Here is a 64,777-nt window from a genome sequence, read left to right as displayed (position 1 = left end):
CCCCTTCCCCTTGGCTCCTTTATATACGGGGGCAGGGGGCACCTCTACACACAACAATTGATCTCTTGATCTCTTAGCCGTGTGCGGTGCCCCCCTCCACCATAGTCCTCGATAATATTGTAGCGGTGCTTAGGCGAAGCCCTGCGACGGTAGAACATCAAGATCTTCACCATGTCGTCGTGCTGACAGAACTCTTCCCCGACAGCCTGCTGGATCGGAGTCCGGGGATCATCATCGAGCTAAACGTGTGCTAGAACTCGGAGATGTCGTAGCTTCGGTGCTTGATCGGTCGGGCCGTGAAGACGTACGACTACATCAACCACGTTGTTCTAACGCTTCCGCTTTCGGTCTACGAGGGTACGTGGACAACACTCTCCCCTCTTGTTGCTATGCATCACCAAGATCTTGCGTGTGCGTAGGAATTTTTTTGAAATTACTACGTTCCCCAACAGTGGCATCCGAGTCTGGTTTTATGCGTAGATGTCATATGCACGAGTAGAACACAAGTGAGTTGTGGGCGATACAAGTCATACTGCTTACCAACATGTCACATTTTGGTTCAGCGGTATTGTGAGATGAAGCGGCACGGACCGACATTACGCGTACGCTTACGCGAGACTGGTTTCACCATTACGAGCACTCGTTGCTTAAAGGTTACTAGCGGGTGTCTGTCTCTCTCGCTTTAGTTGAACCGAGTGTGGCTACACCCGGTCCTTGCGAAGGTTAAAACAACACTAACTTGACGAACTATCATTGTGGTTTTGATGCGTAGGTAAGAACGGTTCTTGCTCAGCCCGTAGTAGCCACGTAAAAATTTGCAACAACAAAGTAGAGGACGTCTAACTTGTTTTCACAGGGCATGTTGTGATGTGATATGGTCAAGACGTGATGCTATATTTTATTGTATGAGATGATCATGTTTTGTAACCAAGTTATCGGCAACTGGCAGGAGCCATATGGTTGTCACTTTATTGTATGAAATGCAAACGCCCTGTAATTGCTTTACTTTATCACTAAGCGGTAGCGATAGTCGTAGAAGCAATAGATGGTGTAACGACAACGATGCTACAATGGAGATCAAGGTGTCGTGCCGGTGATGATGGTGATCACGACGGTGCTTCAGAGATGGAGATCACAAGCACAAGATGATGATGGCCATATCATATCACTTATATTGATTGCATGTGATGTTTATCCTTTATGCATCTTATATTGCTTTGATTGACGGTAGCATTTTAAGATGATCTCTCACTAATTATCAAGAAGTGTTCTCCCTGAGTATGCACCATTGAGAAAGTTCTTCGTGCTGATACACCACATGATGATCGGGTGTGATAGGCTCTACGTTCAAATACAACGGGTGCAAAACAGTTGCACACGCGGAATACTCAGGTTAAACTTGATGAGCCTAGCATATACAGATATGGCCTCGGAACACGGAGACCAAAAGGTCGAACGTGAATCATATAGTAGATATGATCAACATAGTGATGTTCACCATTGAAACTACCCCATCTCACGTGATGATCGGACATGGTTTAGTTGATTTGGATCACGTGATCACTTAGATGACTAGAGAGATGTTTGTCTAAGTGGGAGTTCTTAAGTAATATGATTAATTGAACTTAAATTTATCATGAACTTAGTACCTGATAGTATTTTTCTTGTCTATGTTTGTTGTAGATAGATGGCTCATGTTGTTGTTTTGTTGAATTTTAATGCGTTCCTTGAGAAAGCTAAGTTGAAAGATGATGGTAGCAACTACACGGACTGGGTCCGTAACTTGAGGATTATCCTCATTGCTGCACAGAAGAATTACGTCATGGAAGCACCGCTGGGTGCCAGGCCTGCTGCAGATGCAACTGACGATGTTAAGAACGTCTGGCAGAGCAAAGCTGATGACTACTTGATAGTTCAGTGTGCCATGCTTTACGGTTTGGAATCGGGTCTTCAACGACGTTTTGAATGTCATGGAGCATATGAGATGTTCCAGGAGTTGAAGTTAATATTTCAAGCAAATGCCCGGATTGAGAGATATGAAGTCTCCAATAAATTCTATAGCTGTAAGATGGAGGAGAATAGTTCTATCAGTGAACATATACTCAAAATGTCTGGGTATTATAATCACTTGATTCAACTGGGAGTTAATCTTCCTGATGATAGTGTCATTGACAGAATTCTCCAATCACTGCCACCAAGCTACAAGAGCTTCGTGATGAACTATAATATGCAAGGGATGGACAAGACTATTCCCAACCTCTTTGCAATGCTAAAAGCTGCGGAGGTAGAAATCAAGAAGGAGCATCAAGTGTTGATGGTCAATAAGACCACCAGTTTCAAGAAAAAGGGTAAAGGGAAGAAGAAGGGGAACTTCAAGAAGAACAACAAGCAAGTGGCTGCTCAAGAGAAGAAACCCAAATCTGGACCTAAGCCTGAGACTGAGTGCTTCTACTGCAAGCAGACTGGACACTGGAAGCGGAACTGCCCCAAGTATTTGGCGGATAAGAAGGATGGCAAAGTGAACAAAGGTATATGTGATATACATGTTATTGATGTGTACCTTACTAATGCTCGCAGTAGCACCTGGGTATTTGATACTGGTTCTGTTGCTAATATTTGCAACTCGAAATAGGGACTACGGATTAAGCGTCGATTGGCTAAGGACGAGGTGACGATGCGCGTGGGAAATGGTTCCAAAGTCGATGTGATCACGGTCGGCACGCTACCTCTACATCTACCATCGGGATTACTTTTAGACCTAAATAATTGTTATTTGGTGCCAGCGTTAAGCATGAACATTATATCTGGATCTTGTTTGATGCGAGACGGTTATTCATTTAAATCAGAGAATAATGGTTGTTCTATTTATATGAGTAATATCTTTTATGGTCAAGCACCTTGAAGAGTGGTCTATTTTTGTTGAATCTCGATAGTAGTGATACACATATTCATAATGTTGAACCCAAAAGATGCAGAGTTGATAATGATAGTGCAACTTATTTGTGGCACTGTCGTTTGGGTCATATTGATGTAAAGTGCATGAAGAAACTCCATACTGATGGACTTCTGGAATCACTTGATTATGAATCACTTGGTACTTGCGAACCGTGCCTCATGGGCAAGATGACTAAAACGCCGTTCTCCGGAACTATGCAGCGAGCAACTGAATTATTGGAAATCATACATACTGATGTATGTGATCCAATGAATATTGAAGCTCGCGGCGGGTATCGTTATTTTCTTACCTTCACAGATGATTTGAGCAGATATGGGTATATCTACTTGATGAAACACAAGTCTGAAACATTTGAAAAGTTCAAAGAATTTCAGAGTGAAGTGGAAAATCATCGTAACAAGAAAATAAAATTTCTACGATCTGATCGTGGAGGAGAATATTTGAGTTACGAGTTTGGTTTACATTTGAAGCAATGCGGAATAGTTTCGCAACTCATGCCACACGGAACACCACAACGAAATGGTGTGTCCGAACGTTGTAATCGTACTTTACTAGATATGGTGCGATCTATGATGTCTCTTACTGATTTACCGCTATCGTTTTGGGGTTATGCTTTAGAGACGGACGCATTCACGTTAAATAGGGCACCATCAAAATTCGTTGAGATGACGCCTTATGAACTGTGGTTTGGCAAGAAACCAAAGTTGTCGTTTCTTAAAGTTTGGGGCTGTGATGCTTATGTGAAGAAACTTCAACCAGATAAGCTCGAACCCAAATCGGAGAAATGTGTCTTCATAGGATACCCAAAAGAGACTACTGGGTACACCTTCTATCACAGATCTGAGGGCAAGATTTTCGTTGCTAAATTCAGATCCTTTCTAGAGAAGGAGTTTCTCTCGAAAGAAGTGAGTGGGAGGAAAGTAGAACTTGATGAGGTAATTGTACCTGATCCCTTATTGGAAAGTAGTTCATCACAAGAACCGGTTCCTATGACAACTACACCAATCAGTGAGGAAGCTAATGATATTGATCATAAAACTTCAGATCAAGTTACCACTGAATCTCGTAGGTTTACCAGAGTAAGATCCGCACCAGAGTGGTACGGTAATCCTATTCTGGAAGTCATGTTACTTGACCATGGCGAACCTACGAACTATGAGGAAGCGATGATGAGCCCAGATTCCGCAAAATGGCTTGAAGCCATGAAATCTGAGATGGGATCCATGTATGAGAACAAAGTATGGACTTTGGTTGACTTGCCCGATGATCGGCAAGCCATCAAGAATAAATGGATCTTCAAGAAGAAGACTGGCGCTGATGGTAATGTAACTGTCTACAAAGCTCGACTTGTTGCGAAAGATTTTCGACAAGTTCAAGGGGTTGACTACGATGAGACTTTCTCACCCGTAGCGATGCTTAAGTCTGTCCGAATCATGTTAGCAATTGCCGCATTTTATGATTATGAAATTTGGCAAATGGATGTCAAAATTGCATTCCTGAATGGATTTCTGGAAGAAGAGTTGTATATGATGCAACCGGAAGGTTTTGTTGATCCAAAAGGTGCTAACAAAGTGTGCAAGCTCCAGCGATCCATTTATGGACTGGTGCAAGCATCTCGAAGTTGGAATAAACGCTTTGATAGTGTGATCAAAGCATATGGTTTTATACAGACTTTTGGAGAAGTCTGTATTTACAAGAAAGTGAGTGGGAGCTCTGTAGCATTTATGATATTATATGTAGATGACATATTATTAATTGGAAATGATATAGAATTTCTGGATAGCATAAAGGGATACTTGAATAAAAGTTTTTCAATGAAAGACCTCGGTGAAGTTGCTTACATATTGGGCATCAAGATCTATAGAGATAGATCAAGATGCTTAATTGGACTTTCACAAAGCACATACCTTGATAAAGTTTTGAAAAAGTTCAAAATGGACTAGGCAAAGAAAGGGTTCTTGCCTGTATTACAAGGTGTGAAGTTGAGTCAGACTCAATGCCCGACCATAGCAGAAGATAGAGAGAAAATGAAAGATGTTCCCTATGCTTCAACCATAGGCTCTATCATGTATGCAATGTTGTGTACCAGACCTGATGTATGCTTAGCAATAAGTTTAGCAGGGAGGTACCAAAATAATCCAGGAGTGGATCACTGGACAGCGGTCAAGAATATCCTGAAATACCTGAAAAGGACTAAGGATATGTTTCTCGTTTATGGAGGTGACAAAGAGCTAGTCGTAAATGGTTACGCCGATGCAAGCTTTGACATTGATCCGGACAATTCTAAATCGCAAACCGGATACGTGTTTATATTGAACGGTGGAGCTGTCAGTTGGTGCAGTTCTAAACAAAGCGTCGTGGCGGGATCTACATACGAAGCGGAGTACATAGCTACTTCGGAAGCAGCAAATGAAGGAGTCTGGATGAAGGAGTACATTTCCGATCTAGGTGTCATACCTAGTGCATCGGGACCAATGAAGATCTTCTGTGAAAATACTGGTGCAATTGCCTTGGCAAAGGAATCCAGATTTCGCAAGAGGACCAAGCACATCAAAAGATGCTTCAATTCCATCTGGGACCAAGTCCAGGTGAGAGACATAGAGATTTGCAAGATACATACGGATCTGCATGTTACAGACCCGTTGACTAAGCCTCTTCCACGAGCAAAACATGATCAGCACCAAGACTCCATGGGTGTTAGAATCATTACTATGTAATCTAGATTATTGACTCTAGTGCAAGTGGGAGACTGAAGGAAATATGCCCTAGAGGCAATAATAAAGTTATTATTTATTTCCTCATATCATGATAAATGTTTATTATTCATGCTATAATTGTATTATCCGGAAACATGATACATGTGTGTATACATAGACAAACTTAATGTCACTAGTATGCCTCTACTTGACTAGCTCATTAATCAAAGATGGTTATGTTTCCTAACCATAGACATGTGTTGTCATTTGATTAACGGGATCGCATCATTAGGAGAATGATGTGATTGACTTGACCCATTCCGTTAGCTTAGCGCTTGATTGTTTAGTATGTTGCTATTGCTTTCTTCATGACTTATACAAGTTCCTATAACTATGAGATTATGCAACTCCCATTTATCGGAGGAACACTTTGTGTGCTACCAAACGTCACAACGTAACTGGGTGATTATAAAGGAGCTCTACAGGTGTCTCCAAAGGTACATGTTGAGTTGGCATATTTCGAGATTAGGTTTTGTCACTCCGACTGTCGGAGAGGTATCTTTGGGCCCTCTCGGTAATGCACATCACTATAAGCCTTGCAAGCAATGTAGCTAATGAGTTAGTTACGAAAGATGCATTACATAACGAGTAAAGAGACTTGCCGGTAACGAGATTGAACTAGGTATTGGATACCGATGATCGAATCTCGGGCAAGTAACATATCGATGACAAAGGGAACAACGTATGTTGTTATGCGGTTTGACCGATAAAGATCTTCGTAGATTATGTAGGAGCCAATATGAGCATCCAGGTTCCGCTATTGGTTATTGACCGGAAACAGTTCTAGGTCATGTCTACATAGTTCTCGAACCCGTAGGGTCCGCACGCTTAAGGTTTTGATAACAGTTATATTATGAGTTTATGAGTTTTGATGTACTGAAGTTTGTTCTGAGTCCCGAATGAGATTACGGACATGACGAGGAGTCTCAAAATGGTCGAGACATGAAGATTGATATATAGGAAGCCTATATTTGGATATCGGAAGTGTTCCGGGTGAAATCGGGATTTTACCGGAGTACCGGGAGGTTACCGGAACCCCCCGGGGGGCTTAATGGGCCTACATGGGCCCTAGTGGAGAGGAAGAGAGGAGGCAAGGGGTGGCCACGCCCCCTCCTCCCTAGTCCGAATAGGACAAGGAGAGGGGGGCGGCGCCCCCCCTTTCCTTCCCCTCTCCCTCCTCCTTCCCCCCTTCTCCTTCTCCAACTAGGAAAGAAGGGAGTCCTACTCCCGGTGGGAGTAGGACTCCCCCTTGGAGCGCCCTCCTTGGTCGGCCGCCCCCTCCCCCTTGGCTCCTTTATATACGGGAGCATGGGGCACCTCTACACACAACAATTGATCTCTTGATCTCTTAGCCGTGTGCGGTGCCCCCCTCCACCATAGTCCTCGATAATATTGTAGTGGTGCTTAGACGAAGCCCTGCGACGGTAGAACATCAAGATCGTCACCATGCCATCGTGCTGACGGAACTCTTCCCCGACACCCTGCTGGATCGGAGTCCGGGGATCGTCATCGAGCTGAACGTGTGCTAGAACTCGGAGGTGCCGTAGTTTCGGTGCTTGATCGGTCGGGCCATGAAGACATACGACTACATCAACCGCATTGTTCTAACGCTTTCGCTTTCGGTCTACGAGGGTACATGGACAACACTCTCCCCTCTCGTTGCTATGCATCACCATGATCTTGCGTGTGCGTAGGAATTTTTTTGAAATTACTACGTTCCCCAACAGAAGCAACCTTGTCTATCCCACCATGGCCATCGCCCATGAAGGACTTGCCTCACTTGGGTAGATCTTCATGAAGTAGGCGATCTCCTTGCCCTTACAAACTTCTTGGTTCAACTCCACATCATGTTGGAGGCTCCCAAGCGACACCTAACCAATCTATGAGACACCACTCTCCAAAAAGTAATAGATGGTGTGTTGTGAACTCCTTGCTCTTGTGCTTCAAATGATAGTCTCCCCAACACTCAACTCTCCCCCACAGATTTGGCTATGGTGAAAGAAGGATTTGAGTGGAAATCAACTTGGGGAAGGCTAGAATTCAAAGTTCAAATGGTAGGAGCGGAATCTCTTGATATCAACACATGAGTGGGTGGTTCTCTCTCAAAAAATGAATGGTGGAAGTGTAGGCACGTTTTGATGGCTCTCTCTTATGAGAAGAAGGGGATGGAGGGATATATATAGCCTCCTCACAAAATCTAACCGTTACACACTTTTGACCCATCTCGGTGGCACCGATTAGAAAACTCGGTGGCACCAATCTGTACAAAAATATGAACGTTAGGAATCTCAGTGGGACCAACGGGAATAACTCGATGGGACCAATGTGCTAGGGCTTAGGGCAAACTTCATCTCGGCGGCACCAATTGCATCAACTCGGTGAGACCGACGTGAGTGCAATGAGCAACAGCGAATCAGTCAAGCCAACTCGATGGGACTGATTGCAACATCTCAGTGGGACGGGAGTGAATGCAACAAGTCATAGAGCGCTGGCAAGGCCATCTCGGTGAGACCGAGATCCGTATCGGTGTGACCAAACTGTTAGGATTTTGGCAGCGGCTATGCCAAGATGAACTCGGTGGCTCCGGATGGGAAATATCGGTGGGGCCGGGTTGGGAATTAGATTTTGGACAAATTTGGATAGAGAAAGTGGCTCAGGGTTTTGGAGCAATATCACTAAGCACTTTGAGCAAGTAGATCATCAAGCAACACCTCATCCCCTTTTAATAGTATTGGCTTTCCTATGGACTCAATGTGATCTTGGATCACTTAAACAAAAATGTAGAGTCTTGAGCTTTGCCAATCCTTGTCCTTATCATTTTGAGGGGTCCACATCTCTATTTCATTCCATGCCAATCATTGAACATCCTCAAATATTTATGTTGAAAGGATATTGGTTCAATAAGATATATGTTGTTATGAATTACCAAAACCACCCGGGAATTAGTTGCACTTTCAGCGGTAAATGTTGAGGACATGAAGGGAGGAGTGGGAGGCGTGGCTCAGTCACACATTGCGTTCCTTGGATCCTGGAGTAAACATTTATACAGGTTGACCAATCCCTTCATTGCAGAAAAACATACGGTTGGTCAATGCTAGAGACCACCGGAAGCGGGATGGGTTACTATAAATACCGATGGAGCCGTAAATGTTGAGGACATGAAGGGAGGCGTGGGAGATGTGGCTCGATCACAATTGCGTTCCTTGGAGCCCCGAGTAAACCTTTATACGGGGTGACCGATCCCTTCATCACGGAACTTCTAGCTCTTCGTGATGGGATGATTTTTGCTCAAGTCTATGTGTTCTCACATGTAATTATGAAGACTGGCTGCTTAGAGTTAGTCAATCAATGGAAGTCGTGCGGCAACACAAGATCAGTTGCAGCGCCTACTCCCTCCTTCCATCTATATAGGGCCTAATGCATTTTTTAAGACTACCTTTGACTATTGACAAGATTAATAGTACATGACATGCACAATGTGAAAATTATATCATTAAAAGCTCTTTTCACACACGAATTTGATGGTGTGCTTTGTGTAAGTTGCATGTCATATATTATTGCTCTAATATTTGATCAAAGTTAGCCTCGAAAAACGCATTAGGCCCTATATAAATGAAAGGAGGAAGTATCTTGAATGAATTAGAGGAGATCAGTGCTAGCTTCGCCTCTCTTTAAATTACTCATGCCACTAGGGATAGAAATGTTCCGGCTCATCAGTTTCTACGTTGTTAGCTTGCTCACTTGATTGGACCGAGAATTGGCTTGACGTAAGCCTTGAGTTTCTTTTTTATAAAAAAAATGTTTGAATTGCTTACCACATGTTTCACGTGGCTAAGGGCATCTTCAGCCGGCCCCCCAGGATGCCCCCCACGAGCGCTTTTTGGACGCCGACGCCTAATTTTTCTCCCAGTCGGGATCCCAAGACCTAAAATAGCGCCGGATTTGGCCGAAATTACGCCCGGCGGTACCAACCCACACCCAAAAAGCCGGGGCGCAGCTGGGGACGTCGGCGCTCTTTTTTGCATGCAAAGCCCCCACATGTCGGCCTCTCTCCTCGCTCTCTCTCCTCTTTTTCCTGCTAGGCCCACCCGTGCATGTGGGAATCTTTCCCTCACCCAGCCCCGCCTTCTCGGTCCTGCCCCGCCTGCTCCGCCCGCGCGCTCGCCTCCGCCCCCGCAGCCTCCCCAGCCGGCTCGCGCTCGCGCCCTCCTCTGCTCGCCGGAGCTGGGGCACGGGCGAGGGCGGGCGTCCACGGCGAGCGGGCGCCAGAGTCATGGCGGGCGAGCGCGGGCGTTACGGCGGCCGCGTGAGCTCGCGGGAGCTCGTCCATGGCGTTCTGTGGGGAGCTCGTCTGTTGGCCTCGTCCACCGCCCGCTCGAGCGCGCGCCGCAGGCCGTTGTTGTCGTTGTCGACCGCGCGGTGCATCTTGGCGAGCTCGACGGCGTCCTCCTCGGTCGCGCGCCCGCGTGCGAGCAGCGCATCTCCCTGGCGCGCCAAGCGGCCGCGGCCATGAGATCCCTACCCGTGGCCGCCCACGCTCGTCCGTGCTCCCCACCTCGCGTGTCGCCCTGACCTGCGGCTGCACGTCCCCTCGCCGGTCGCTCCTCACGCTCATGCCCAGCCCTGCCAGCCTCGAACCGGCCATGCGCCGCGCCCGCGAGCGCCGCCTCTCCTGCGCCGCGACTCGGCCCGGGCGGCCGCTTGCCGCGACTGGAACACCGAGCACGCGGGACACGAGGACGGGGCGTCGGTGGTCGAGCTCGAAGAACGCGGCGATGGACAGCACGACGATTCGCAGCAGCGCCGAGGCTGCGGACAGCGTGGCTGTATTGGCTGGTGATCCCGGCAGCGTCGGGGACGTTGGTGATGCTCTGACTCCGCGGTCTGCCAGCTGGGCTGGGGAGGGCAACGGCTGGAAGAAATCTGAGCCCCAGAGTAAAATTGTCGCCGGCAGCCCCCAGGCGGCGAAAAAAATGCCTCCTGGGGAGGCCAACGGCTGGAGATGCCCTAAGCCCTGGGTTTCCTATTTCGTGCCTACGGGCGGACTATAACACTCATCGGCGGCGCTGAGGGTATTCGTGTGTATTCGTATGAATACCCATTATTGAGCGCAAAAAAAAATACTTGCAGATGAGTCTAGTGATGTGTATCAAAATGAACAGTTGGCAGTTTGCTTGCGTTATGTTGATAAGAAAGGAAGGGCTGTTGTAGGATTTCTTGGTCTTGCTCATGTTCAAGATACTACCTCTTTGACACTTAAAGCTGCTATTGAGCAAATGCTTATGAAGTACAATTTGACCTTTGCAATGGTTCGTGGGCAAGGATATGATGGGGCTAGCAACATGAAAGGTAATGCTAATGGCCTAAAAAACTTATTATGGATGAGTCTCCTTCTGCCTATTATGTTCATTGTTTTGCCCATCAACTACAATTAACTCTTGTTGTTGTTGCCAAAGAGAGTGGTGATTGTACTTGGTTCTTTCAACAACTTGCACACTTGTTAAATGCTCTTGGCATGTCTTGTAAAAAGATGAGAATGCTTCGTATAGCTCAGGCTGAGGAACTCATTGATGCATTGGAATTGGAAGAAGTAGAGACGGAGAGTGGGCTGAATCAGGAAATGGGTTTGGGAAGGCCATGTGATACACGTTGGGGCTCTCACTTTAAAACCGTGAACCATGTCATCTGTATGTATGGTGCAATACGATGAGTCCTCATCAAGATTGGAAAAGAGTACCATGGTGCGGAGGCACAAGCGGCTCTAAGCATATTGACACCATTTCGATCATTTGAGTTTGTTTTCATGGCACACTTGATGCAAGAAATATTTGGATACACAGATGAGTTGAGTAGAGCTTTGCAAAAGCAAGACCAAGATATTGTTCATGCTATTGAGCTTGTTGATATCACAAAGTATCACTTGGAGGGTTTGAGGACTGATCCTGGATGGGATGATTTTCTCAAAAAGGTCACATCTTTTTGTACAAAGCATAAGATCAAAATTGCTGATATGGATGGTCCTTACTTTCCCGCTGGCCGGCCTAGAAGGGGTTTCTTTAATGGTGCAACGAATTACCATCGCTTCAAAGTTGATATGTATGTGAGTGTCATTAATAGGCAAATTAGCGAGTTGACTGGCAGATTTGATGAGGTAAACACAGATCTACTTTCTTGCATGGCAGCATTTTGTCCACTTCGTCTATTTGCTGCTTATGATCAAGAGAAATTGGTTAGGCTTGCTACAAAGTTTTATGCTAATGATTTCACAAGTGATGAACGGGCAAGACTTCCATGGCAACTAAACATGTATGTTACTCATGTGCGTAGAGATGAAAGGTTTCAAAACTTGAAGAATCTGTGTGAGCTTTCAGTTATGTTTGTCGAGACAAACAAGCATGAACAATACTATATTGTTTACAAGCTTCTTAAGTTGGTATTAATTCTGCAGTAGCTACTGCTAGTGTTGAAAGGGTGTTTTCTTCAATGAACTATGTGAAGAATAAGCTAAGGAGCAAAATGGGTGATGATTACTTGAACAATTGTTTGGTTACATTTGTTGAGAGAGAATTCTTCAATCAAGTAAAGGATGAGGATGTCATCAATCTCTTCCAAAAAGACGATCGCAAAGTTATATTGTAAGATGGGATATCATCAATCTGTCAAATAAAAGGTACTGGTGTCTTTATGTTCATGTATAATTAGTATGGTCTGATGCATTAAAAAATTACTATTGTCATACTGGTGTCTTTATAGTACATCTAGAGTATTTTTATGTGCCAATGAATACCCAGCCTTAAAATCCTGGCGCCGCCACTGATAACACTACGGTTGTTCATTAATAAAGCTCCCGATTTCAATGAAAAAAGGGACCGAATATGTAGGTCCAGCTGTAGTTTTTTGCCGGGAGAATCGGGCGTAGAAGGCGCGGCAGATCGGAGACGAGTTTTTTTCGAGAAAACTCGTTGGTCAAAGGAGCTCCTGCTCCTCGTGACCTGGTCTCCCATGCCCATCACGCCGTCCCGAGATATGATGCCACATCTCCTGTTTGGTGGCTGTGCACATGGATCAAAAGCGAACAAGGAGGAAACGGACGGAGAGACCCCCGTCCACCGATTGGACTTTCCCCACCGATCCCTATCCAACCGGCAGGAGTGAAAAGATTGATTGTTGCGTCCGGCGCACTCGCACTCTGGGACGGACGGGTTCACCCGTCGGCGCATCGTTTGTGTGTGCCTGGGCTCGCGTGCGGGGGCGTCGTGCCTGCCCGTTCTGTATATGCGTGTAGGTTTATTACTTTTGCTCGAGCTCTGCTAATTAAGTGTAGGAGACACTCCAAGCTCGAGTACATGACCCGCACCGATGAAGCGCAGCTAAATAAAGAGGGAAAGACCGACGGGTTCTTTAGAAAAGGAACCATACAGCTTGTCATGTACTGGTATGCTGCAATCGTCACCCCTTTACGATTTTTTGTCCAAAAGGACCCCCTGCCGAACGCTATTGTCAAAAAGGACTATCTGCAGATAAAAACGTCAAAAAGGACCCCCTGACTAGTGGCGGCAGGTGCGGCAGGCGACACGTGGCACCTGCCGCCACACCAGGAGGCGGCGGGCCCCGCCGCCACCGCAGGAGGCGGCCGCGCGGTGCACAACGGATTCGGCACAGTGCAACGGAACGGGTGAGGCCAGGTGGGCCACGCCGCCACTGGCTGAGGCGGCCGCTGCTGCCCATGCCGCGCCCAGGCCGACAGCAGCATCTTCACGGGAAGCGAGGCGCGGGCCCGGCCGCCACCGGGTGAGGCGGCAGCGCGCATGCGGCCCGACAGCCCTGACGGCGCTGATTTCAACGGCACTGATTTCTATGACAGCGACCTGACGGCGCTAATTTGGACGGCCTGCTGCAGCGCGTGATTTCCGCAGATGCTTTGTAAATTGGAATCTGATTCCCGCAGCCTGCGTGATTTCCGCTTCTTGCCGACACCCGAGAGCGGTCTAGTTGCTGCGTGTGATGAGACAACGCAATGCTGGAATCCGAGGCTGCGGTAGCTGAGTGTATCTCGTTCTGCCGACAATACAGTGCTCCTCCTCTTTATATACGCACAACCGCGGCTGCGCATACACTCTCTCGAATATCTCTCCTTGCCTTCACTGCCTCTCTACTCTGTCTAAGTCTAGAAGAATACACAGAAGGAAATACTTGGTAGCTACTTTCACTCGTGATTTTGGCCGATTTAGAGTTGGTTTTCGAAGATGGTGAAGTTGAAGAAAAGATAGATTAAGGTAAGATCTATCCATTTTTGTTGGTTTTGTTTGCATGCATGATGTTTTAGTTCTGTTTGATTAGTTCCTAAGTGTGTACTCTATGTTGTTTTAGGCATTATTTCAGCACTTGGAGGAGTCATTTGGAGTTTCTGGAGTAGGATTTGCCGTGCTAAGTGAAGTACGAAGGGGGAGATCAAGGTATGAGCTTTGCAATACATGGATTTTTTTGTGATGCACGGTGGTAATTAGTTAGTCATTTAGCTCGTCATTAGCTATGTGATGTTAGTGCTTAGATGTTCGGAAAAAATTCAAACGACGGATACAACATTTAAACTATTTTTTTGATAAAAGTAGGTTGAAGATGTTGTATCAATGTTAGTTGCATACATTTGTATTGACATGCGAGAAGCTCTTAATACGGTAATTAAGAAAAAATTACACTGTAATTTTTCATTGCATGTGGTATGATATTTCATGTGGTATGTTTATTAATAAGTCTATGGTTAGGAAATCGTAGGTCTACTTTGTTATGTCACAATAATCTAAATTTTATATGTTAAGATTAGGTGGTAATGTACTTAATGATAAATGTAATTAGGTAAAATAATTCATCTTAGTAGCAAACAAGGAGGAGATGACGTGATTGAATAAATTGTGTTACCATCTTCGCTATCCCTTTTGAGATGATGACCACATACATGCAAGTGTTATTTTCATACTTTTGATAGCAGAAAGAAAAATCCGTGTGTAATATTGATGTTCATGTGATATATATGTACTCGCCATGTCTATTTATATTTGTACTCGTTATGTGTACTTATATTGAATTTAAATTCATTCTCTTTGTATTATTGTACTCCTGATGTTAACTTCAGATAATTAATGTAAATCGTATCTCTTTGTATTTTTTAAGTTAATTTAGATTTGCATTTGTATTTCTGTCTTCCTCGTAATTTATATTTGTATGTTTGTGTGCAGGTTATGGGTGAAGTGCCAGTGCTTTTGCAGGGGCCCCATGACGCCGGGCACCGTTGCCACCTATTTTTGAAACCAAATACTAAGCATGATTATCGGCCTTTCAGACTTCGAACCATAAAGAAAACATGGCCAATACACAATCATTTCCTTGCTCACCTTGACGCTTATGGACTACAAGGTTTTGCTAGGCTCACATCATGCGACGACCAAGTACGTTCGGACCCATCCCTTTTGACATCCCTCGTTGACCGGTGGAGACCTGAAACCCACACCTTTCACTTTCGTTTTGGGGAGCTTGCACCTACACTGAAAGATGTTTCTATGATCACTGCTCTACCAATTAGAGGTGAGCCGGTAGTCTCTCCACGAGTGTCTCCATCTTGGGCATTAGATATAGCAGCCCGTCTTGGGATGGAAATGCCAGAATCACAACGTTCTGGTAACCCTCGGGGCATCCCACTCGTCTGGCTTTGTGATAACTTTCTTAATTTATCTAGCTTCGCCAATGAGGAGACGAGAAAAAGACATCTGTTTGCATATTTGTTGTGGCTCCTCGGGAATCTATTTCCAAATTCACATGGGGACGTTGTTGTCCCTGGTCTCATCTACATTGCAGAGAATATGGTAGATGAACCTTTACCCGAGCAGCCAAAATACAGCTTCGGTTCTGCCATGCTATCTCATACATACAGAGGCTTGTGTGATGCCACGCAAAAAACCTCTTTCGCACAAAAAGCTCCATTACTTTGTGTCGCCTATGAGTTTCTACAGTTGTGGTCCTGGGAATACCTCCCTGTAGGACGACCTCGTATAGTACAACCCATATACCCATACGACTTTGGCGAGGGTGCTAGCGCAACTATGGCCACCAGGTGGACAAAGGCACGGAAACGTTGGTCTCCAGATATTGCGAAAAATTGTTACCCTATGTACCACCAGCAGTTTGAGATACTTGATGAGGCAGAAGTCACATGGAACCCGTGGACTCAGGACCAGCTAAAAATGGTCTTTGATGCTCGACACTTCACACCAGGCATGTTGACCGATAGTGCATTCTGGCTGACTCGCTGCAACTTATTGTTCCTGTGGTGTGTTGAACCTTACAACCCAGAGCGTGTAATGAGACAGTTCGGTCTCTATCAAGAAATTCCACCACCTTTTCCCAGACGTATCGATGAGGAAACACATAAGTAAGATGTGACATCCCTAAATAGTTAGTGTCATTTTTAATTTACTAAACTCACACTTTGTTACATAATTTGCAGGCTAACCAATATGGGCAGGGGTTGGAGTTTATACATTGGAGGGAAGAGAACAGTGAATGGGTACACAAGTGGACAAATGAAGCGCTAGCAGATATAGTGCGTCAACTTAGGTATATTTTATGTACATTATTTTTTTACGATGATCATACGATGCGTGAAGATGCTTTGCTTTCATCACAACGGTTTATGTAATTATTTAATTTTGCAGGCCGTACGATGGAAGTACAGATCAAGCGTACAAGCAGTGGTACTGCATGAACACACGTGCTAGCCTGGCCAGTCAGCCAGCTAGTATACCAACACATCTCACACAAGAGGAGCAGGCGCGGAGACATGTTGAGCTGCATGCAACTTACTATCGTGACCACCTGGTAATCACTTGTAACTTTTTTAGGTCCATCATTTCATAATCATTGGAACTAAATAACATCCAAATATTGTTCAGCTTGAAAATGTCAACGAAGTAGGGCAGATGGCTACGGATAGCATGCCGGCCCAGGGCCCATATCGCAAGACATTCCAGAAACTTTTGCAACAATTCGTGGCAAAGAAGTTCAGATGCGGTAGAGGCGACGACATTGCCACTGGAGCATACATGCCGGTAGCGAGGTCAGCCAGACCGAGTGCGGCACCGTCGTCCAGACCGAGCGAGGCGCGTACGAGCCATGAGCAATGGGGGGAGGGTCCGAGTACTAGAACGACATTGCCACGACATGACTCATCTCTGCCACTGCATCGCTCTTCTTCGATGCAGCTTCGTCAGGGGCAAACATCTCAGGACCATGGCACGGGCTTGGATTCGATGCCCGAGCAGTTTCTTTCCCCTAACCCATATGCGTACATAGGATATGATGCATACACCCAAGGTGAGGGATCTCAGCCGTTTCTCTCCACGCGAGGGATCCCCATGCCCGAGGAGACTCGTGTACCAGATTTAAACCAGCACCAAGTACAATGGCCAGACAGTATAGGAGAGGGATATGCTCAGGTAGTCATGTTTACATTTCAATGCATTTACAATGATATCATATACTATCCTCTAACAGTTTGTTTAAAATGTTTCTATGTGCAGGACACACCTGATGTTAATTGGGGCGATGAGAACACCCAACGCGGCGTCAACACAGGCCTCCGAGGAGCATCACATGATCATGGCGTCAACACAGGCCTCCGGGGAGCATCACATGATCTTGGCGACACGGTTACATCATTAGTTACAGAGTTCTTCGGAGGGGATGTTATTGGCCCATCTTTTATCCCCCCGGAGTCACAACCATACGCCTACAATTACGCTTCAGGTTCGCAACAAGGATTCGCGACTCCACCACCTACGCAGGACTCGCAGACACATGAAGCCGAAGTGGAGTACGGCCGCGGTCTTCGTGTGACCCGGCCACCTAATCGCTTGTCGCCTTCCGGTCGTAAGGAAAGGCCAGGTGGTCGTCGTTAAGTAGGGTGATTCATCTATGCACGTGCGCAACCCATTGTATCTATATATGTGTGTATCAGACTTTTCGATTTGAACATCTATGTTTGCTGAAATAAAAATGCACCAGTCAACGCTTTCCCCTTAATATTTTCAGGCAACGCTTTCCCCTCAATATTTTCCCGCCAACGCTTTCCCTCCATATGTTCCGCCACCCGTTTCCCGCCAACCCCTTCCTGCCATATCTTCCCGCCACTCGTTTCCCGCCATATGTTCCCGCCAACCCTTTCCCGCCATACTGCACTCGTTCTTTCCCGCCATTTTCTCCTCTCTACCTATAAAACCCCATTCAGACGGAGGTGGATAAGCATTCGAGTGTAGTGTAGTCGAGATGTCCCATTATCCTTTCGATCGTAGTTTTCACCCTGGGATGAGCAGGACTCTTCTGAGGCTAGCTACCAATTTCAGGATGGACAGTAGGATAGTTCCATGGGACGAACTCACCGGTAGTGACACCATAATGAATGAGTTGGCTCACCAATTACGTAGGTCTGGGTGGCCTGAAAGGACCTATGAGGAGGTACGTAAAGAACTTCTTAGGTTGCATGCAAGGTGGAAGAATGTAGTGGAGCCGAAGAGTGAAACTTTCAGAAGGACTGCAGAAATGCATCCATTTTTATGGACTGAGGAGAGCGAGGATGAAGATGATATCTTCATGCCGCCGCTTCCGGGTGCTGCATCATCAAAGGGCAAGAGTTCTGCATCGTCTAAGGGCAAGAGTACTGCATCCTCGAAGAGCAAGAGTTCTGCATCGTCCAAGGGTAAGAGTTCTACATTCTCGAAGGGCAAGAGTTCTGCATCGATGGAGGATGACGATGATGCCTTCATGTAGTTTTATTCCAGTTCTACCGTTTAATTCGGATGTACTTGCATTATTAGTTTGTACTCTGTTATTGTAGGGCATTATGTTCTATCTTAATTTTATTTTGTAGTTGTTGCACGATGTTCGATATTAGTGGAGGGAAAGAAAATGCCACTACTTTATTCTTAAACTATATTTTTTTCCATTACGACACGGCACAACTGAAAATAAGATACATTGTAGGAATATACCTACATTTAACTCCTGAAATAAAGCTACATTAAAGTGCAGAAATAAAGATACAAATGATTGCGGAATTTTAAATACTACCACAGGAATCTACTGAGTCCAGCGTGGATATTTTCCTTTTCCATCGCCAGCTTCTTCTGCTGCCTTGGCCTGACGAGCCCTTTCTTTCTTTCTCTGCCTCTCTGCCTCACGAGCCTCCTTTCGCTGTCGTTCCTGCTCCTCCATGCGACGAGCCTCTTCCCTGTTTTTCTTTCCCATTTCCTCAAAAAAACGGTGTTGCTCCGCATAGTATTCTTTTAACTCTCTCTCTTGCTCTGCTTTCTCCTCAGCTTCCGCCTTCTCGCGTCGCTCTTCCGCAAATAAACTATTCCACGCACGGCGACTTCTTTCACGAATCTCAGTCACTGCCCAAGCCGGCTTCTCCGTGTCAATCCAATGATAGTACATGCACAGAGGCGGAGGAGACTACAACAAGAAACAAGAATGTTACTAAAGAATCAATGAAAATACCAACAATATCTATTCGTGATGGTTAAAGCATACCGGAGGCTTGTCGTACTCTGAAATAGCTACGGCAGGATCTTCCTCATAATTGGCGCACATGAAAAACTTCATGCCCAACCAATCTGAAAAATTCGTCACCTCCTTCACCTTGCAAAGATCGCCACACCAACATCGCAGGACTGCCACCCCAGGAGGCAAACTTGCGTTCTTCATTTTCCTCGGCCTAATGCTTTGATCCGAGCAAGGCAAACTCATACCGACTGAAAAAAATTGTGTTATACACTTTGCGCAGTGGCGATTTCAAGGATGGCTGGACGAGAGCCTCGGTGTCTCCTTTTATAAGCCCAGACGATAAATAATGGCGAGAAAATTAAGCAGTAAATTTTAGGATCCCTGTAGTGTCGGCGCAATAGCTTCCCGCAGTATTGGATTCCCGCAGCGAGTGACTGATGCCGTCGCATCCTCTCAAGCAATAGCCAGAGCGATTCTCACAGTGCGGTCCTATCCGCTGAGGCAAAAGAAGCTAAAGCAAGACTGTTTCTTGGGCGAAAGAAGCATCAGCGTGCATTTTCCCGCTCGTGGGAATCACCGCCGTCAGGGTCGCTGTTGCACACGGGAATCAGCGCCATCTGCAATAGGAAAATCAGCGCCGTCCAAATTAGCGCCGTCAGGTCGCTGTCATAGAAATCAGTGCCGTTGAAATCAGCGCCGTCAGGGCTGTCGGGCCGTATGCGCGCTGCCGCCTCACCCGGTGGCGGCCGGGCCTGCGCCTCGCTTCCCGTGAAGATGCTGCTGTCGGCCTGGGCGCGGCATGGGCAGCAGCGGCCGCCTCAGCCAGTGGCGGCGTGGCCCACCTGGCCTCACCCGTTCCGTTGCACTGTGCCGAATCCGTTGTGCACCGCGCGGCCGCCTCCTGCGGTGGCGGCGGGGCCCGCCGCCTCCTGGTGTGGCGGCAGGTGCCACGTGTCGCCTGCCGCACCTGCCGCCACTAGTCAGGGGGTCCTTTTTGACGTTTTTATCTGCAGATAGTCCTTTTTGACAATAGCGTTCGGCAGGGGGTCCTTTTGGACAAAAAATCCCCCTTTACACCCCCCATCCTAAAGACAACCTTTTTCTTTTATCGGGAAACTAAAAAGGGAACCAACCTCGCCACGTTCTCTCCTTCCACATACTCCATAGTACATAGCTGGACTCCTAGTTCTCTTCGCCTAACCTAAACCATCTCTAGCCATCCATTTACAACTGTGATGATCCATTTTAATTAGTTTTTTTGTTGAGGCAAATCCATTTTGATTAGTAAAAGAGAAAGAAGGGAGAAATCTTTCACTGGTTGGCCACCCACCAATCCACCATAGACCGACTAGTCTACTAGGACGACGACCGCAGAATTGGCCACGGCAGCCGGCGGCCTCAGCCGATCCGCCACATTCCGGTAGTCCGGGTGAGTCCAACCGCTTCGCTCCTTTCGCTAAATCTAAAGGAAACCCCGAGCTAAATCCAACACTAGAATTAAGCACACTCGCCACGAAAAGTTCGCTCCAGCGAGTGAGCTCCCACCTCCCTCCCCTCCTCTCTGCTCCCACCAGGCCACCACCACCTCCACCAAACCCTCCGATCCAAACCCTCTCCCACCTCGCATGCCGCCGCTCCCCCCGAGGCGGCGGCGCAGCTGACCCCACCGCCCCTCCGGGAGTCCGCCGACATGGGCGGGGTGACCTCCACCATCGCCGCGCGCTTCGCCTTCTTCCCGCCCACGCCGCCCTCCTACACGGTCGTCGCCGACGCGGCCACCGGCCGCCTCCTCATCCCCGAGATCTCTCGGCCCCCCGCGCGCCGCCGGAGGCGAGACGGCGGCGGGGACTCCTCCTCCGGCGCCGCCGCCGCCGAGGAGGAGGACGCCACGGAGGTGGTGCGCCTCCGCACGCGCCGCGGGAACGAGATCGTGGCCGTCTACGTGCGCCACGCGCGGGCCTCCGCCACGCTGCTCTACTCCCACGGCAACGCTGCCGACCTCGGCCAGATGTACGGCCTCTTCGTCGAGCTCAGCCGCCGCCTCCGCGTCAACATTTTCGGGTAATGCTCCCCTCCCCCCGCCTCACTTTCGAAGCCGGACTTGCTTGCGGCTGAGAAGTTTCCGTTAGGGGAAACTTCCGGGAGACGATTAGGAAAGGTGCGTACTGGGTAGTAAATGGATATGTGGTGTGCATTTATTAGTGTTAGATTCGGTGTGCCTATTTCTGATTGGTTGCTGTAATTTTGCAAAAGGGGGTTTTCTATATTATTTCGGGGTAAGATCATCTTATTTTGGTGCTACTTCACTGCTGCAGATCCTTTTAGACTCAAATTTTCGAATTGCACACAAGATAAGGAAAACAAAACTAGTTACTAGTATTAGTGCGGATGAAATTCATCTGTATTTGTTGGTTCCTGCTTAGCACTATTTAATCTGTCCAGCCATGAAAATTATCTTTGTATTGCTGTCCAACACGGCGAGACCCTCAATGTATATTTGGTTCTTGCTTTTGGTGTTAAGGGACACACCGTATCAGTCCATTAGTTTAGAAAATCTCGACCTCATTTCTAAAATTAGATGGATTTCAGAAAACAGGCGGTTGCCTAGTAGTGTGCTGTATATGCTACAGCAGAAACTCTGTGACTTGAGTTTAATAGTTCCAGTTCCAGGCTATCTCTTGTTAGTTATACCGTTATACGGTAACAATGGGGCCATGGTACTGTACCCGACATTGTGGGGGTGCTAAAGAAATAAGATAATGTATTTTGTGGAGGTAGCTTGGATCTGACACAAGAAACTTTTCGAATGATGAGGAGATGGTATGTTGTATTTCGAGGCATAATTAGTGGGTCTGTCTAGTGGATCACCAATGTGCCAGATGATTGGAATTAAGCAGACATGGATCCCAAGACCCTCCCCCCACACCACCCACACACACGCTTGATTTATGCTCAAAGTTAGTACCCTACAGAAGAGTATGTTTCCCCCCTGACATCCATCTTAATAGACCCCCCTACGTGTTGCAGGTATGATTATGCTGGTTATGGGAGGTCTACAGGGAAGGTATGTTTGTGTTTTCTGCTTCATCTTTAACTTACGTGGCAATGCTAATCTTGTATGCAAGCATATTTTAATGGACAATTTATTCTTCCATTGAACAGCCCACTGAGTATAATACATATGCAGACATTGAAGCAGCATATAACTGCCTCAAGGAAAAATATGGTGTGCCAGATGAGGATATAATTTTGTATGGCCAATCTGTTGGAAGTGGTCCAACCATTGATCTTGCTTCACGGTTGCCAAACTTGCGAGCTGTGGTTCTGCACAGTCCCATTTTATCTGGACTGAGAGTACTATATCCAGTCAAGAAAACTTTTTGGTTTGACATTTACAAGGTAAATTCGATTTGCACCCTCCTCATCAGAGTTGGTGATAAATAGCTGATATATTTTCCCTCCATTTTGTAGAATGTTGACAAGATCAGCTTGGTAAATTGTCCAGTTCTTGTCATTCATGTAAGTTCTATTAGTTTACCCTACCCTCTTCTTTTTCAATACTATCTGCCTCTTGCTGTCTTGCATTACCTCTCTGGTGGGATAGTGGGATTTGTTTTGGATTTGTGATACCACTACATTGAGAAGCTGAATATAAATGATTCATTTTTAAATGCTCACCAAGCCAAGTATGTAAAAATTACACAAAAATGAACCAAATGAACAATCAGATGTTGAAGTTGCTGGGGTGATATAACATGTATCACCACAGTTTTTATATCAGAATTTTAGTTATTCAGTAGTCATAACTGAAACAGTTATAATACTTATGCCAGGGCACGTCAGACGACGTAGTTGATTGGTCCCACGGAAAGCAGCTATGGGAGCTTTGCAAGGTGAAACATTCACCTCTGTGGCTAAGTGGCGGTGGGCACTGCAACCTTGAGCTGTATCCTGACTACATCAGGCACTTGAAGAAGTTTGTGTCGAGCCTTGGCAAAAAGTCTACAAAACCTGACTTGAAAGAGTTACCAGCAACTGAAGACACTCGTAAAGACACAGAATCTGTATCCTCGGACAAAACCCAAGAAGCTGCAAAGTGCCGGCAGATCTCGCGGAAGAGCTTAGATAGTAGAGTTGGGAAATCCAAAACAGTGGATGTTCCTGAAAAGCCACGAATGAGCTCAGATGACGTTGACAAGTTTAGGAGGAGAAGATGCTTGGTTTGGTGATCTATGGTATGACGTCTGCACAGTTCATGGAGTAGTTTCTGAGCACCATGGAATGGGAATCAAGCAACTGTGTCATAGTGTATAGCGAGGAACAACGGCAACAGTTCCTGCGGTAGAGGGGATAATAGCTGTGTTTAAATGTGGGAGAAGAAGAATCAGGATGCTGGTGAATAAGCTGTTATTTATCAAAGAGGGTACGTCTCAACATGGTAACTTTCTCGGTTAATTAACCTGTATTGCAACCCCCGGTGGCGTTAGGATTTCCATCATGTAAAAGTGTACCGTGTTATTGTCTGTAATCACGAGGGACAAGGATAGAACATTTGCGGCCACTTTGTGGCGCGGTCTAAAGTCTTGGAGCAATCACAAGAAGCAACATATTCTAGTCTGGATATGCAAATATAGTGTTTATATGTTTTGTGGCTTAAAAGGAACTTTCCATTCGTTGCGTCTTTCTGCACCTTCATTTGTGTACTACTGTATGTTACTTAGAATCTGACTGTTGGGGCTGCAGAATAGAGAGAACTCAGGATCAGGAGAACACAATATGGTAAAAACCTATGTAATCATATGTATCATATACCCAGTTCAGCACTCCACTCCAATGTACGTATGCACTATGTACAGTACTGTCTCTACTGTGGCAGTTTAAAAAACCAAACACATATTTACATCACCTGGAAGGGACAAAAAAGAATCGTCGGATCGCTCATCATACACGGCAAGCAAATCTCTCAACAGCGATGAAATAAAACTCGGCCGGCCGCAAACACTGATCTAATCTACTACTGGCTGGTGTTAGGGGTGGTGGTCCTGCTGTCCCAGGGAGCGTGCACCGTGTTGGGGGAGATGGGCTCGGCAAAGTCCTTCTTGCCTTTGCCTCCACCGTCTTTGTGACCCAGGCACTCATCCTGGATGGCCCTGAGCACGTCCAGCACCTCCCTTATCGGCGGGCGCATCTCGCCGTTCTGCTGCAGGCACCGGAACGCCAGCTCCGCCACCATGGTCATCATCTTCCTCGCCGCCGGGTCCGACTCGTATCCCAGCTCCACGTCCACCAGCTCCTCCAGCCGGCACTTCTGGATCTTGCTGATGGCCATGCCGGCCAGGTTGATCTCGTTCCTCTGCCGGGTGATGTCCACGGCGGGCTTGGACGAGATGAGCTCCACCAGCACCACGCCGAAGCTGTACACGTCGCTCTTGTCCGTCAGCTGGTAGCACTGGTGGTACTCCGGGTCCACGTACCTGCCATTCATTCGCAACAATCAAACACAACGGTTGGTTACATTGCTCCTGCGTTTCCACAACAGTACTATATGCCATCGACCGGAGTGAGTGACATGCACGGGTGCGTACCCTGGGGTGCCCTGGGGGGCGGTGGAGACGTGCGTGGCGTCGAGCGGGAAGAGGCGGGAGAGGCCGAAGTCGGCGACCTTGACGTGGAAGTCGGTGTCCAGGAGGATGTTGTTTGTCTTGACGTCGCGGTGCACGATGGGCGGCTCAATGGCGTGGAGGTAGGTCAGCGCCGCCGCGGACTCCACGGCGATGCTGAGGCGGAGCGGCCACGGCAGGGCGCGCTCCGCCGCGCGGGGCCCGTGCAGGTGGTCGGCCACCGTCCCGTTCTGGACGAACTCGTAGACCAGGAGCAGCTCGCGGCTCTCCTTGGAGGTGCAGCCGTAGAACATGACCAGGTTCGGGTGCCGCAGCCGGGCCAGGATCGCCGCCTCGTTCACGAACTGCTCCACGCGCCGGTAGCTGTTGTTGTACAGCCGCTTCACCGCCACCACCCGCCCGTCCCCAAGGTACCCTGCGACGGATCAAAGTCAGAGAGAGGTAACCCATTGTCAAGTTCAGGTCTCCACCGACGGAGCTACAGTAGATTGTTGCAGAAGTGCATTTCACGTGTTGTAGTACCTTTGTAGACGGTGCCAAAGCCGCCGTCGCCGAGCTCTCTGTTCTCGTTGAAGGAATCGGTGGCCTCCTCGAGCTCCTCGTAGCTGAACCGGTTGCCCATGTCCTGGCTGCTGCCGGACTCCATGTCGCCGCCCCTGGAGCGCGTCGGGGTCCCGCCGGAGCCGCTGTACCTGTACTTGAGGAGCTTCGACGACGAGTTCACAACCTTCCTCTGCCTTCTCTTGCGAATGAACAAAAAAGCTATCACGGCAAGAGCAAGCAAGCCTGCGGCAACACCGGCCACTACACCTAGAATAGCGAATGAAGATCAAACATATTAATGACAGGGGCTGCAGGTGAGTCGTACCAAAAAAATGTGAATCACCAAACTTTCTGATTTTTTTTTCCATCTCCCTAGTTTCTTCTAGTATAATATTTGGTGAACTGTAAACATTGCATAGTTTGAGTTTTTTTTCCTTTTTATTTTTGCGGGGAGCATAGGTTGAGGATTGAAGTGGTGAAAAGAGCAATTTTATTGGTATATTTTAGCAGCTAAATCAAAGAGTGCAGTTTAAATACAGGCATCAGCAGCAAGCGCAAGAGTTCATATATCACATATAATGAATTACAGATCAGTCGTAACTGATGATGTAGCTCAAAATGGTCTTGTGCGACGCATCTGAATATAGTAGGCAAGAAATTAACTGCATGTGTATTGGTACGTGACACGGGAAATATGTATACCTGGTATAACCATCTTATTTCTGCTCTTCGATCCTGCAAGAAAGATTAACAAGCACACAAAAAGTTAGAAATAAAGTCTATGGAGATTTACAGGGATAATTAATCGTCAATTGATTATTTTTTGAATACTGATTCAGATTATTTGTTGAAATCTAACTAATATCTGAGAAGATTCTGCATCTGCTGCCGGTACGACACAAAGACGCAGCATGGGGAACTGGCCTGGAGCCCTTGACAACACTCTGTTTTTCTCTTTTTTTCCCTATCTTAATGAAATCGACAGAATGCCTGTCTTGCATCGTAAAAAAAGAAGTCACACCTGTTATTCTTTTTAATCTTGGAAACCTTGGCCATAATCGAAATGATTGATTTATAGATTTTCACTATCTATGAATAACGACCTGCATTTTTTAAAATCCAAATCTTGCAATAAAAGAGTACTGCGGGATCTTTTTATTAATCTTTTCTTAGTTTCATTGAAGAATTAACATTTAGTTTTTAAAACAAGGTGCATCATGACAGTGAGACGAAAATACTACTCCCTCAATTCCTGAATATAAGACCTTTTAGAGATTTCAATATAGACTATATACGGAGCAAAATGAGTGATTCTACACTCTATGATATGTCTATATACATCCATATGAAGTCCGTATTGAAATCTCTAAAAGGGCTTATATTTAGAAACGGAGGGACTAGGACTTTGGATAAAGTTATGAGATGACTGATAGGTTTTTAAGGGAACATGACAGATAACAATAGGCAGGGCATAGGCATCAGGAGAGAAATCTGAAGATGTCATAAAGGCAGGCAAAAATATATGCTCAAGACAGCTGAAATAATGAAACGAACATCTGACAATTGATGTTATAGCGTTTGGAAAAGCATTCAAAGAATAATGGTCTTGAAAGTCTTGATTTTATACTTAACAATGAACTTCAATGTTTTTGCATTAGGGGTCAATTTATTCCCCACGAAAGAGAGAGGGGCTAAACTTTGTGCCACCAACTTTACACCATCTGAACTTGTCTAGGTTAGGTTAAAAGACAAAAGCAGACGCAAGATCTTTTCATTCATCTTTTCATAGTTTTGTTGAAGAATTAACATTTCGTTTTCAAGAAATTGTGCATCATGATGATAAGACGACAATACTAGGACTTCAGATAAAGTTATAGCAAAGCATTTTGCGAGGGCTTAGTACTTCAAGTCGCAGTTAACATATATATAGGCATGTCAGATATTAGTATTTTAGGAACATGACAGATAACTTTAGGTAGGGCATCGGCATCAGAAAAGAAATTTGAAGAAGTCATAAAGGCAGGGAAAACCACATGATCAAGACAGCTGAAACACTGAAAAGATTTCCCTCGTAAAAATGAAAATATTATCTGACCATGACATCTGAAAGAGCATTCAGATCAAAGGCTAATGGTCTGGAAAGTCTTGGTTTTCATAGTTAGAGTTTGTTTTGCACTAGGGCTCAAATTATTCCCCACAAAACAGAAAGGGCTCAAATTTTGAGCCACCAACTGACACCATCTGAACCGGTCTAGGTTAGGTCAAAAGATAAAAAGCTGAATAACACGCCCCCGGATTGTTCAAATCAGATGTTGACGGTCCAAAGTAGCGCTTTTGTAGTCATATGATAGAAGATTTGCACAGATTTTGGAGGCGGCCCAGATCTCAGGTTGCTTCACCTGCCCTATGGCGATCATGCGGTGTGAACACCAGCGATGCTGGGCAACAACGACCAGCGGTCGAATGAATGTGCCTCTCTTCTTCTGTTACAAAGTGTGAAAGGATGTCGACCTTTCAAGTAAACAGGGCAAGGCCTAGTGCACATCAACTTCGCGACCGATCACCTAACGAACCATTAATTCGCTGGTTAAGCTCTTGCCGGGAAGCTGCTGCAGCAGCTAAGACAGCAGACGGGCCATGAATTCGATCCGTAATAAGTGTCGCAGTTTTGAACTCCTCTCGACGCAATGACGGTTGGGCCATGGGAAAGGAAATCGGAGGCATCGTTGTCGGATGGAAAAGAAGGTATGGGAGGACGAATGGTACTGACGCGATTTAAGCTTCATTTCCTTTCTTTTTCGAGGGAGAGCTTTGGTTCCTTTCACACGCTGATATTTCTCTTTCTTTTTGGAAAACACACGCTGAAAATTCTAAGTTGGTCAGGCGGCCTATGCATCCGTCAGGTTATGAGTGTGGATGAAGCTAGCGAGTACCATGAGCCTATGATGACTTCAATTATGGCATGCAAATTACTACTAGTGACTGCCAAGAGAAGCTACCCAGAGTGTCCGGATTGTTGGTTGCGAGTGAAGGACGGGCAGTCACAGAAGTGCTGCAGCAGTTTGATGTGAACGGTGGGCTTACCGGGCAATGGCGCTGTGGTGTCAGATATCTTGCTGCAGCCGGCGGCGTTGCCCGCTACCAGGGCGCCATCGGCGTCGGCGCAGAAGCAGCCCAGGAACCCGGCGGTGCGGTTGTAGCCGCACCTGCCGCCGGATTGCTCGCACTGGCCGCACGGGCCGGAGCTCCGGTCCCAGCCCACCTGGAACCCGCCGCGGAGAGCCTTCGCGTACCCGTCTTCCCTCCATCCGGGGTCCGTGGCGTCGGCCGGGAGGGCGTCCTTGAGCACCGGGGCTGCGTAGACTGACCGGCACGCCTGCCACCAGTCCTTGGGAGGGATCTCGCGCTCCGGCAGCACGAAGGACATGGCGGGCTCTTCTCCGGAGCCCCTGCAGGTGACCGGCTTGATGCTCGGCGGCTTGCGCAATGGCCTGGGAATGACATCGGCGTCCGGCAGGAAGGTGCAGTTGAGGAAGAAGAAGAGGTAGGCGACGGTGGAGGTGGGCAGATGGAACTGCTTCGGGACGGTGACGTTGTGATCGATCATGGGGCAGGTGTCGTCGCCGAGGGCATCGGCATCGGCGAGGGACACGGTGAGGCTGGTGTAGTTGATGCCCGAGACCGTGTAGTCGTGGCCCCCGAGGAGGAGGGTGGGCTTGTCGTCGTAGCAGACGATGCCCAGGCCGGGGTAGCCGCAGTACGACGACTGCGGTTCGCCGTACGCCGCCAGTGCGTTCTCTGTCCCGTTGTAAAGACGGAACGGGTACCGGACAGTGAGATCGCCGCAGCTGGAAGGCTCGAACTGGCACGTCGGGCCGTCGTAAGCGCCACCGGCTGGAGCGCCATGGGAAGCGGCAGCGAAGAGGACGACGAGCAGGACGATGACATGGCCGTGATGGTGGCGGTAGAGGGGAGGCATGGCTGGTTGGCTCGAGCTAGGCCGGTTTCTGCGCGGTTGGTTGCCTGCCTCCTGGTTATAAGCCGTGCGCTGAGCATGGCGGGGTTCGGGTGAGGGGGTTGGCCGGTTGGGTGGGCAGTGCAGGACGTACGGCACCGTGACAGTTGATGGGACGCCTGTGTGGCAGTTGCGACGCGCCAGCTTTGCCGCAGCTGTGTAAAGTCTCCTCCCCGTAGCTGAGTCGCGACTCGACAGTGGGTTTTTTTTTGTTGCCGCACCTGTGGAGTACGCTCGTGGTCTATATATTATCATAAAATTTGGCGTTTTATCTAGAAAGATTTGGTTGCCTTTCGGGACGATTCTGCACCTGCACGTCTATGATGGTGGGTGTGCACACTCTCTTGGGCCACGTGGACATCCCAACCGTTCCCCTGACCTTTCCATTTTCTCTTCTCACACGCAATGCAACGCTGATGATTACGAAAATCTTCAAAATTCAAATGATCCATAAACCATTCAAGACACAAGAAAAATCTCAAATGGTTCTAATAAACTTCCAAAGTGAAACCTTCAATAGACTTTTGAATTGATTCGGTATAACCGACAAGTGCTAGTCGCCTCTACTCTTTCTTTCAACCCTAGCCACCTCCCCAAGCCTCGCGGTAAATGGCGATGACACAAGCTATCCCTGATCTCCCGTTGTGTTGTATTTATGTCGCATCCAAGCACCTCGGCCATTGCCGGGAGATGTCCCAGTCTTTGGACTTATGGTCCCACTTGTCATAAACGTGTTTAAATCAGCTAAAACGGTCATCAACCGAAAGTTATAGTTTTTAGGGACGAATTACAAAAAAGTGGTAGTTTGTCAAAATTTTGGAAGTTGTAGTTTTGTGGGACGCGAACCCCAATTGTGATAGTTCCGTTTCTGTCAAATACTCACTTATGGTGGATGACATCGGTGGGGCTCTCATCGCCCCCCCCCCCCTCCACTGTGGTGGCTTACCGACGACGACGATGGTACAATAGCCGGGGTGGTACCCTCATCTGGCGGTTGATGATTGTCATATTCCGCTTGGTAGGTGGTGCTCACGGACGATGTCGTTCTTCTTGGCTGTAAGGTGGGCGAGTTGATGGAAGAAGATGGATGGGCCGATAGGTATAATCTAGAGCTTTTTTGGGTCTGACCCATGGTGATCTCTAGGATGGTGGTTCTGCAAAAACGGATGTAATTCAGCTACTACGCGTGGAAAGTTGTGGACTAAGCGAAAGCGCGTCTTGACGACGGACTTTGATGACAGTGGTGCTTGCGGACATCAAGTCCTTCATTGGAGACATCATTTTGGTCTTTCTTCCTCGAACCTGTCTGAAAACCCTAGCCCGACTCGCCAAATTAGGTGGTGGCACCACTTCAGTGTCATGGTCTTTTCGGATATCCGCCGCCAAAACCCATGATGCTTCTTGGAAAATCGTTGCACCCAGGCCTCATGGAGCCAAGCCAAGTCCAGTGCCCACTAGGTCTAGTGGTTGGTTGCCTATCTAGTGATCCATGTCCTAAAGAGATGACAACTGGTTTGGCTGCATGCTTGCATTAGTGAAGAGTCACTACTACAAAAGCAACCATTAGTAGCCGAAAATTTGTGACCGGCAACCAATGAGCCATCAGTGGCAAGAACACCACTAATGGGCGGAAAATTCGGCGGTTAGTGGTGACTTCAATAGAAGTTTGAGGTTTGAGATAGGTCAAACATTATTACCACAAATTGGCTCGTCGAGATGGGCCTAATTTTGATCCGTCAATGCCAAATTTCTTCACCACTAAATGACCTGATAAATCAACCACAACCATGAGATATAAACCATAATCATAGTCCAAGCCGAATCTCGCCCCCCCTTCCCATTGGGATACACCTTGACTTTAGTGGTTGACATGCTGGTATGATAGCAAGTTGGCCCACATGTTAGCCGCCAAATTAAGGTACACATTGAAAGGAACGACTTCCCACCAAGCAACATGTCATACCTAGTTGCGGAGCTTGGGCCCATTTCTTGGGTGGGAGGGGGGGCCTTGTATGGCCCTCATGAAGCTCTGACACTGGTCGCAACTCCTTCTCCTCTCTCCCACGCCCTCACCGAGGAGCCCCTACTCCTGTTTAACCTCCTCATTGAAGCCCACCTCACTTTCTCCTCATACCTCACCACTTGCGACGTGCCCACGCGTCGCATCCAGTCCTAGAGCCGCATGGCTCTGCAACCAGATGTATCATCACCGCTAAAGTCGGAACTGGATGAGACGAAGAAGATGGAGATATTGTGGAGGTGTCATGGATTTCTCAGGATTCTAGTTGGCCAACTACTCGGTCGCAAAAAAAAGGTCCTCGGTGGACCAAGACAAATTTCAGCAGCGGCTAAGAAATTTCATATCCGAAGAGAAAACAAAGGCATGTCCGCGGAATGGTTAAGATGGCGTCTAATTTTCCGACAACACCCGTGGAAAACATGCGCACAATCCTATACATGTCATTCGAGTAGTAGAAATGTGTTCCCCGCCAGATACAAGAAGAGTAAAATAGAACGTGTTTACTTCACATGAAGCAATCACGTCCAAATCGGAGCGGGAATTGGTCTCGTCTACGAGTTAGAATTGGCTGGGCTTCCGTTCATGTACTATTAACCCGAACCATTACCATGCCACAGGAAAAAAAAACTCAACATCTAGTATATGCAACAGTACAAGTTGGTGTAAGTTGCAGGCTCTCTCGCCCCCGCCAAAAAAAGGGTTGCAGGCTCTCTCACACCTGGAAGTCAAACTGACGGAACTGAAGGCTTAGATTTATGTGGTCTGATAGGCTTTGTTTACAGCGATAAGAAATGTTTAGGCCCTGCACTCGACCCTCTAGTTGGTGAGAAAGCATGTGTGTGAGGTATTTCTCCAAGAGGCGGTGTAAATTAAGGATACGTTTTTTTTTTATTTTTTTGAAACCGAGGCAGGGCAGGGCAGGCTAGAAACACGCAACTTCTGCAAAGAAAAAGCTTCAGATTCAGAGAACTTACGGGCTTTATTGCAATTATTATCGGAGTGTACTCGGCCGTCAGGGCACAAGCAGCCGATGAAATCCCCTGTCCGGCTGTAACCGCACCTTGCCCTGGAATTGGATCCCTCGCACTGGGTACATGCTGGGGGCTTCGCGCTCTCGTTCCATCCCAGCTGGAATTCCTGACGAAGAACACTGGCATATCTACTCCCGTTTGTCCATCCAGGGTCAGTAAGGTTGATCTCGCCGTATTTGTGCACAGGCAATTGTATGACTTGGTTGCACGCTTGCACCCAGTTGCCGGCGGGCACTGCATCATCCGGAAGCACAAACGATAGCCCAGGACCAGGACCATCGTCAAAGCTTTCGCAGCTGATCGGGTAGATGCTAGTCGGTTTGTAGAAGGTAAAGTTGAAGTTGCAGCCGATGAAGAAGATAAGGTAATCGACCGCGCTGTCAGGAAAGAACAGCAGCGATCCCTCTTGAAAAGTGATGTTGCGGTTGATTCTTGGTCTCGGGCAGGGCTTGCCGTCTTCGACTTCCGGATCGGCTAGAGAGAGCGTTGCGAGCGCGTCGTCGAAGCTCGTCACCGTGTAGTTGGCGGCGCCGTTGAGCTGCAGGATGGGCTTCTCGTCGTCGCAGAGGATCCCCAGGCCAGGGTAGCCACAGTAGGAGTTGGCGTTGCCCTTGACATCTTTTGTCTCCCCGGCGAGATAGAACGGGTAGGTGATGTTCACGCCTCCGCAGGTGTAATTTTGATTCAGGCACATGGAGGTGTCGTAAGTACCATCATCAGATGAATCGCCATGGGAGGCGGCGACCCAGAGGAGGAGAACCAGCAGCAGCCGGTGGCATATCAAGAGAGGCATGGCTATGGGCTAATGGAGTTAGGCGAACGAGGGTCACTTTTTCCCTCCCCTTGGTTTGGTGGATGCACTGGGTCGTTTGTTTCTTGGCGCTGCCCGCCTCCGTTTATAAGTGGTGAAGGCCTTGCGAGTTTCTCCGGCGGCTGGCAACCTTTGACCAGTCCGGTGTCTCGCATACATAACGCGAGGGTGCCACGCAAGTCGTCTGCTGTACTGGTACCTCCCGTCGTTGTTCCGTGGAGACTAGTGTGGTATACTTTATTGGCTCAGCCGCGTGGAAGAAAGGCTTCTAGTTCTAGCTAGTCGCCGATATCTACTTTACTTTTGTCTCCCACGGCAGGTTTTTAATTTGGGAATCGCTCGCTAACTTCTCTTAATAGTCTCTGTAAAAACAGTGCACTTGGTGTTGGTGGTAACCCAAGCTGGATCCCTCCCAGCTACAGAAAGAACCAGGAACCCGTCAACTCTCTTCAGAAGACCTGCTGAGGATATGCGTTCGGTCCAGCCCCGGAAGCACAGAGAAGAAAAGAAGAAAAGCTCCAGAAGAGCTTCTCGAACGCGAGGCAGCGGTCCGCCTGATGATAATGAACCCCACAGTCAGGAGCTGGCGCGCTTCGATGCAAAGTGGGGAACATGGGTTGTGGAAAAGGTCGGGAACCATCCTTGTCGACTGACGACTGACGAAATGGGGAACGAATATTATTACCGCTTCTGCCCTACCCCACGCGCTATTCTTTTTTCGAAATGGTCGGACGCGCTCTTGGTTTCGTTCGTTTTTCAGGCACAAGCGCCCCTGAAACTGAAACTGAAACTGAAATGAATTTCCGATTAAATCAGGCTGGCGTTTGCAACGGGCCAGCGGCAGTACCGCGCCTGCACACACACCGGAGAGGGGCAGGACAGGAGGTTATTAACGAGTTGCAGATCGACAAGCCACTGCTCCAGATAAGAAAGCACAAAAACGGCATGTGTCAAATTACTCATCGTTCTTGTCTACTCTAGATGAACTTGCGTGTGGGCTCACACGACGGAATTGGGTGGTTTTGTCTTCCGGCGAAATGGCAATTGGCAAGCTGAGACCGTTGTTATCGGCCGTTTGTTTGCAGATGTGAATAAAATTGAAGGGCCGGTTGTGAAGGACTGACCTGATGATGGAGGGTTTGTATTCTTGCAGATCCCGCCGGAGCACAAGCAAGCAAGGTATTCCTTCTTCTCGTTGAAGGCGCACCGTCCCTTGTGGGATTCCTCGCACTGCTGGCATTGCTGCTCCTTGCCCTGCTTCCATTCCAACTCGAACCCTTGCTCAAGCACGACACCGTAATCCCTCGGCAACACGAGCGGACCACTTCTACGAGCATTTTTCTCGAGTACCGGCACGATGACCTTCTGGCTGCAGTACTCAGCCAGTTCGTACTCTCGAGAGACGTTGCCTTCCTCAGAGGTGAAGACGAAGGAAACACCGTCTCCGCTGCCTGCAGGCGGATTGAACCCTTTGCAGTCGATCTGGAACTTTTCTAGCGGAGAATCAGGTGGCAGGTGATCGCCCTCTGTGGAGTAGCAGCCGAAGAAGAAGGTGAGCTCCTCCAAGAAGCCGGTGTAGTTCAGCCACTCCTTGCCGAATGTCACGTTGTGGGTGACTGTGGGGCACATGCCGCCGCCAAGGGTTTCAGTGTCCCCGAGAATGATGGTGCGGCTGTCGTAGAAGATGTTCAGAACTGTGTAGTTGTGTAATTCGTCTTGGCCGAGTTGAAGGATTGGGGTCTCGATTCTCCCCTCGACTTGGCAGAAGATCTTCAAATCGGTGTACCCGCATGCGTACTGGGATGTGTAATCGGGTGTTGCTTGAGTCGCGTTCGACAGATGGAATGGATATTTGATGTCAACGCCGCCACACTTGATCGACTCCGAGCACACGGAATCATTGTAGGCATTAGACGGAGGAAGAGGGGAGCCATGGGAGGCGACGAAGACATGGACGGCGAGGAAGAGGAGGAAGAGCGAGTGTGGTGGTAGGTGAGCCATTGGCGAGAGGAGGAAGACGAATCTGGCTGTTTTCTGCTCGGTCCTGCACGCCACTGGTTCTGGCGAGCGACGCCGTATTTAAATCGCGGGCACGACTGTGCCTGGTGGAAATTTTGCTTGGTTGGTGTGCCACTAGGGGTAGGGTGAGCTTTTTTTTTTCTTTTCGATTGGAGGAAGACCGAAGCAAAGTCGGTCTCCTCGTCTTGGGTCACTTTGCTGTTGGCAGAAAAGCCAAATGGATCATGATTCCTGCCTCCTACGTCATGCCATGGCTTCACTAGTTGACTTGACCTCCAGCCCGATCAATAGCTGATATTTTTATCTGCCTTTGTGCACAAGACATTTTTGCTACCAACTCAAAACGCGTCATCAAGCGTCTACGAGTGTGCTACTTTTTTTCTGCGCACTTTGGGACGGTATTGGCGTATTTCGATTGCCTTATTATTTTGTTTTCAGAACTTTGCTTCGGTACACCGTTAAAAAAGTTTACGGATTTTGATGCATATTAAAGGTGAAGAGAATAAAAGGCTCCCCCTCTATTACCTACTAATAAAGAAATGAAATAGTTATTCTTGATCAGTCATACTATTTTCCAATCAACCCGTTGTCCAAATTTCAATTAGACTTTTGTTTTTACAGACCCCCCCCCCCTACCTCGATATTTTTGGTAATTAATCCGTAGACTAGTTTAAGTCAGATTTATTTGCTTTTGCAGAAAACTCCCTGATAATTGGGTTAACCAACCAACAATAAACATCATATGCTTTCTAAAAATATCTATATCTTTTAAACAGTAAATTTAACATGTTATATGTATAATTTGATTAAAAAAAACATGTAGTCTGAATATGATGTTATTTTACCTGCTAGCCATTTAAAAAATTTAGGGCGCAACCTTAACCAATAGCGCATGATTCGTCTTTCTTTCATATCGGTGTCGATCCGGACTGATATAATCACCAGAACAAAATTACAATTGGAGACGAAAGAAATCTTCTGTAACCACACATGCACACCTCACCGAAACCTCACAAGAAAAAAAAGCAAATTTCCCATCTTATGCCGAGAGAAACGACTTAGGATTGACAATGTTCAAGCGCGTTGTGATTGTGTGAGCATTGAGGCCATCATCAATGAGGGTGAAAAGGAGGATAAGTGTCGACACCAATGGGATGCCATGTGTTGAAATAAAGTATGTGTACCCAAAAGGCCTTAAGTCATAGTTATTGTGTTAGAGAAGTGTGGTATTTTCTTCCCCCATTGCAACACACAGGATCTTTACTAGTTAATATAAAAGGATTATATAGTTTTTTATATCCAAATAAATCAACTTAATAAGCTTAGCTTTTTAAAGTAGCTTTAAGATTCATGAAAACTTTTAAGGGTGTATCGGCAGAGGCCTCATTAATTTGAGTTTGTTACATCGGAGTAAGATTTTTATCAGTTGAGCTTCCCTTCCATTCATTGAATGAAACGACCACTCGATCTAAGGACGACGCCACAACCACGGTGATCACCCCCCTCTTCCATGGCGACGGCGACGACAATACCGCGTTTCGTTCTCCCGAGCTGAAGGAAGTACACTGACTTTGCGCAACCCCACTTTTGTCCGTCTCCTACCACTGGTTTGGAGGGAGGAGTGGTTGCGCTGGAAGAGAGCCACTCCTCCTACCAATAATTATGCGTGTGTTGCATTATAGACAAACCATAAACCTGATCCCCGCCCAACATATCATTGGTGATCATGTCCCCGATGTCCTTGACGTGCTTGTGTCCACCCCTAGGTAGATGTAGGCGGGCGAGGGTAAGTCCAACGCCCCTTCATGCTAGTATGAGCAGGTAGCCGTCGTTGCACTTGTCGCCATTGTCGCAACACATGACTCGGGATGGAGCAACGATGGTGTGCGCCACCGGGAACAAGGACGCGAGGATCTATGAGGCCATGCATATGAGCCAACACCACACATGACATGGTGGCGTGCTACCCAAAGGTCGTGGAACAGGGGACCCCGTCCTGACGCTCGGCTCAGGTGATGCCATAGAATGTGGTGGGCCATCCTCACGGGTAGTGAGGCGTGCGACCTAATTTGGCCTCGAAGGACGGATCCGGCTGTGATCCTGAGTAACGTCTTAAAGTGGTGGCTACCATCAAGTCCTCGCAACTTTGCCATGGTGCGACCGCGTGCTTGATCCATCCAATGGAGCAGACCTGTCTAGGGATCAATCCCTCCGACGTGGGGCGTGGTGGTTGATGTCAGAGTAACGACCCCATGGACGTGCTAGGAAGATTCATGAGGTGCCTGCAATAGTGGCGATCTGCAAAGTGACTCCAGCATTGATCAAATCAGAAAGACCAACTTACATACGAGGATGAAAGGAGGTGTAGCAGTTCATTGGTTGAAAATCTTGCGTGGTTACCCCTACGAGGGTGTAGAGCTTGTTACTAGCTTCAATACAAACCCAAGATCATCAAAAACAAAGTTCGAATGAGAAAGTTATGATGTTTTTTTGTTGGTTGTTCTAGTTCTCTAGAACCTTCAAATGGACTTTGGCTGGGACTCCAGACGAGTCCTGAAACTTATGGATATGGCCAGAACTCCGGTCCTCTAGAGCTTCTAGAATTGATAGAGACCTTGATAGGCACAAATCTATAGGACCCTTATTTATGCCTTCCTTCCCAACGAGTGGGGTGAAATATTCACGAGGTGAATGCAATGGCGGTGATCTGCGAAGTGACTGCAACGTCGACGATATCTAAAGGCCAACTTGAGCATCTCTCTCTCCCATCAATGGTGATGAAAGGAGGTGTAGCAGTTTGTTGGTTGAAAATATAGAGTGGTTGATGTAGAGCTTGTTACTAGCTTCAATACAAGCCCAAGATCATCGAAAACAAGTTCGTATGAGAAGGTTACGATGTTTTTGTGTTGTTTGTTCTAGTTCTCTAGCACCTCTCAAATGGATTTTGGCTGGGACTCCAAGCGAGTCCAAGAACTTACGGACATGGCCAAACTTTGGTCCTCAGGCACCTCTAGACTACATAGAAACACCTCGATAGGCATAAATCTAGGGCCCTTATTTATGTCTTCCTTTCGCAACGAGGGGGCGGGGGTGGATGTGAAATTTCCCCATTGTTTCTTTGATATAAGTGATAAAAACAACTTGTGGACCTAGGTGTCATTTGTTGATCTTCTCAGTTGTTCCTCTCCTCTCCAATCATCCCATTGCATGAGCTACATAGTGTGAGATTTGATCATAATTTGCTTTTGTGGAAGTGCATCCGTTGCCATTAGTGTTTTCATGATCTATGATAACTTGATTAAAGGTAGTAATATTTATTCTAAGTGGTCACTGAGGGAGTCCTGGACTAAGGGGTCCTCGGGCGTCCGGGCTATGTGATATGGGCCGGACTAATGGGCCGTGAAGATATGAGATTAAAGACCTTTCCCCGTGTCCGGATGGGACTCTCCTTCGCGTGGATGGCAAGCTTGGCGTTCGGATAATGTACCTTCCTTTATCTATAACCGACTCTATACAACCCTAGATCCCTCCGGTGTCTATATAAACCGGAGGGTTTAGTCCATAGGGGCGATCACAATCATACAGGCTAGACATCTAGGGTTTAGCCATTACGATCTCGAGGTAGATCAACTCTTGTAACCCCTATACTCATCAAAGTCAATCAAGCAGGAAGTAGGGTATTACCTCCATTAAGAGGGCCCGAACCTGCGTAAACATCGTGTCCCCTGCCTCCTTGTTACCTTCGATCCTTAGACACACAGTTCGAGACCCCCTACCCGAGATCTGTCGGTTTTGACACCGACATTGGTGCTTTCATTGAGAGTTCCACTGTGTCGTCACCAGAAGGCTCGATGGCTTCATCAACCATCCACATCAATACCGTCCTGAGGGAGACTTTTCTCCCCGGCCAAATCTTCGTATTCGGTGGCTTCGTACTGCGTGCCAATTCGATTGGCCATCTGGACCAGATCGACAGCTACGCCCCTGGTCATTAGATCATTTTGGAAACCTAGACTACGTCGCTGATATCCGAGGAGACTTGATCTTCCAAAGGTTCGTGGCCTCAACCGCAGTTCTGGTCCTAGATCCGGAACACCTCGACGAGTCTGAAGACGGGAGTTTAAAGCCCGTCGGACTCTCTGCAGCCATAGAGCTCAACACCGGAGATACAGAGGGGGTCATTTCACCGGCAGACCCGGAGTTATACCCGGCTCCCTTCATCAACACGAGGCCGGACTCCTCCCCGAACACCGGATCCGAACTCTCGGGGTCCGTGTTACGCGAGCTCGGCCTGGGAACTCCTGTCCCGCCCCGCTCCACGGACTCTCGCTCCCCTGTCCAAACCTCATTCCTAAACGAGGCCCTGGACTTAATGTGATCTCTCGCCATTACAGAAGGATCGCTGCCAGACTACGCCCAGCCCGCACTAGGGCTGAGAGCGGGGAATTTCACATCCCACCCACCACCCACTTTATAGCCACTATCGATGACTTAACCAACATGCTAGATTACGCCTCCGAAGACATCGACAGTATGGACGACGATGCCGTAGAGGAGCAAAGCTAGACCCCCCCTCCCCCCCCGTTTACCGGACGCTGGACGGCCACTTCCTCGTATGACGTATACATGGTGGACACACCCAAAGAGAATGACGCCAACGATGGGAAGAATCTCGAGGACGAGCCTGCTGACGCACCTCCGAAGCGTCGACGTCACCGGTGCAGATCAAAATCACGTCGCAAAAAAGATAGCAATACCGGCACCGGAGACAATAACACCCCGGAGAATGCCTAAGAGCAAGACGCCCTAGTCGAGCCAACATCCGAACAGGATGATCGGGAAGAGGGGAAAGTCAACCTCGATGATCCCATCGGAATGAGGGCTCGGAAGATAGTAACTACCTACCGACCTCAGAAGAGGATGAGAGCCTGGGCGACGAAGACTTCATCGTACCAAAGGACCCCCTCGAACAAGAGTGCTTTAAACGCCGACTAATAGCCACAGCAAGAAGCCTGAAAAAGAAGCGGCAACAACTTCAAGCCGATCAGGATTTACTCAATGACAGATGGACTAATGTCTTCGCAACCGAGGAATACGGCCTCGAGCGCCCAACTAATAGCTACTCAAACCGCAGGTTGCTCTCCCAATTCGACGATGAGGTCCCAGAGCCTATATCGATAGCGCATAACGTTGCTGACGGTCCTAACCGACCACCTCGTGGCAGGGATAGAGCGGCAACACAAGCCGAACACCAACCGGCGCCACCTCGCCCTAGAGGCAGAGAAACAGCGGCTGCAAGGCACACACATGACCTGCGACATGACCTGGACAATAGAGCCGGTCATACTAGATCAATTTATGGATCAAGGGGACGCGCACTAGTGCAAGAAGACATCCATCAGGCCTGGCGCGATAAACACAACCTCACCTGGGCCGAAAACCGCATACAGACTCCATCTGAACTGCGTCGTGACGTCGCCCGATACAGAGGAGCCGCACACCCCCTATGCTTCACCGACGAAGTAATGGAGCACCAGTTCCCAGAAGGGTTTAAACCTGTGAACATTGAATCATAGATGGCACCACAGATCCTGTAGTATGGATTGAAGACTTTCTTCTCCATATCCACATGGCCCGCGGTGATGACCTACATGCCATCAAGTACCTCCCCCTAAAACTAAAGGGACCAACATGGCATTGGCTAAATAGCCTCCCAGAAAACTCTATTGGCAGCTGGGAGGACTTGGAGGACGCCTTTAGAGACAACTTCCAAGGTACCTATGTTCGGCCCCCGGATGCCGATGACCTTAGTCACATAATCTAGCAACCCGGTGAATCATCCCGGAAGCTCTGAACCAGGTTCTTAATTAAAAAGAACCATATCATGGATTGTCCGGACGCCGAAGCCCACGCGGCCTTCAAACACAGTGTCCGAGATGAGTGGCTCGACCGACACCTCAACCAAGAGAAACCGAAGTCCATGGCAGCCCTTACCGCACTTATGACCCGCTTTTGCGCGGGAGAAGATAGTTGGCTCACTCGTAGAAGCAATAGCACCAGCGACCCAGGCACCTCTGAAGCCAGGGACGGCAATGGCAAACCACGACGCGACAAGCACAAGCATCAAAACAATACCAAAGACACGGTGGTGAATGCCGGATTCAGTGGCTCAAAATCCGGTCAGGGGAAGAAGGCATTCAAAGGAAACAAGGATGGTCCATCTAGTTTGGACAGAATACTTGATCGGCCTTGCCAGATTCATGGCACCCCCGATAAACCTGCCAATCACACCAACAAAAACTGTTGGGTCTTTAAACAGGCCGGCAAGCTTAACGTCGAACATAAGGGGAAAAGGCCGCTCAGTGAGGACGACGATGAAGAGCCTCGCCCACCAAACACAGGGGGGCAGAAGCAATTTCCCCCTGAGGTCAAAACAATAAATATGATCTATGTCACCCACATCCCCAAACGGGAGCACAAGCGCGCATTAAGGGACGTCTACGCCGTAGAGTCGGTCGCCCCAAAATTCAACCCATGGTCGGCTTGCCCGATCACCTTCGATCGAAAGGACAACCCGACCAACATCCATCATGAAGGATCGGTAGCTTTGGTCCTCGACCCAATCATCGATGGATTCCATCTCACGCGAGTCCTCATGGATGGTGGCGGTAGCCTTAACCTGCTCTATCAGGACACCGTCCGCAAAATGGGTATTGGTCCGTCAAGAATCAAGCCCACTAAAACTACCTTTAAAGGAGTAATACCTAGCGTAGAGGCCCGTTGGTCGGGCTCAGTAACATTGTAAGTTGTCTTCGGCTCGCCCGATAACTTCCGCAGTGAAGACTTGATCTTCGATATCGTACCCTTCCGAAGTGGCTATCACGCACTGCTCGGACAGACCGGTTTTCTCGATTCAACGCGGTGCCGCATTATGCTTATTTAAAGCTCAAGATGCCAGGTCCACGCGGCATTATAACTGTCAATGGAAACATGAACGCTCCCTCCACACTGAGGAGCACACCGTGGCTCTCGCAGCCGAGGTACAAAGCGGCCCACTCAAACCGCACACCTCGTCGGCCATCAAACCGCCAGACTTTGTTAAAAGAGTCCGGTCAGTCTCGCAAGCTAGCGGCTCGGTACTTCCAGAGCTAGATTAGCAGTTTCGCCTCCGTCGATCACCGCGCACACCCGCGGAATTTGTACCGCGCATGCATCATTACACACTCAAATACCTTGAGCATTCAGCGGAGGCACAATACGGGAAGGTCTATAGTACAGCTCGACCCTGTATGATCTTCCACTCTTCTTCGCTTACTTTTCTACCACAAGTGCATTCGAGCCCATGTATCCTACGGACTTACAAGGACTCACTTCAAGCCCGGTTTCGTACGGGAAACAGAAGACCGTTCCCTTTAAGGAACCGCTCTCTACAAGGCGAAAGCGGTGCAGACATGCGGCAGGACATCCAAAGGACTCTTTGGACCAAACCTTATTTAAAGGACCTGTACTAAACTTTTCTCCTTATTATTAGACCCCCGGTATGTAAAATGATTTTGGTGCTTATGGTACCCTCTGTAAGATCACGTCTTGACGTATCAATAAGTCCTAGTAGGGACAATTTTTTTGGTATCAACTTTATTCATAAAACTGTACTCCGTCTCTCTAGTTGTCACACATACCTCGACACCCATTGCCAGGGGCTCTATACGACCACATATGTGCCGCTAAACAAAAGCCCGAACAGCTTTGTAGCACACTTCGGTGTCCCGAGCTTGGCATTATATGCATCAACTCCGAATCATGTCTTTGGTCAATAGTTGGGTTGCCTGGCTCCTGTGTTTGCTACCTTACGTTCCGTTTGTTCAGCTAGGGTAGTAAAGGGAGAACTATTGCGATTGTGTTTCTGGTTCATCTGGTCAAGCACCTCAGTAGAGAAAGCTGGAAACTGACTGTCATGATGCGGCGAGAGCCGGTCAGCAGTTCTGTGACTTACTAAATCTTTAACGATTTTCTGTTTTAAACGAAGGACTGTTTTCCCAGTCATATACGTAACGCATCCGCATTCGGATAGTCACATATATTTTATAGCCCCATCGTCAAACTCCTATGGCTAAGTGAGAGCGGTAAATCCGTATAGTCTGATTGCCTAGTTCGCCGCACTGACACCTCCCTCACGGACCAAGACGTTGGGTCAAGAGTGCTCATGTGCTATTCCGAACACCCCCGTAGCATCTACGTGGGGGTCGAAGCCGACGACTGGAAAACTCTCAAGCATACAAAAATGGCCGCACAGGAGGAAAGCAACTTCATATAATGGTACAAATATATTACAAAGCCTTAATATCTATCATACACATGACCGGTCATTCAGATTCATTCATTCAAATATACTGTCCTTTGAGCATTCACCTCTATCAAGCGAGCACCCTCTAGGACATTGTTTAAATAACGCTCCAGCGTGCGGTGGTCCTTGCCTTCGGGAGGACCCTCCACCGTGACAATGGTGGCTTTCATCTTGGTCTAGTGCACCTTGACACGGGTGAAGGCCCTCTGTGCACCTTCTATGCACACCGACTGTTTGATGGCGTCAATTCGGGGCACGACATCGATGAGTCGCCGCACTAGGCCAAAATAACTGCTCGGAACGGGTTCAGCCAGCCACAGCCGGAGTATAACCTCCTTCATGGCCGATCCGGACATCTTGTGCATCTCGGCCCACTGCGCCATCTGGTCGTTCAACAACATTGAACGCTCCTGCGTCGTATATTGCGACCAGAATAGCTTCTCCATCCCATGCCCCTCCTGGGCCCGATAGAATTGCACTGCGTTAGTGGCGCTCTTCGGTAGATCCGCAAAGGAATCTGGAGAACTCCATAGTCGATTAAGTAAGGCATACCTCTGATCGCGAAACTTAGACTGTAAAAGAAAGGGCTTACCAGCCACTATCTGTCCGGCCTGTCGGAGCTCCTCGCGAGCCGCTCGGGATTCGGACCTTGCCTCTTGGGCGTCCTGAAGGGCCTTGGAGAGTTCGGCCGCCTTCGCTTTATTCCCCTCCTCGAGGTGCTCGCACTTGTGAGTTGCGTCCTTGAGCTCTTGCTCAATCTTGGATACGCGCTCCTCGAAATAGCGCCAGGTGGCCTGTTCATCCTTCAAATTCGCAGCCGTTTTCTCAGCAGCCGCATCGCTCACCCTTGCCTGCTCCTTCGCGTGGGCAAGGTCACTCCTGAGGGTCTCCACCTCAGTAGCGCCATCTGCAATTATGCATATAGCAGCGCATGAGCTTCAATTAAGCATTTTCAAACTAATTACATGGAATATGGAGCACTTGAAACATACCTTGCGCTTCATCGAGCCGCTTATTAATCTGGATATTGTCCTCATCGACCAGCTGCTGTTTCCGCTTCAGTTCATAAACTTCGGCGGCCTGAGCGGTCGCCGCTAATAGTGAAGCCTGATTTTTTTATCAAAAAGGCTAAGTATGTTATTTACTGTGGATACCTATAGACCCTCTGATTGCCCTTTTCATTGGCTAAACATAGTCTCGGGGGCTATTTTTATATATAGGCAGATTTTTTTATGGAAAGCGGCTAAAAGACATTACATCGCATACCTCGAAGCCTGTTAGTAGGCTCGTGAAGGCTTCATCCAGTCCGCTCTTAGCGGACTAAACTTTTTCAACCACCGTACCCATTAAGGTACGGTGCTCCTCCAAGACAGATGCACATTGCAGTGCATCCATCAGCTTGTTCGGTGCCTCTGCATTCGTAGAGGTCGCCATCTCGCCCTCCGGCAGAGGGGGCTGCCGATCTGATTCCAGAACCGTTTGGGTCTCCGGAACAGTATCCAGCTGAGGGTCGGATGACTCAGGACCCCCATGGCCGGTCTCCATGGGGGTTGCGGCCCCCATGTTCTCGGCAGCCTCCGGTGCCGCATTGGTCCTTTCCGCACTTTTTCGAAGCCCGAAGAAATCCTTAGGGATGACACCTCAGGATCGTCCGCCCTAGGAGGCGGGGAAGCTTGTGGAGGCATCTCGCTTTCCATCTTCTCCGGCGAAAGATACCCCGATGACGATGATTCTTGAGGAATGTCGTGAGCCGGTCTGGAGTGTGAAATTGGATATTGTTCTTATAATCTATAAGAAATATTAGATGTATACAAGGCATCTGAGAGTACTCACGATTCGGCAAGGGGCTTGGTGCGAGGGCGGTGCTTGGGAACGGCCTCGGTGCCCGAATCCGAGTCATCGAAGAGGGATATCCTTCCCCTTTTGGATGCCCCCTCCTCTAGATCTATGGAGGCCGCTCTTTTCTTCCCTTTGGGAGGAGGGTTCTCTGCTTCCTCCTCCTCCTCCTCCTCCTCCTCCTCGTCTTCGTCTTCCTCGCGAGAGAAAGGAGCTTCAGTTCCTCCGGACATGGCGTCCAAAGTTTTTTCGGGATGGAGGTCGCCTTCGGCTTCCTTGGTCTTATTCTTCTTGTCCTTCTTTGCCGGTGCCTGGTAGGGCGCCGAGACCAGCATCTTCATTAATAGAGGATCGGCTGGGTTTTGGGGGAGCGAGGCCAGACACTTAATCCGCTCGGCCTTCTTTATCCAGTCTTGTTCAGGAGATGGAATTTTCAGGACCCCTCCATAAGATCGACAAGCTAAGTAGTGTTCGGAAATATGATACTTACTGGGGATGCCGGATTGTTGCAGTCAAGGCTGGTGTCGTCGGACGTCCGTGGCCATGTCTTCTGCTTCTTAAGGAGCAGCTTCTAGATCCCTTTGTGCGTTGTACCAAAGAAGTGTTGCAGGGTCCGTGCCCCTCTGGATTGAACTCCCACATTTTGAGAGGCCGTCGTTGGCAAGGGAGAGCTCGGCGGATGAGCATCACCAGAATCACATCAGCAAGGGTGATGTCCTTTTTTATCATGCCCTTGATACGCTTCTGCAGTGTCGACACTTCGTCAAGGGATCCCCAATCTAGGCCCTTGTTGGTCCAGGATGCGAGCCGCAGCGGAGGTCTAGATCTGAAGGCAGGAGCAGTAGCCCACTTGGTGCCGCGGGGTTCGGTGATATAGAACCACTCCTGCTGCACACCTTGACAGTATCCACAAATCTTCCTTTGAGCCAGGTAGCATGGTTGACCTTGCTCACCATGGCGCCACCGCACTCGGCGTGTTGGCCTTCTACCGCCTTCGGCTTCACATTAAAAACCTTGAGCCATAAGCCAAAGTGTGGAGGGACGTGGAGAAATTCTTCACACATGACAATAAACACCGAGATGTGGAGGAAGAAATTCGGGGCCAGATCGTGGAAATCTAGCCCGTAATAGTACATGAGACCTCAGACGAAGGGGTGAAGGGCGAATCCAAGTCCTCAGAGGAAGTGGGGGATAAAAACCACCCTTTCACCGGGCTCTAGGGTGGGAATGACCTGCCCTGGGGTTGGAAGCCTGTGTTTGATCTCCGCCGTCAGGTACCTCGCCTCCCACAGATCCTGGATGTTCTTCTCCGTTATGTAGGAGGCCATCCACTTGCCGTGAAAGCTAGATCCGGCCATTGCTAGAGAAGTTGGGGTGGAGGGAAAGTTTGGAACTTGGGTGCTGGAGCTCGGGGGATTGGAAGGCAGAGGGATAAGAAGGCGTAAGGTGAACAGATGGGTTTTTGTCCTCTTATAGAGGTAGCGAATATCAAGTGCCCCCTCATAAGCCTTAAATCTCTCCTATTCCCAAGGGGACATGTGAACAGCATGATTGGATTACTCAAAACCCGTATTGATGAGAATCACGTGATAAGGGGACATGATCTCTGCTTTGACAAGACATGTCATTGGCCGTGCCTCGAAATGCGAAACGAGGCCGTAAAACGGTTCGAAATAATAATAAGGCCAGAACATAATGTCTCACCAAAAAAGTGGCCCATGGACGTGACTTATTTTAAGTATTGTTGCTTTTTACAGCTTAGGGTTGTACATGTTAAGCAGAGCCGGATACAACTTGCATGCGGAAAGCTGCTTTGGAGTATTCGAAAAGGGAACCCACCTTGCAGTGCCAAACACAATCTGCGCGCCGGATACATCGTCATTGAAGCCTGGTTCAAGGGCTACCGAGGGAGTCCTAGACTAAAGGGTCCTCGGGCGTCCGGGCTATGTGATATGGGCCGGAGTAATGGGCCATGAAGATATGAGATTAAAGAACTTTCCTTGTGTCCGGATGGGACTCTCCTTCGCATGGATGTCAAGCTTGGTGTTCGGATGATGTACCTTCCTTTATCTGTAACCGGCTCTGTACAACCCTAGATCCCTCGAGTGTCTATATAAACCAGAGGGTTTAATCCATAGGCGATCACAATCATACAAGCTAGACATCTAGGGTTTAGCCATTACGATCTCGAGGTAGATCAACTCTTGTAACCCCTATACTCATCAAAGTCAATCAAGCAGGAAGTAGGGTATTACCTCCATTAAGAGGGCCCAAACCTGGGTAAACATCGTGTCCCCTGCCTCCTTGTTACCTTTGATCCTTAGACACACAGTTCGGGACCCCCTACTTGAGATCTGCCGGTTTTGACACCGACAGTGACCACCTTAGGTGCCACGAGATACAAGCTAGGAGGATGGTTTGACCCCTCTTTTATCTCAGGAAAATTGTCAACGAGGTTAAGGATTTTCCATAGCTTTTGGTGTCCAAGATCACTTGAGTCCTTAGGTAAATGGGACAGTTCTTTTATAATGAGGTGAAGCTTTTGTTGCAAAGTGCTTAGAAATCAAAGTTCGTCCCTCAAAAGTCGCATATTTCCTTTGCCTAACTCTCTCCATTCTTAGGTTTGGACCCTCCAACTACTTTTCACCCGAAGCCTTTGAATCCTTTAAAGAGTTAGTTCCTTTGTTCTATCTGCCAGTCACATCCGTCAACCGCTTTTTATCTAGATCATTTGAAGCAACAAAAAAGAGTTCTATATCTCACGCGGGACCTCTGAACCATTGTTGGTCAGATCCTCAAACGTCATCCCATAAGTTTTTCCTCTAATTATTTCCATTAGAGCCTCCAGGAACATTCCGGTTGAACCCTCAGATCCTATGTAAAGTTTCCACTCTTAGTTATGTTTGGTACCTCCGAGTGAAACTCTAGAAGCCTCTGAGCTATGCAAAAATTGGCTTAATGGTCACATTTCTAGGTCCATCCTATATGTGCCACCACCCACGCCATCATTCCACTCAACACCTACCAAGTCTTGTGTAGACTTTCAAATTAAAGTGTAGGATTGATTGAAGTCTAGATCAACCCTAATGTTATTTTTAGCTCTTTTGTCTTTGTTTTTCAAGATTATCTTTGAAACACCCAAGAGATTATTTTTTAAATACAAGAAATGTATTCACCACCAAGCAACCTCTATCTTGTTACCTTTGGTTGGTGTGTGCCTCCTAGATCGACCAAGATTGCTTGGGAGCTCTCATGGTGTGAAGAACCAAGAAGTTTGTGAAGGCGAGAGTGAGGCTTTGACCTTGGTAATACCAAGCCATGGTGTAATAGGTGTGCAAACACTTAGTGTGATTTTTGTGACTAAAGTTGACAATGCTTTGACCTTTGTGGCAGAAAGTTTTATGACTTTGTGTTTGAATCTCCACCAACAAGGAATGGGGCAATAGTAACTATTCAAACCTTAGAGGAAATCAGCGTTTGGTGACCCCTTTCATGAATCCCTTTACACTGTTGCAAGTATAGCTTATGCTCTTTACTCTCATCAGATTTGCATGTGTAGGATGTTCTAGGCAACTACTAGCTAATCTTAAAATCTATCATCAACTTAAAAATCGACTAGGGCTTGTTTTTGTTAGTCAATTCACCCCCTCTATACTTCAATCAATCCGACACTTACTTTTCACTCATTGCATTCGTTTGAGATCTAGATGTTTATGTAGTATTGGTTTGTGATCTCTTTGTGAAGCTCATGTAGACGCCCAGTTGTTTGTAAAGTGAATGTGGAGTTGTCAGCTATCCATAATGGACCGAATGGTAATCCCTAGAGAGGAGGTTGAACTAAGAGAGGGTCCCTCCGCAGGCACCTTGATGGAGATTGGAATATCGACATATATTTAAACTCTAGGAAATACATCAGTTGTCTGTTGTGCCCACTTCCGTTCTGCAATATGAATATTATACTTATTCCACTAAAAGACTCAAGGGGTTATTCGATATATCAGGTGTAGAAGTAGGCCAATCGTACTTGCTAGTATTTATGCATCATGTGTAAATTTTCATTTTTTTTCTTGTTTTTGTTAATGAAAATCTTGTCTGGACATGGATTATTGGCGCACTTACTTGAGCCTATAATATTTACAAATTGTGTTTTGAAATAACCCAACTAGTTTAATTCCATCTTAGAAAATAAGGTAAATGCATACTTGCTTTAAAATGGGCATTCACCCTTGCCGTATCTGAGTACTCAACTTGCCCGACTCGACTCTTCCACTAGACCTCATCTTTCAAAGGGAAACATCCTTGCAGGCCTAATAGAACCTTGTTTACCTATTACTTTTCTTTGAGCATCGCACTCCAGTGGCTTCTTTCCTATGGCTTGGATGGGGGTCCTCAACAAAATCTATATCGGTGTCACTATTTACTTATTTAAACGATAGATGAGGTATCGAGAGCAGACTGGATCTAATGAAGAATGTCTTAACTAGTTGAATCCCTCTAGGAATCATGTAGGTCTTTTCAGATTGGTCATCCCAATCCAAAGGTTTAGAGTGATCCATCCATTCAAACCTTAACTATGTCAACCCGAGTGCGGACCTCTGGCTTAATAATTGCCAAAGGGTGGTGTTTAAAACTTGCCACTCTTATGACATCCGAACGATGACAACATTCCCACATTAGGTGTTTGTACACATTAAAAATAATAAATATAGACATTAGTTAACGAGTCACCCTTCCTATCTAGTATACCACCTTGGTAAGCCCTTAGGCGATCACCGGTGTGGATGGCATCGATCGGGTGAGTACCATAGCTTTGAGTGAAAACACTGATCAATCTTGGTTGAGATCCAATGAGGATGACACCCACAAGCGTTGTTCACCTTCTTAGAGGCTTCATCGTGGGTGCCCTCTCTCCAGAATCTCTTGCCACGATGTTTTGTGGATCCTTGGGGAGAAAGCCAAAATATATAGTTTTTGCCGGAGCAGGCAGCGACAACGCTGTAGAACCCCAGCCAAACCCACCGATTCTAGGTCGTTACACTTGTGATCTATACTGGCCCAACACACCAACAATACTCTTTCCTGCACACTTTGTCCTCACTCGCGCGCACCTGAGAGCATCTTCCTAGTTGGTCATCCATTCTCAAATTGCTGCAAGCCAAGCTTAACTTTGAAGTTCCTTTCAGATGGGATCCAGAAAAGAAGCAGCACCTTGTTGATATGAGTAGTCTATCATTGTTATCAAGCCGAGATGTCACATACACCCCCCTCAAAGGAACTGATGTCCCCGTTGGCCTAGCAGGAACGTTCCCTCTTGGCACACATCTATGCACGCCAGTGCCAACAGCCACATGTCCCCATGTCATCATTCACCCGCACACGCTCATGTAATCGCGAGGGTCAATTCTTATACTATTGTAACGCCCTAGCCAAACCCACTGGTTCACCCATCGGTTCTAGGCCGTTGCACGTGGGATCTAGACTGGCCCCACACACCAACACTAGTCTTTCCCGTGCACTTTGTCCTTACTCGGTCACACCTAGGAACAACTTCCCCGTCAGTTATCCATCCTCGAATTGCTCCAAGCCAAACACGCTTAACTTTGAGATTTCTTTCAGATGATTTCTTGGAAAAGAAGGTGCACCTTGTTGATATGAGTAGGCTATCATTCCTATTAAGTCGGGATATCACAAACACCTACACCACTTCATCCTTGGTGGCGCTGCCTTAGGAGATCTTGACCTAGTCAGATGAGCTTCTACTGTAAGGACTATCATACTAGTGAGAGTGTTGGACGCGAGGAGGTAACCTCGGGCAGTGTGGCAAGAGAAAGCCTCAACGACGTGCCGACGTCTCTATAAGCTGCCATGGTACAATTTGGTGGGGGTGTCATCTTTGTCTTCTTAGGTGGTACGGGGCTGATGTAGAAGCCGAAGCGGTGGTTTCAAAAGTTGTAATTGTGTTGTGGGGTCTTATTGTTTGGGTGGTAGAGTTCTCAACTCGAGTAGTGTACGACTTCAATGCCTATGTGAAAGTTTGATATAAAATCAAGAAACAATTATCCTGTTGTAGAGTGTCGACATTGGTCGCTTGTTGGCAAATCGTTGGTTCCTATGGCGTGCGATTTCTGTACATGTGTGTGTGACGAGAACATCACCTACACTGACACGACTCAATAATTATTGGGTTAATCACAAGTCACGCTAAAAAGTGATTAAATGAATGTTAACTTTATTTTGTCTTATAGTTCCAATGACATGGTTGTTCCTTGTTAACTGAACATAGGTGCCATGTCAAGGGAAGCCAATAATCCTTGAGCTCATGACGAAATAAAGTTTGTCGAAACAAAATCAAAGTGAATCACATGCTTTCGGCACATGCTTATTACATTTGATGCGTTCACCGCCATTATGGAAGTACAATGTGACAATGTAATTATTCCCACTAATGAATCCTGCAATTGTTGAGTCGTTTTGATCTCTTTTAACACCTAGATAGGGGGTGGGCGGAGAAGTTTGTCTGTGGTTATAAAAAAACCTCCCATCCATCCTTTTGGGATACCCCAGTATGCATCATCTTAGATTTTTCTTTCAAAACCATTTAACTACAACCTTATGCATCAAGACCGCAAAAGATGCATCACAGTATAATCAAGTAGTGCAATAGAAGCTACCCTTAGGAAATCTCCAACGCCGACCCTCAAATCATCCGCACCGCGAGGTCCGGACGCGTTGTGCTATCCAACACGGATCTATATCGGTCCGCTGAGTGGTCCGGGGGCACTTTATCCCGCAAAGTGGAAGCAATGTTTGGGGGGGGGGGGGCTTTGCGGGAGTCTAGATAGTAGTCACGTAGGACTTCGGCACCCCCGCTACACTAAATGCCCCCTCCCGGTCCCATTTTCTTCCAATCCTCCCCTTATCCTCCTTACTTTGCATCTGCACCCTCCTCCTCTGATGCCTACGTTGTACTTCTCCGACCGGCACACAGGCCGACTCGCCCGATCACCTTTTACGACATCGTTGTCCACCCAGGACTCGTTCGTAGGCAGGTACACTCCACCCCCTTGTCGACGTCCATGTCGGACACCACAACCGGTACGTGTTCGGCCAAATACCATTGAGCTTATTTTTTAATGCCATGCCATTATTTTAGAATAACGAAGGATGGGGGGTACTCGACCATGGAAGATGAGTTGTTGTGCGATGCGTGGTTGACCGTATCCACAGATTTCGTAGGCGGGAGCACACGAGGGCTCTTCTGGCGACGCGTGCATGTCGGCTGGCACGCGCAATGGCGCACATCATCCATGATCGCAATGTGAGGTCGTTATCATATTAATGGTACGCCATCCAGACCACCGTCACCAAGTTTTATGGCGCGGTTGATGTGCTGGAGGCAAGGTGGCCATTGCGCGTGCCAGCCGAGGAGATCGTAAGTTTTGCTTCTTCTTACTCAACTTGTTGATTGATTGATTTATTGATTCAATGTTGCTCTACACATTGTGTAGCCCGCACGTACTGCTGTTGTTTACACACATATACTGTTGGATGAAGCTGAAGGGGCAGTATGTGTGGGACGACATGATCGGTTCATGAAAAACTTGTTGAACATCCGGTTAATCTCCTTGATTTGAACTATTGTTGTACTACACTTAGTTGCATGTTACGTATGAATGATTTGTGCTATTTTCTATCAGAACTTTGATGAAATCCCTCGTGTTCGCATGAATTTTATCCGATTAGTTAAAACTCGGCTTGAAATGTACGCGGACAGCGTTGGATGACCGTCGATGCCAGAGCAAATTTGTGTGTCAGCATTGGAGATGCCCTTGTGGTGCAAAACTAGAAAAACTGAATGCGGAGCGTTGGATCTCGGATGGATGCTCCAGATTTTCTCAGTGGGAGCTGGTGGAGGGACCTATTTTCTATTTTGGTGTCAAGTCAGCGGGTTTTCAGAAAATGAACAGATGCATCACCAGCTCGGTATAGCCAATCTGGAGCATCAATCCGAGATCCAACGGTTCAGTTATATTTTTTTATTCTTGCACCGTAAGGTTAGCTTCTGTTGTTGTCTCCCCCATATATGATTTTGAATGATAGAAGTTGCAAAACTTATTTCGCTGATAGCTGGCTGCAACCTAACTGGTCGTCCTACTGTAGTAGCAGCCCGGTAGGTACGAGACGCTGATGTCCGTCGTCTGTTGATGTGTGGTCATTGCCTAAGGTACAATTGTACAGTACCGCTACACTGACAGGCGCCACCTGTTACCGGCGCACGCGATGTTTCTGTATGAACGCAGGAAAAACCTTCGAGGATGCCGGTACCAACCGAACCAAACTTCCCAAATTGGCCGCAGAAAGATCGAAAGACGGGAGGCAATCCACGCAACTCCTCGTCCACGGAAGTCGGAGCGAAGCGTAAGAAGCAACCGGCGAGCGATCAATTCCACGCGGGGCAGTCACCGGTCACCACTGAGCTGAGCTATCGATGTCGATCCGCGAACGAGGGCCCTCTCTCCAGCTACCGTCGTGTTGTGAACCCAACCTCGGGAGTCGTTTGTCAGGTCGTGTGTGGTGACTGACACCGCTGCCTCCGTCGCTGAAACTTGTGGACTTCAATACTTGCTGCTGTTCTAATAATTAACGGACCACTGAGAAACACCTAACAGGAAGTTCATAAAGAACGACTTAATTAGATTGCTGTGCGTCATAGTTGGCTAGACGATGCTGTTGCTCCTGGTTTCTATGAGAACAGATTACAGTGCAGTGAGCCACAAAGAACGAAAGGCTTTAGGCAGCTAGCACGAGCGGACTAAGAACTGGTCGAGTTTGTTAAGGACTGCTAATTGCAGAAGCTGATTCTGCTTGAAGATCACATGCTAGTGTCAATGTTCCTTGAAACAAAAACAGGGCATTGACGACATTCATTCAGAGCAAATAAGGGAGCGCATATTTTGAAACCCGAAGCGAGCAAGCAAAAGGTAATGCAAAGCGGGAGGGGAGAATGCATAATACGTACCGCTAGCGCACAGATCCCCCGTGGGCCCGCCGTCGCAGAAGCAGGCGAACCCCACCCCGCCGTGCGTCTGGTTGTGCCGGTAGCCGCACCACCCGCCGGAGCGCTCGCACGCGCCGCACTGCACGGAGTGCGGGCTGTAGCTCAGTTCGAACCCACCCTTCAGCACCTCAACGTATCTTCTCTCCCCAGACACATCCATCATGCCCTTCTTATGGACGTCCAGCACCGGCGCCACCACCGCCGCCTCGCACCCGTACTCGTCCGCCGCATCCGTGTAACCATCGCCGGTTGACACGTACGAACTCTTGTTGTATTCTGGACAGCCGATCAATTCCGCGGCGGAGGGCCACGAGACGTTCTTCTTGCAGTTGTAGAAGAAGGTGATGTTGGAGTCCGAGTGCGTAAGCTGCAGCGCCGAGCCGGCGTCGATGGTGAAGTTGAAGTGGAGGTGCGGGCAGCTGGTTGTGTTGAAGTCTTCGGCCTCGACGTCGTCGACGAGGAAGACCGAGTGCGTGTCGTAGTCGATGCCCGAGACTCTGTACCGGTGGTGGGACTGGGCGGGGAGGATCAGGGTGGTGTTGTCTTCGCAGGCAAGGCCGAGGCCGCGGTAGCCGCAGCTGGAGGCCGAGGACGAGTTGAGCCAGAACGGGTAGGCGATGGTCAGGTTCCCGCAGGTGGCGTTGCCGCAGGTGGATGGGTAAGCGTTGGCCGCGGCGAAGAGGAGCAGGACGGCGAGGAGGAGGAGCAGGGGAGGCATGGCGGCGGTGTGGATGAGCAAGGGGAGGTGGGGGGCTGGGAGGAGGAGGCGCCGACTAAGCTGGCGCGATCGTAGCGCGTGAGAGTCAAGTGAGGGTGTTAGGCTGGGGGCGACGGGTGCGTCGACTGGATGTGGAAATTTCGATCCTCCACGGAGCACGCGGCAGGTCGCGGTTGCACGACGATCCGACCTTGCATCGCCCGTTATTCATTGCGGACGACGACGGGGGCGCACCGCGCACCGGTGATGGGGATGGTTGTGGGACGGAGGGCATTTTACAGTACAGAGTGATAAAGGCGCGTTGTTAGTTATCACTGTTCGGACTCCTTGCTAATTTTACTTTACTGGCAAAAGGGCCCGTGCGCTGTAACGGAAGAAAAATTTATCATAATCTTTAATAACCATGACCACATTTTGTTGCATCATCGGAGTACACTACCACTCTTAATTTCGTGAAAACATGAACATTTTTTAAGCTCATGCACACATTTGAAATCGTGAACATTTTTTTTGTGACCATTTTATAAATTCTTGAACATTTTCTTAAATAACTAACATTTTTTGAATTTATATATTTTATACTATTTGCAAAAATAAATAAAAATTGTGACCATTTTATTAAACAATTTTTTTGAATCGGCGAACATTTTTAGAATCGACAAACAATTTTTTGAAAGTTGGTGAAACAACTTTTGAAATTCATGAACATTTTTTTTAACAAACATTTTTGAAATGCAAGATCATTTTTTGAATCGGCGAATATTTTTCCATTCATATTTTTTTTTAATTGGTGAAATTTTGTTCAATTTCATTAACATTTTCTAATACACTAACTTTATAAAAAATCATGAACATTTTTTGATTTCCCGAACGTTTGTTTTAAATTTTTAAACATTCCTTAAATAAACTAACATTTTTTATAAAATCGTGAACATTTTTGAATTCACAAACATTTTATAATTTATTAATTAGTTTATTGAAAATTCTTCATTTTTTTATTTTCGAAACTTTTTTAAAGTCTCAAATTATTTAAAGTAGAAAAAATGAAACAGAAAATAAAAATAAAAAATAAAAACGAAATTTAAAAACAGGCCGCTCGTACATGGGTCGGTCCAAACAGGCGCGCCGTGTCTTCTTCCACCGCGCAGAGCACAATATATGAGGTCCCTACTGCATGGGTCGGCCCAGGCCGGGGATTCGTATGTGTGAAATGGTTTTTATCACTTATAGGTAACATTTGTGGGTAATATTTTGCAATTTTGGGGACAATTATCGTGACATACCGCCAGAAGCAATAGCTCCTTTATTATTAAGTATATATTTTTGTGTTGTCTAAATTCTAGATAATGCACCAGCTGCTATTTGACGGAGTGGAGTGCATGCACGCGAGCCGTCCGATCCTTGCGCATCTGCTACTCGACAAACTGCTAAGAAAATGACATCTTTCCTCCTCGTGATGTACCTGACATTGTCAGGTGTTGGATGGTCCCTAAGGATTTGCCACATGCATGTGATGATGTCAGCCCACTTTATTCCGTCTCATTTTAAAAAAAAGCTATAACATTTAAACCAACCATCACAATGAATCTTCAAAACTAGGTCACATATGGATATGTTTCGATGAATTTTTTCAAGAGTAATTTTGGTTCTAGTTAAGACATTTTAGAGCTTAACAGAAGCAATTTTCTTGCACCATGTGTACTAGTGAAGTTACCTAGCAAGTATATCATAGATAACATAAAAACCATGTGGGACAAATTTTTATTGTATGTAGGCAACTGAGTATCATCCATAGGCAACTTTGAAATCACATGGAGGCAACTTTCAGCACTAAAGGAAGCAACTTGCGTCATGAAATTGCACACATATATTATGCATACACTGCCCTATTATCACCTATCCATATTTAGTAAAAAGAGATAAAATATTTCTCCTAGTTTTCTACCATTGTTATGAAGCTGCCTATTACCAAAAAACCAGGGCCTTGTCCAGATGCATGCCATTTTTTGTTTGAATCAATGGGGCAATTTTTTGGGGTCAATAGATTGGCAATTATGTGAATTATGAGGATAAAGAAGTCGCTGGATTTGTTAGAAGAGTTGCATCGTGACGTATTAGAGTTTCTTTGTTTGGTTAGGGTAGTTTGCTTGGTTTTGCTTGGACAATTTTTGACGGTGTTTTTGGCAATGCAATTGCTTGGATTTGCTAGGACAGTTGCTTAGAATAGTTTTGCATTGTGTTTTGGCAATACAGTTGCTTGGATTTGCTAGGATAGTTGCTTGGATTTTATCTAAGGACGGTTTCTCCGGATCTTGCTAGAACAGTTGTGTGAATTTTGCTAGGGGGACAATTGCGTTTGATTTTGCTAGAACATTCGCTCTATGCAGATTTGTATAGTTACATACGCAAGATATAGGGGTTTCTCATAGTGTGACGTCAAGTTGCTAGGGGGAGGGGGGTCAGAAGTTGCATAGGGGCATATCAAACAGTTTGCCAACATATCTATAAAGGTTGTTCATATTTTTTGCATGAAGTTGCCTACAAAAATATTATCAGTTGAATAACCCTATGGTCTTTTGTGATGCAATTTTTTTACTCTTTGTGTAATATGACGTTTCACCACTTTTTCGCCTGAAGTAGTAATGCTAGAGTTCTTTTAGTTCTTTTTAAATTTTTTCAACTATCACGCATGTGATGAGCGGGTTCAAGAGGAGGGGTGGTGAGAGGTTGACGAATATAGGACTTGCTAACAAAGAAAGAAATCCAAAAATAAGCGAGAAATATTTTTGGATTTTTTAAAGTTTTATCAAACACACAAAAAACCAATAAAATCAAAAAATGGATATACAAAGAAAATGATGAACACCCACAAGTATAATGAATGTGTGAACATGAATAAAAGTGTTGAATAGAATCCATACTCCCCAAAGATTAGGATTTTGGCCTAACTTGATCACTACCAATCATAGAATCCATCAAGTCCAGGTAGGATCTGAGTCGGTTGTCATACCCAAGCACCCCAAGGGTGGACTTCCTCTGCTGCCGCCAACTCGTTCCGATAATTAATTATGTCTTCTGGCATAATATTGTATCTCCTCATGGCATTAACATAAAACAAAGAAGGAGCAGGCAGAGTAATGATATTGCGGGTACCCTGGCTGAAAACCAGGTTGTACCGGTTAGGTGGATTGTCTCTGTTAATATAATCATGATCTATCATGCGTCCATAATCTACCTAAATCTCAGGTAGCAAACGGTCCTCACTATGCCTGATTATAACATTAAAGTTTTTAGCAAGGTGAGTAGGATAAATATCACCATGAATAATACCCTTAGATATATTTAAGTGTAAGCCGCATGCAATGGTAGCTCTAAACTATGGCTTCTCCCACCAAAGAGTGTACTATGTAAGATGGCGAGGTCCGGAGCGCTAAACGTTCCACACTCCTGCCTAGCAGTCAAACATTTCTTAATAAATAAAGCACAATAGCACACAACGGGAAAATGCAGTCTAGCGGTTCTCGCATGAGAAACCCCTCTTTTCGGCACTCATTCTTTGAAGTTGTAAAAACTTTATTCGGTAGTGTTGGGTAAAACCGAAGTACATCTAGTCACTTCGGAAGTATCTTTAAGTGTAGACATATACCACCTTGGTGGATTTAATTAAAAAAACCCAAGAACCTTTCGAGCATTCATATTTGTTACATGTATGCCACCTTCCAATATAATCATTTTCAAGCCATAATATGCATCGATTTGACTTAAGATTTGGCCAAGCTGGGTCGCCTGGCTCTTGTGCCTACCCAGGATAGTGTGGTAAGCAGTTCGGAAGTCTACCACCTCTAAAGTTAGTCGTTCCTTTTGGAGGTTCTTCTCTTCACCGAATACAATGTCGAGGGCAATCTGTCCGAGTGATTTTGCCTTCTTCCCGATGATTACCCCGTGGAACTACATATTTCTTTTACTGAGCTCATCAGAATGCCCATTGCCTCCAGTGTGTCGGCATAAATAATGTTGAGCCCGTTGCCGCCGTCCATTAGGACATTGCATAATTGGACTCCTCCCACAGTCGGGTCAACCACCAAAGCCTGCCGCCCGGGGGTCGGTATGTGGGTTGGATGGTCCGACTAATCAAAGGTCGCTGGCGTCTTGGCCCAGTCGAGGTATTTGGTGGCAGTCGGAACCGCCATATAGACCTCTCGGTTGATAACCTTGAGGCGACTCTTGCTTTCGACATCGGTAAAGATCATCAAGACTTTCTCGACGATGGGGGTACCCGGAAGTACCCTTGCCTCCATCATCATCATCGTCTTCGTCCTTGTCCACAGAAGAAACCTGCCGCATATCTTGCTTTAGGAGTTGGCACTCCCGAGTGGTGTGCTTGGGGAAAATCAAGTTGCCCTCCTCATCTTTCCTCATGTGGATCTGGCAGGGTTGATCGAGGATGTCACTTTTCAAGGTGACCTACTTCTTCACCTTCCAGTCTTTTTTCTGCTTTTGGGATCCTTTGCCTTTGCCCTGGTTGGCCAGGGTCGCAGCCTCAGCATTCCCTCCAGCTTCAGCTTTCCGCTTGTGCTTCTTGCCCTTGTTGTTGTCCGAGTGATGAGCGTCGCCTGCTTGGCTTTTGTCGCTTCTTAGTCAGTCTTCCTCTTCACCATTGGCGTACCAATTGGCTATCTCCATAGCCCGACTAAGGCTTGGGTCTTAGTTCAGCCGGACTTCATGTTCAACTATCGGTATCTGACTCCTGCATTGAAGGCGAAGATCGCCTGGTGCTCGGTAAAGTTCTCCACCGTTTTATGTAGGGTGGTCCACCGCTGAATGTACGCACGGAGAGTTGTAGGATCTTGAAGTATGTCTAGAGGGGGGGGTGATTAGACTACTTGACCAATTAAAAACTTAACCTTTTCCCAATTTTAGAGTTTGGCAGATTTTAGCAATCTTTGGACAAGTCAAGCAATCATCACACAAATCAAGCAAGCATGCAAAGAGTATATAGGCAGCGGAAATTAAAGCATGCAACTTGCAAGAAAGTAAAGGGAAGGGTTTGGAGGATTCAAACGCAGTTGGAGACACGGATGTTTTTGGCGTGGTTCCGATAGGTGGTGCTATCGTACATCCACGTTGATGGAGACTTCAACCCACGAAGGGTAACGGCTGCACGAGTCCACGGAGGGCTCCACCCATGAAGGGTCCACGAGGAAGCAACCTTGTCTATCCCACCATGGCCGTCGCCCACGAAGGACTTGCCTCACTAGCGGTAGATCTTCACGAAGTAGGCGATCTCCTTGCCCTTACAAACTCCTTGGTTCAACTCCACAATCTTGTCGGAGGCTCCCAAGTGACACCTAGCCAATCTAGGAGACACCACTCTCCAAGAAGTAACAAATGGTTCGTTGATGATGAACTCCTTGCTCTTGTGCTTCAAATGATAGTCTCCCCAACACTCAACTCTCTCTCATAGGATTTGGATCTGGTGGAAAGAAGATTTGAGTGGAAAGCAACTTGGAGAAGGCTAGAGATCAAGATTCATATGGTAGGAATGGAATATCTTGGCCTCAACACATGAGTAGGTGGTTCTCTCTCAGAACTGATAAGTTGGAAGTGTAGGTTTGTTCTGATGGCTCTCTCCACGAATGAAGAGGAGGTGGAGGGGTATATATAGCCTCCACACAAAATCTAACCGTTACACACAATTTACCAATCTCGGTGGGACCGAATCAACAAACTCGGTCAGACCAATTTAGTAAACCTAGTGACCGTTAGGATTTTCGGTGGGACCGAAATGCAACTCGGTAGGACCGATATGGTTAGGGTTAGGGCATAACGTAATCTCGGTGAGACCGATTACACAAACTCGGTGAGACCGATTTTGGTAATTAGCTAACCAGAGAGTTGGTCAGGTAAACTCGGTGGGACCGATTTGCTCTTTTCGGTGAGACCGAAATGTTACAAAAGGGAAACAGAGAGTTTACATTGCAATCTCGGTGGGACCGATCGCTCACTCCGGTTAGACCGAAACGTTACGAAGGGAAACAGAGAGATTACAATCCCATCTCGGTGAGACCGAGATCCCTATCGGTGAGACCGATTTGCCTAGGGTTTGTGGCAGTGGCTATGACATTTGAACTCGGTGGCGCCGGATAGAAAGAATCGGTGTGACCGATTTTGGCTTTAGGTTTAGGTCATATGAGGATGTGAGAAAGTAGTTGAGGGTATTTGGAGCATATCACTAAGCACATGAAGCAAGAGGCTCATTAAGCAACACCTCATCCCTCCTTGATAGTATTGGCTTTTCCTATAGACTCAATGTGATCTTGGATCACTGAAATATAAAATGTAGAGTCTTGAGCTTTTGAGCTTGAGCCAATCCTTTGTCCTTGATATTTTGAGGGATCCACTTTCATCATCCATGCCATGCCATTCATTGAGCTTTCCTGAAATAATAGTCTTGGAATAGCATTAGCTCAATGAGCTATATGTTGTTATGAATTACCAAAACCACCTAGGGATAGTTGCACTTCCAATCTCCCCCTTTTTGGTAATTGATGACAACATATAGATCAAAGCTTCGACAAGTGATAATAAGATTGAAAAACATCGTCGCTTTGAGAAGTATGTGATAAGCAAGAGCTCCCCCTAAATTTGTGCATAGTTTAAGATTTGCTTTGGAATGCAAATGCACAAGGAATTAGGTTCATGGGTTACTCTTCCATGTCACATACATCTTGGTGGAGCGCTCAAAATAATAAAGATTGAATACATGCACTCATCACCAAGCAAAGTGAATGATCATATAAGGATAGGTAAGATAATATCATCAAACATGCATAAGTGTAGCTTATGATCAAACACATGATCATCAATGTCTCACAGGTAATTGCATAGTATCTCAAGCAATCAAAAGCAAACAAGTTTAACCAAGAAGACAAGAGAGAACAAAAACCAGCAAATCTCTCTCTCGAAGCCTATGATCTATACATCCCCCCCTTTGGCAACAAGTTACCAAAAAGTTCATAGAAAATGCATAGTGCTAGATCATCTCTCAAGCTTGGTCTTCAGGTGGTGGTGGTGTAGAGATGGCTCCTTGGACGAAGGCTTCAGTCGATGTAGATGGAGCTGGAGGAGTTAGTGCTGGAGCTGGTTGCACTGGAGCTGTAGGAGCTGTAGCTGGTGAAGATGATGTGGCTCTTGTGTGTGTCACAGGCACTGCAGCTGACCTCTGAGCTCTAGGCACTCTGGCAAATGCATCGGTGGTTGTCTTGCCCTTCCTCTCCTGCATGTCATCCTGAAGCTGTTCCACAACTGACTGAATCTCAGTTACTTTGTCATCTAGATCATAGAATTTTTGTTCCATGATCCTTTCCAGGCTCTCCTGGTTTTGAGTTAGGGTGGCCAACCCCTTCTCAATCCTCAGTGTTGATGCTATCAAGTAACCAAGCTGCTCCTGCTTGTTCTTCAAGAAATATTCAGATGCCTCCTCTTGAGTTGGCATCTTGGCAGCCTTCTCTTTCCTTGCTTTCTCCTTCTTCGCTTGAGCTTGCACTGATGATGGTTCATCCTCATTCATGACAATTTGATTGTCCTCAAAGTCTGGATAGAGAGCAAAATGTTCTTTATCCAACTGATATTTTCCTGCGCCCATCTTTGAGTTAATCAACTCCTGAATCTGTGGGGCATATCCACAACTTCTCTTCTAGTCTGCTGCAGTACTCTTGATAGTTCCAGCCATAAGGCTCATGACCTTGAATTTCTGGGGCACATCAAATACATGTAGCAAGTTTATTGCATGCCCTCTAATCATGTTGTGATCACCTGATTTGGGCAAAAGAGTGTGCCTTAGGATCTGGTTGATCGTAGGCAGCCCTGACAGAAGAAAATGAACTGATCCAAACTTGAAAATCTCAAGTGCTTCATCAGGGATCTCCTTGTACATAGGTGACATTGAGTTATGATCCATTTTCTTCTTGGCATAAATATCCAAGTCATCTTCACTCTCCTTTGGGGCATTGATCAGACTTGCCCATTCCTCAATAGTTGACTGGTATCTCGTTCCTTCAGACATCCAAACTATCCTGCCATCTGGATAGAAGTGTGTTGTGGAGTAGAATTGCATAATGAGTTCATCATTCCAGTTGGTGAGCTTCTACCCAACAAAATCTGCAACTCCACAAGCAATGAAACTGTCTTGCACTCCAGGATAGTGTTCCTCGTTTTCCTTCATGTAGGTCCAGTCGACCCACCTCATATGACACACTATGGGCTTCTTGTCCAACAAGATTGTCTCATAGAAGTCCTGCTGCTCCTTGGTGTGGAACCTGTAATCTACAACAGTCCTTCTCCTGGTGGCATATGGATCTGACTCTCTCCATAGCCTCAACCCTGAGTCTCTCCTGATCTTCATGTTCTCAGCCACAGGATGAGCATCATTGTGGTCTGGGATCTTGGGTTTGAGATTCCTTAAGATCTGCCCTTCTTCATCTTCCTCAGCAGCAACCGCAGGCATTGGGGCCTTGTTCTTCTCAGCTGCTGGTATACTCCTGGTATTTCTCTTTGGTGCAATCTTGGGCTTGGAGGCAGCTTTGGATGCTTCTTTGGGCTTTGATGTTGCAGTCCCTGACTTTATAGCATCACCCATCAGCTTTTGTGCCTTGGGTGCTGGTTCAGCAACCTCTTCTCCCTCTTCCATCATGGAAGGTTGACCAACAACTCTGGCCATGGTCTTCTTGACCCTTTCCCTCCTTTTCTTTCCTTCTGCAGCTGGCTCTTTGGGATCAGGCTTTTCAGGTACTTGAGTTGATCCTCTGGCTTTGGACATTGGTTGTCTTCCTGCTGGCCTTTTGATCTTCATGCCTGACTTTACTGCAGTTGAACTGAGCACCTTCTTGAGCACTACCTTCTTGGAAGTAGCCTCATCTTCAACAGCAACATAATCCTCATCCTCAGAGTCTGAGGTTCTCTTCCTTCTAGATCTTGTGGCTGCTTTGGGCAAATTGCTTGGAGTGCTTCTGCTCCCTTCATCTGAGCTGCTAGAGGGACTAGTGCCCTCACTCATGTGAATCTGCTCTGCTGACTTGTTCTGACTATCACTTTGGTCTGACATGCTGCAAATCACTGACTGCTGACCCTGTGAATAGTTATAGATGAGATAGAGTGGATGAGCATCACAAAATGCAGAGATTTTTGCAAAAGAATGATTCAAAAAACTTAGTTTTAGTTTCCACAGAAAGCATTTCGGATCTACCGATTTTCAAACTCGGTGATACCGAAGCAGTTTTGGAACCTAAACTAGTGAACTCGGTCAGACCGAGTCACAGTTCGGTAGCACCGAGACTGCTAGGGTTTCACAAAGTTCTAAAATCAGTCACATCGATTTGTAATTCTCGGTCAGACCGAGACTTACTAGTGCAATGGCGTTAGCCAAATCGGTGGGACCGAGTTTTTCAACTCGGTGGGTCCGAGATGGTTTCGACAGAAACCTAACCCTAAATTTTC

General features: G+C 47.2%; 3 protein-coding genes across 7 annotated transcripts; 2 read left to right on the top strand and 1 right to left on the bottom strand.

The window, feature by feature from the left end:
- The first annotated feature begins 16,666 nt into the window (after positions 1-16,666).
- Positions 16,667-17,663, top strand: LOC119279603. Its single transcript, XM_037560792.1, has 2 exons — positions 16,667-17,201; positions 17,286-17,663. Exons 1-2 carry the CDS (start codon positions 16,686-16,688, stop codon positions 17,661-17,663), a joined length of 894 nt encoding a protein of 297 aa, XP_037416689.1. The 5' UTR covers positions 16,667-16,685.
- A 3,088-nt stretch (positions 17,664-20,751) lies between these two features.
- Positions 20,752-23,895, top strand: LOC119276718 (alpha/beta hydrolase domain-containing protein 17B-like). The gene is made up of 5 exons (XM_037557856.1): positions 20,752-21,327; positions 22,294-22,330; positions 22,429-22,665; positions 22,738-22,785; positions 23,100-23,895. Exons 1-5 carry the CDS (start codon positions 20,957-20,959, stop codon positions 23,493-23,495), a joined length of 1,089 nt encoding a protein of 362 aa, XP_037413753.1. The 5' UTR covers positions 20,752-20,956; the 3' UTR covers positions 23,496-23,895.
- Positions 23,896-24,043: 148 nt separating this feature from the next.
- LOC119276717 (LEAF RUST 10 DISEASE-RESISTANCE LOCUS RECEPTOR-LIKE PROTEIN KINASE-like 1.4) lies at positions 24,044-55,359 on the bottom strand. Of its 5 annotated transcripts, none has more exons than XM_037557853.1 (5): positions 54,526-55,359; positions 26,133-26,165; positions 25,410-25,697; positions 24,852-25,302; positions 24,044-24,740 (listed from the first exon to the last, which is right to left on the bottom strand). In XM_037557853.1, exons 1-5 carry the CDS (start codon positions 55,280-55,282, stop codon positions 24,281-24,283), a joined length of 1,989 nt encoding a protein of 662 aa, XP_037413750.1. In that variant the 5' UTR covers positions 55,283-55,359; the 3' UTR covers positions 24,044-24,280. The 5 variants fall into 5 exon arrangements, with proteins under 5 accessions (XP_037413750.1, XP_037413748.1, XP_037413749.1 ...); XM_037557851.1 differs by lacking the exon at positions 54,526-55,359 and adding an exon at positions 34,432-35,388; XM_037557852.1 differs by lacking the exon at positions 54,526-55,359 and adding an exon at positions 32,440-33,821.
- Positions 55,360-64,777: the final 9,418 nt, after the last annotated feature.

This window comes from Triticum dicoccoides, chromosome 3B (genome assembly GCF_002162155.2).
Source record: "Triticum dicoccoides isolate Atlit2015 ecotype Zavitan chromosome 3B, WEW_v2.0, whole genome shotgun sequence".
Taxonomy (NCBI): domain Eukaryota; kingdom Viridiplantae; phylum Streptophyta; class Magnoliopsida; order Poales; family Poaceae; genus Triticum; species Triticum dicoccoides.
The sequence above is the reverse complement of the archived record's forward strand: the minus strand, read 5'-3'. Positions and strand labels throughout refer to the sequence as shown.

Bases quoted from the DNA above. Each gene is read 5' to 3' on its own strand.
- LOC119279603 (XM_037560792.1), top strand. From the start codon at position 16,686: ATGGCTACGGATAGCATGCCGGCCCAGGGCCCATATCGCAAGACATTC. The intron at 17,202-17,285 runs GTAGTCATGTTT...TTCTATGTGCAG, and splicing joins TAGGAGAGGGATATGCTCAG to GACACACCTGATGTTAATTG.
- LOC119276718 (XM_037557856.1), top strand. From the start codon at position 20,957: ATGGGCGGGGTGACCTCCACCATCGCCGCGCGCTTCGCCTTCTTCCCG. The intron at 22,331-22,428 runs GTATGTTTGTGT...TCCATTGAACAG, and splicing joins ATGGGAGGTCTACAGGGAAG to CCCACTGAGTATAATACATA. The intron at 22,666-22,737 runs GTAAATTCGATT...TCCATTTTGTAG, and splicing joins TTTGGTTTGACATTTACAAG to AATGTTGACAAGATCAGCTT.
- LOC119276717 (XM_037557850.1), bottom strand. From the start codon at position 29,700: ATGATAATATATAGACCACGAGCGTACTCCACAGGTGCGGCAACAAAA. The intron at 25,698-26,132 runs GTATACATATTT...TCGCTATTCTAG, and splicing joins AAATAAGATGGTTATACCAG to GTGTAGTGGCCGGTGTTGCC. The intron at 25,303-25,409 runs GTACTACAACAC...GATCCGTCGCAG, and splicing joins CTTTGGCACCGTCTACAAAG to GGTACCTTGGGGACGGGCGG.